Source organism: Muscardinus avellanarius (genome assembly GCF_963383645.1).
Source record: "Muscardinus avellanarius genome assembly, chromosome: 4".
NCBI lineage: Eukaryota > Metazoa > Chordata > Mammalia > Rodentia > Gliridae > Muscardinus > Muscardinus avellanarius.
The window spans coordinates 62623062-62695150 of NC_137789.1; the positions used below are offsets into that span (position 1 = coordinate 62623062).

General features: G+C 36.7%; 1 protein-coding gene across 2 annotated transcripts; it reads right to left on the minus strand.

The window, feature by feature from the left end:
• Nucleotides 1-13888: 13888 nt before the first annotated feature.
• Nucleotides 13889-49109, minus strand: CRISPLD1 (cysteine rich secretory protein LCCL domain containing 1; the record flags this gene model as incomplete). 2 transcript variants are annotated; one of them, XM_080695327.1, is made up of 14 exons in its annotated part: nt 13889-13940; nt 17394-17524; nt 20393-20468; nt 22138-22210; nt 22306-22349; nt 23744-23874; nt 24061-24127; nt 24234-24294; nt 24416-24556; nt 26566-26666; nt 27545-27660; nt 28658-28790; nt 29426-29544; nt 48852-49109. In XM_080695327.1, 14 exons carry the CDS (start codon nt 49107-49109, stop codon nt 13889-13891), a joined length of 1503 nt encoding a protein of 500 aa, XP_080551453.1. The 2 variants fall into 2 exon arrangements, with proteins under 2 accessions (XP_080551453.1, XP_080551454.1); XM_080695328.1 differs by lacking the exons at nt 27545-27660; nt 29426-29544; nt 48852-49109 and having other exon boundaries at nt 28658-28725.
• Nucleotides 49110-72089: the final 22980 nt, after the last annotated feature.

Consider the following 72089-nt stretch of genomic DNA (forward strand, 5'->3'; position numbering starts at 1 on the left):
GCCTGAATTTGAAGTTATTTGAAGATTGACAGAAAATAGTACCACTGAGTTTTGAGGAGCTTATGGAAATATCTTGTATCTTGATTGTGATAGTGGTTTATAGGAATGTCTAAATTTGTCAACATTTATGATATGGCTTGTATCACATCCCCTAAAATTTATATATTTAAGTCCTAGTCACCAGTCAGAATGTGACCTCACTTGAAAATAGTTATTGTAGATATAATTATTTAAGATAGATCACACTGGAGTGGGGTAGATCCCCAATTCAATATGATTAATGTCCTTAAAAAAATGAAAATTTGGGCCAGGAAATTTGCTTGGGAGGCAGAGACAGGAGGATCATACAGGTTCAAAGCCAGCCTCAGCTACTTAGTGAGGCTCTCGGAAACTTAGTGAGACACTGTTTCCAAATAAAATATAAAAATAGGTCTGGGAGTATAGCTCAGAGGTAGACAGCCTCTGGGTTCCATCCCCAGCACCACCCAGAAAAAAAAAGGAAATTTTGAACAGAACCACATACAGGGAGAATGTCCTGTAAAAATTAAGTCCATGCCACAAGCCAAAGATTATGCAAAATTGCCAGCAAAACCAGAAGAATGGGACAGATCCCTTTCTGGCACCATGAAGAAGCATGGCCCTGCCAACACCTTGGTCTCAAACTTCTCACCTCCAGACTTTTTAATTTTATTCTTGCAGATGATCAATGGGTATTGTTTAAGCCACTCAGTCTATGACACACATTTTTTTTTGTCTCAAGTTATACTTTAATGCATTTGATTTAAAATAACTGAATACAGTTGCAAATCTGAAATAAAATCATACAACCTGTAAGATATATGACATTTCTATCATGTGTGTAATATTTAATCAGAATTCGGCAAGTGCTAGGCAATTTCAGTGATGTTCTTGCATTTTTCTCCTATCAACATTGTGGGGAAATTATTGTTCTTGTATAAAAATAATTGTAATGTGTCTAAGAGAAATTTCATAAATCCAATGTGGCATTATACAACTAGAAAAAAGGCAAAGCTAATGTGAAAACTAAGTAGTTGAGAAACTAAATAATGTGAAAAAGCTAAGTAGTTGAGGCTGGCTTAGAACCTGTGTGATCCTCCTGTCTCAGCCTCCCAAGTGCTGGGATTACAAGCGTGCGCCACCACACCCAGCACACTGAAAATTTTTTTTGTTGTTGTTAGGGCATCAGGCCTAAAACTTTCTGTCTCTAAAGCTTTTAAAAGTCTTTATTTCAAAAGCAACCATCCGATCTCAGCCTCCCAAGCGAGGTGATTACAAGCATGCACCACCACGCGCGGCTTTTTTATTCTTTATTTTGAAACAGGGTCTCACTAAATTGTGGAGGGCCTTACTAAGTAGCTGAGGCTGTCTGTGAACCGCGATCCTCTGGTCTCAGCCTCCCAAATGCTGGGATTACAAGCATGCGCCACCACTCTCGGCTGTGATAGTACTTTTAGAAGTACTATTCTCTGAAATGCCTCCATCTTCGGGTGTGAGTCGATGCGATGTTTACTTATTTGTGCTTTTGATAACTCTTTTGTCTTCATGTATATTTGAAGAACTGGGTTGATGAACATAACAGTGTGTGATGGTCTCTCCTGTGGGCTGCATGATGGAGGCCAGACATAAGGGCCTTTGTGCACTTTGTGTCATGTTGATTATCTGGACTCACTTGAGGGTTTACATGCAGGAAAGTGTTGAAAAGTAAAGAACAGAGTTGGACAGGCCAGTTGATTGGAAGTAAGAGCACAGTTTCTCCCACTGCTTGGGTTTGTGGCTCCTCCAAGAAGAAAACAATTTCCCTTGGAGGCAGCCTTCTTTGGGAAGGCACCGAGCAGAGGCTGTCGTCTGAATTAATCACCAGTGTAGTTTCAATTCCCATCCAATTCCATGGACGTGAACATCCATGTTTTTATTTATTTTATTTTTTACTAATTATAATTTTATTTATTTTGTTATTTTTTATTTTTATGTGGAACATATTGAAAATGGCATACATTCAGACTGTGATTGGTACCCTTTCCCCATCCACTTCCTCTTCTCCCCTCCCAACAATGAGTGTCCAGGTTAACCATGCACATATTCGGATGTAGCGCCTCCATTAATCAACCTCAGCCTTCTTCCTTTCCTATCCTTCCATTCTAGCTTTGCTGAGGTTTCCCCTCCATTATCTGGAGTCCCTCTGGTATTCCTAATACTCACTAGTTTGAGCATATTAGAGAAAACATATGTCCCTTCTCTTTCTGTGCTTAGCTGATCTCACTTAGCATAATGTTCTCCAGGGCTTTCCACCTTCTTATGAATGACATGATTTTGTTCTTCTTTATAGCTGAGTAGAATTCCATTGTCTGTATTTCTCATAATTTTGCAATCTATTCATCTATCGATGGAGACCTAGGTTGGTTTCATATTTTGGCTATTACAAACTGTGCTGCTATGAACATGGGTATGCATATGTTAATGTAGTTCTCTGATTTTTCTCTTCAGAAAAATACTCAGGAGTATTATAGCTGGATATTATGGTGAATCTATTCCCAGTTTTCTAAGGAATTTCCACACTGATCTCCATAGTGGCTAAATTAGTTTGCACTCCCACCAATAGTGTAAAAGAGTTCCTTTCTCCCAACATCTTCACCAGCATACTAAATAACCCAATCAAGAAATGGGCAACTGAACTGAATAGACACTTCACAAAAGAAGAGATACAAATGGCCAATAGAGATATCCATGTTTTTCTGCACATATTTGTATATCTCTTGCTTTTTTATTTTCCTTTGTAATGCTTTGGAAGAGGAGAAGCAATTCAATCTATTCACTTGAAAAAATCAAGCCAGGAGTGGTAGTGCACACCTGTAATCCCAGAACTTGGGAGGCTGAGACAGGAGGATTACAGGTTTGCAGCCAGCCTTAGCAACTTGTGAAGGCCTCCACAACTTACTGAGACACTGTTTCAAAAAATAGAGAATAAAAATAGGGCTGGGGGTTTACCTTAGAAGTGGAATGCCCCTAGGTTTGATCCCCAGTTACATAAGTAAAAAAATGAAAAAACAAAAAAAGGTATCTAAAATAGTCTATGGAACCCAAACCCATCCTTTCTGTTGTTCTTTAAGCCAACATTCTTGTTCTCTTTTTTTATAGGCCACTTCTAGAGAAATCTCAATTTTTTTACAGATCTTCCGATAGCTAGCAAATTTATGGCACATTAAACAATGAAAAAAATTCATTTAAAAGCATTACTAAACCCAACATGAATAGAAAAAGTGAAGTTAAAAATCACATAATCATTTCAATAGATGCTGAAAAACCATTTGATAAAATCCAACATCCATTTATGATAAAAAATACTGCAGAGAATTGGGATAGAAGGAACATATCTCAACATCATAAAGGCAATCTACAATAAGCCCATTGCCAAAATTATATTAAATGGGGAAAAACTTCAAGAATTCCCCCTAAAAACAGGAATAAAATGAGGATGTTCATTATCACCACTTCTCTTCAATATAGTACTAGAGACTCTTGCCAGAGCAATAATGCAAGAAAAGGAAATCAAAGGAGTACAAATAGGAAAAGAAGAACTCAAACTTTCACTATCTGCAAATGACATAATACTATATTTAGAAAACCCAACAAACTCAACCAAAAGGCTTATATAAATTATCAATAAATTCAGCAAAGTGTCTGGATACAAAATCAATCTTAAAAAACTAGAGGACTTCCGGGAAGAGGGCGACCGAGAAAAGCGGGGCTTAAGAGCCCCGCTAAAAACCAATCTCCATTACCACAAAATCAGCGCCTTTCATAGCCAGAAAACACCATCACCAGAGAAACAAAAATATCACCAGGCTCCAGAGAGAAAGCAGACTGAGAACAGAGCTCAGAGCCACAGAGGAGATACACCGGCCTCACGCCCAAGGACGCGGCAGCAGCGCCATACTGCCGGTAGCAGTGGCAAGTTCACCAGACAGCTACAGTAAGCCGAGGTGAGCCGCTGCAGAACAGCCGGGTGGGATTTTTCAGCACAGGGAGCATCTAAAGCTCCCAGTGGCTGAGTTCAGCACATGCTGCAGAGACTCAGAGTGGAACTCAAAACCAAGGAGAAATAAGCCAGCCTCATGGCCGAGGGCATAGCAGCGACGCCATATTGCCACCGGCGGCAGCAGCAGCGAATTCAACGAGTCCAGTACAGCTATATTTGCGAACTCAAGAACAGTGAGTCAAATTGCAGGCCACAGAGGAGAAATCCCAGTACTGTACTCCCTGGGACTTGACCCAGTGGGGGAATGGTGGTGGCAGAGATATCACACCATAGAAGAACGTGCAACCTGGCACACCCCATAGTTTGAAGCAGCCTCTATTGACTTCCTGGGTCGGAGACTCTGTGATACAACCCAGTAAAGGAGTAGTGGGGTCTGAGATACTACAGACTCGAGATCCAGAGCACCTTAAGTGAAGTCATAGTGACCCAAGGGAAGAACCCAGAGAAGGCACAAACTTCCGAAATCATGGGAAAGAGGAATAGCACTGGTACAATGAATGCCCACAACCCCACAACATCAGAACCCAATAAAACAGAAAATCAGAGATTTCTAGAAGATCAAATCAGGAAAATAACTGTAGAAATAATAGAGGTGCTTCGAAAAGAACTCAGAGAGAGCCAAAAAGAGATAAAGGATGCAATTAATGAAGTAAAGGCCTCAATTCAAAGTACAAACAACCGATTAGACCACATGGAGAACAGAATCTCGCTCTTAGAAGATGATCATTCCAAAAATGAACGCATAGTTTCTAATCTAGAAAAAAATATCCAACAGCAGGAATCTGACATTGAAGAAATATGGGCCCATTTTAAGAGAGCTAACCTAAGAATAGTTGGAATAGAGGAGGGAAAAGAAAGTGAAACCAAAGGGATCAACAATCTCTTCAAGGAAGTAATAGCAGAAAATTTTCCAAACATAGAGCAAGAGGTTGATACACAGATCCAGGAAACTTATAGAACTCCCTTTAGACAGGATCGGAGAAGAGGATCCCCACGCCACATAATTGTCAAAATGACCAATGTGGAAGCCAAGCAGAGAATCTTAAAGGCAACAAAAACAAAGGGCCAAGTGACATTCAGAGGCAAACCAATTAGAATCACTCCAGACTTCCCAAACCAAGTCATGAGAGCCAGAAGGGCTTGGAGTAACCTATTCCAAACTCTGAAAGAAAACAACTTCCAGCCAAAAATTTCCTACCTAGCAAAACTTTCTATCAAATTAGATGGAGAAATAAGAAGCTTCCATGACAAACAGAAACTGAAGGAATTTATGTCTTCAAAACCAGCGCTAGAGAAAATACTCAAAGAGATTAACTACAAAGAAGAAATAGGTAACATACACCAGAACCAGAGAAACAAGATTTTCCTTCCAACAGACAACTAAGATTGGTTATCTGTGGAGATTCATTATTTACGTTAGTCTTTTACCTACCTCTAAATTGTATTGTTTGCCTTTATTGTTGTTAATTTTTAGGATTTCTAGTTGGAATATTAATATACCTTCAGATATAGCATTTGGAAATATTTTATCCAATTCTATTAGTAACTTTTAACTCTGTTTACATTGTCTTTGGATATACAATATTTTTTTTTATTTTTTAGGGAGTTTGTATACTCTTCTGTTGCCTGTGCCATTGAAATCATATCCAAGAAATCACTGCCAATTTCAATGTTGTGAGGTTTTATGACCCAGATTTTCTTCTTAAAGTTTATAGTCTTAAGATTTATATTTAGGTCTTTTATCTATTTTGAGTTAATACTTGTATATGGGATTAGGTAAGGGTCCAATTTTATTCTTTTCCATGTAATTATTATTTTTCAACAATATTTAGTTAAAAGATTATTATTTCCACCACCAAAGGTTCATGGAAACCTTGTCAAAAATAACTTGATAATATAGGGAAGAATTTAGCTCTAGGCTTGTATTTAACTCCAATGGTATATAGATCTGCCTTTAGAACAGTACTACACTGCTTCAATTATTGTAGCTCTATATGGTTTGAAATCAGAAAATATATATCTTCTAGCTTTGTTCTTTTTCAAGATCATTTTGGGTATCTAGAATCCATATTCCATATTAGGATAGATTTTTCCTGAAAAATAATTATATAAATATATGATAGTTTCACCTAAAAAAAATAGAAAGAAAATATTCTCTGGTAAGAAAGAAAGCAAAAAGAAATATTGAAATTTTATCTTTAAGTCATCAAAAGCTTGGTATCAGAGAAATGAAACTGTTATGTGAGATTATCATTTTTAATTTTGTATAAATTGCTATAATACTAGATGTCAACCACTAAGCCAAGCATGGGAAGGAGGGATGGGGAGGAAATGGGTTGGGGATCAGGTGGGGGCTGACTGGGTGATGTGTGCATGTATGTCTACAAAAGTTTGTATCCCACTATGATGTATGAATACAGTGCACCAATAAAAATAAATAAATAAATAAAAATTAGAAGCTTTTCTATACACCAACCATAAATCCACTGTAAAAGAAATTCAGAGCATACTTCCACTCAGGATCTCCCACAAAAAAATAAAATACTTAGGAATAAACTTAACCAAGGATGTAAAAGATCTCTACAAAGAAAATTACAAAACATTGAAAAAAGCAGTCGAAGAAGATCTCAGAAGATGGAAAGATCTTCCATGTTCATGGATAAGCAGAATAAATATTAAAATGGCAATCCTTCCAAAAGTGGTCTACAGATTCAACACAATACCCATTTAACTAACAAGATCATTCCTCACAGACATAGAAAAATCGGTCCTTAAATTTATTTGGAATAACAAAAAGGCAAGAATAGCCAAAGTAGTTCTCAGCAACAAAAACCATGCAGGAGGAACCATAATACCTGACTTTAAACTATCCTTCAGAGCCATTGCAATAAAAACATCATGGTACTGGCAAAAAAAAAAAAAAAAAAAAAAAAAAAAAAGATACATAGACCAATGGAGCAGAATAGAAGACCCAGAAACAAGTTCACACACTCATCCAATTGATTTTTGACAAAGGGGCCAAAAACATACACTGGGAAAAAGATAGCCTATTCAACAAACGGTGTTGGCAAAACTGGTTAACCGTATACAGAAAATTGGAAATTTATCCCACTTTCTCACCCTGCACAAGAGTCAATTCAAGATGGATCAAAGACTTGGAAATTAAACAAGAGAACTTGAGGCTCTTTGAAGAAGGCATAGGTCCAACACTACAACAGATAGGCACAGATAAACACTTTCTCAACAAAACTCCAAAGGCACAACAAATTAAAAGGTGAATAAATACGTGAAATTGCATGAAATTGAAGAGCTTCTGTTGAGCAAGGGAAACTGTCAAGAACCTCAACTGAGAGCCAACAGAATGGTAGAAGATTTTTGCCACCTACACCTTCAATAGAGGACTAATATCTAAAATATACAGAGAACTAAATAAACTCAACACTAAAAAACAAAATTATCCAATCTAAAAATGGGCAAGTGACCTAAATAGACACTTCACAAAAGAAGAAATTCAAATGGCCAATAAATGCATAAAAAAAATGTTCAACATCATTGGCAATAAGAGAAATGCAAATCAAAACTACCCTGAGACTTCACCTAACACCAACTAGAATGGTAATCATTCAAAACACAAACAACAAATGCTGGTGAGCATGTGGAGAAGTAGGAACTCTAAAACATTGTTGGTGGGATGGCAAATTAGTGCGAACACTTTGGAGAACAGTATAGAGAATCCTCAGAAGAATGGGAACAAATCTACCATTCGATCCAGCAATACCACTTCTGGATATCTGCCCAAAAGTAAGTAAACCACACTACCAAACTAATGCATGTGTATCTTTGTTCATAGCTGCACAATTCACCATTGCCAAAATATGGAACCAGCCAAGATGTCCATCAATAGATGAATGGATTACAAAACTGTGGGATATGTACACAATGGAATTTTATTCAGCCATTTAAAAAAACTCAATTACAGGATTTTCAGGGAAATGGATGGAATTGGAGGACATTATGCTAAGCGAGATTGGTCACAAAAAATGAGAAATTGGATGCTTTCCCTAATATGTGAAAGCTAAGGAGAAATGGGTCATAGGAAGAACTCTAGCTGAAAAAGAAAATCCTATAGAGGAGGAAACAAGACAATCTAAATGAGGGTATGGGAGGGAGGAAGAAGGAAATTCTCTAAAACACAAAAGTACTTAAACATATCGAAGTCAACCACTAAGCCAAGCATGGGAAGGAGGAATGGGGAGGGAATAGGGTGGTAATTGGGTAGGGGCTTAATGGGTGATGTGTACGTGTATGTCCACACAAGTTTTTTACCTCAATATGATGTATAAATATAATGCACCAATAAAAAAAGTGAAGTTATTCACAATCTCCACAGAATCATCTAGTAAAAGTGATCTAGGAGCAGGAAGACTTTGAAAATAGAGAAAGGAAGATGTGTATTATGTTTTTCAAACTCAAGCCCGTAGAAAATGTTTAACTTTTCAGATGTTGCTTAACCTTTGTTCTAACATGTAAGAATAATAATTCTACTCATTTAGGGCTTTGCTTTGGCTTCTAACAATGCACCTAATGCTTCAGAGAGTCTGTCCAGGCTGGTCTTTTTCTCCATTTACAGATCCAAACTCAGATTGTACATCTCTAGTTCTCTGTCCTTAAGACACTGACCTTTGCTTTATGCTGCTACTGTTTCTAGAATGATCCTGCAATAATGTACTTGTACATTCTAATTTTTATGCATGGACCTTCTCCCTCTGTCAATATTATTAATAATCCTTAAAATAGAAGATTTAATATGAATTTTTCAGGAAAATTATCTTTACTCTTCTCACCACTGAAGTTCTAGTTTTCAACACTCTACTGGTACCGTATTATCTTTGTAATTATGTAACTCTACCATCTTCATCCTTTTTTTTTTTTTTTTTGTGGTACTGGGGTTCCTGGAAGCCCTTCTACCTCCGGGCTACACTCCCAGATCTTTTTGTTTATATTTTTGAAACAGGGTCTCTTACGCCAGCGCGGCTGGCTTCGAACCTGCACAATCCTCCTGTCTCCGCCTCCCAAGCGCGGGGATTACAAGCGTGCACCACCACGCCTGGCTATCTTCATCCTTTATAATCATGTGTTTATGTGGTTATCTTAACATCTGTCTTAATCACTAGATTTTAATTTTCTGAGGATTTTTTTCTGGTATCTATAATTATTTTTTATTGGTGCATTATATTCATACATCATAGTGGGGTAATAAAAAAGACTTGTGTCTTTGTTGTGTCTTTTTTGTGTCTTTTCATTGTGTCACCCAGTCAGCTCCCATTCAATCCCCACCTCTCTTCCCTCCCTAATCCTCCCTCCTATGCTTGGCTCAGTGATTGATATCAATATGTTTGTCTAAATACATCATGTGCCTTAGAGAGCTTTTTTCCCACCTCCCCTCCCCTCAGTCAGATTGCCTTATTTGCTCCTCTGTAGGTTCTCCTTTTCAACTGGGGCTCCTCCTGTGACCATTTCACTTTAGCTTTCATATATTAGTGAAAGCATTGGTTTCTTACTTTTTGTGACTGACTAATCTCACTTAGCATAATATCCTCCAGTTCCATCCATTTCCCTGAAAATGCTGTAATTGTATTCTTTATGGCTGAGTAAAACTTCATTGTGTACATATACCACAGTTTTGTAATCCATTCATCCATTGATGGACATCTTGGTTGGTTCCATAGTTTGGCTATGGTGAATTGCGCAGCTTCATGAACATAGATACACATGGATTAGTTTAGCAGTTTGGTTTGTTTTCCTTTGGATAGATACCAAGAAGTGGTATTGCTGGGTCTAATGGTAGATTTGTTCCCATTCTTCTGAGGATCCTCCATACTGTTTTCCAAAGTTTTTGCTTGTATCCATAAGTGATCAGCACAGACCACAGAATATTGCAGAAATTCAGTGCTTCCTGAATGAATGAGAATAGAAAACTTAAAAAGCCTGTTGTTCCTAGCTATGCTGTTACCAATTGGTTTTTAAAAAATCTTATTTGGGCTGGGCATGGTGGCACAAACCTGTAATACCAGCATTCAGGAGGCTGAGGCAGGAGGATCATGGTTCGCAGAAAGCTTCAGCTACTTAGAGAGACCCTTTGCAACTCAGTGAGACCCTCTTTCAATATAAGAAATAAAAAAATAGGGCTGGAGATGTCACTCGGAAATGGAATGCCCCTGTGTTCCATCCTAGTACCACACCAAAAAAAATTATTTGTTTTACATACAGGACTCAATCAGACCAGGTTTATAGCATTTCTAATGTGTCTTTTAAAAAATGTAAACATAATTTAGCCTTAATTATAATAAATTAATGAAAGAAGATCAGATTATTTCACTGAACTATTTCTTCAGCTCCTAAATAGTATGGTGCCAAGTTAGAAATATCACCTCAGATAGGTTTTTATTAAATCAATGTAAACAATGTAATTCTTTTGAAAAATAAATTACTTAAACTCCAAATTGAAAGTTTGGTATGTTTTCAAAAATTATAGCTTATTTCTTTGTTTAGGTTGCCATATTATTTAGAAAAGTAGATATTTCTTTTAAAAACATGCTTAAATACTAAAAAAGAGTAAAGATTTTAAATTACAGTATTGAATAGAAAAGTGGACACTACAATATGCAAGTTGCCTAAAATTTAAAGAATTCTATTTTTGTATATTTTTCTTTGCTTGAAATACACAGATTATTATTAATATTATTTGTTTTTGCAGTACTGGGGATGGAACCAGGGGCATTCTACCTCCGAGCTACACCCCCAGCCCGATTTTTTATTCTCTATTTTGAAACAGGGTCTCACTGAGTTGCAAAGGGCCTCACTAAGTACCTGAGGCTGTCTGCGAACCAGGATCCTCCTGTCTCAGCCTCTCAGATGCTAGGATTACAAGTGTGCACCACCATACCCAGTTCACAAATTATTTTTAATAAAGAACACTAAACTCTAGTAAACTCTAAAAGCTAAAATAATGATGTCAATACTATTCTGTAAGTATTGAAATTTTTTAAATACACATAAAGGATTGCTATCATTTTCATTAACAATACTTTGTCTCAGTATTCACCTTTCATTATGATAACATGCAAAATTATTTACATGTTAACAAGAATAAAATCAAGATTTGTTAGAATATTCATTCAACAATATAGATTCACCACTCCAGAGTAGAATAAGGTAAGAGTCACTCGGCGTGCTCTTGAGTAGGGTTATAGGTAAGCATATTACCATTCTGAAAGAGTCAATTATTAAATTTAAAGAACTATGCAATGCAAAAAATTTTAAAGTGAAATTAAAATATAGTGAAATTAAAAGGGCACCATAGTAGACAGTATTTAGTTCTTTTGAGGAAAACTCTAGGAAAATACCTGGAACAATTTACATTTAATATGTCAAAGGATCATTAGCATACTGTGACAGGTGTGTAGCTTTTACAAGGTAAATGACATAAACATTGTTGATAATAAAACATATACTGACCAAGCATTATGTGTGTAGTGTTCCTCTTAGGATAAAATATGTAGTGTTGTAATCAATTTTTAGAGCAGTTTCTATGAGATACTATGCAACCCATTTTACAGATGAGGTAATGATAACATGGAAAGTTAAATTAGAATACCAAGATTATACCTTGCATAGAAAACAGACAATATAAACCAGACTATGTAAGTTTACATGTTCTGGCTACAGGGTTTTTTTTTTCTTAAGCAATGGAAACTCAAGTAAGGAAGTAATTCCAGTGGGAAAAAAAATAAAGATGCATTGAAAAAGAATGGAGAGGGGCACAAGGAAGAGGCTTGGGATGGAGCCACTGCAATAGCAAAGGAAACTGACATTGGAGATGTCAACAGGGGCAAATTAAGAAACCCTACTATGGAGAGAGCAGTGAGGGACCGAGGATAAATCTGGGTAAAGACACATGCACTATTTAAGAAGTTGGCAGTATATTTTTTTATAAATTTTTATTGGTGCGTTGTAGTCATACATCTCAATGGGATTAAAAAAAAAAAAAAAACTTGTGGAGATATACACCCACACATCACCGCATCAGCCCCTACCCAATCTCTAATCCCTTTCTCCCACCCTCCTACCCGTGCTTGGCTTCCTGATTAACTTTGATATGTTTAACTACATCATGTGTTTTAGAGTTTCCTTATCCTCCCTCTTCTCCCCTTCTCTCCATCTCCTCTCCTCTCCTCTCCTCTCCTCTCCCCTCCCCTCCCCTCCCCTCCCCTCCCCTCCTCTCCCCTCCCCTCCCCTCCCCTTCTCTCTCTCTCTCTCTCTCTCTCTCTCTCTCTCTCTCTCTCTCTCTCTCTCTGTCTTATCTCTAGCTCTCTTAACTTCCTCTGATCCTTGGATATAATTTATCTCCTTTTTATCTGCTCCTGCTGCTCCTAAACACCTATTCAATTACTTTCTAAAAATATGTGAATTACTTTTCTTGTCAATTCTTTTATAATTATAACTACTTCATATCTTTCAGATTCTATTCTTGTGCTTTCTTAGTTAATCTCTCTAATTTTATTCAAGCTTTATCTTGCTGAAATGCTTCCCTAAATACAAAACTGTCTAGATTTCTCCGGTGCATAAAAATACCTAAATATTAGATTGGCTTTTCAGACTTCTGGTAATATGTTATTTATACTAATATCAATACTCTAGATTTAGAAAACTAACATCAATTGTGCCCATTTATCTTGAAAGTATTTCTAAATCAAAGCATGCATGCAAAGGGAACAATATTTGAAACATGAGTAATTTTAATACGTTTATAAGAAATGAATAAAGTCACCAGCAGAAAAAAATACCCAAAGTAACATTTTACAGACTTTTAGTCTCAAGGGACAATACATTTTTCATAGAAATATATCACCACTATAGGTACTGTGGTATGGCAACATTTATACACAAAGCCATTTACCATTATGAAAATCAGTGGCAATGGTGATGCAATACATTAATTCATCTTTGTTAGACTTTTTGCTTATACTTCCTGGCCTGCAGGAGTATTTGCCAGGATACAAAAGAAAATGTGTGACCTCAATTTTAACAATACATAGAAATCTCTGGCTGCCCATGCTTAACCACATGCTTACTATATGATCACGAGAAATGTTTTCATACAACTACTTTTGACTTTTTCCATTTACTATTAAAACCATTCCCAAGAAACCAAACACTTTAACAGAACAGATTCATTTGGACATTAAAAGATTATTTTATACAAAATAACAAGTACAATATGAAGACTTATTACTCTATATATCTAAACTCAACAAAAGAAAAAAATTAACTATACACATATTAAATGGAAAACATTTGAGATTAGCGTAGGTAACATTATAGTACTGAACTAAGAAAAATATGATTAAAAAAAAGGTTTCTTTCAGTTTTAGAGTTGTTTTTAAATGCACCATATAATTTTCTGAGGACCATTCACATTCAATGTTTAAATTCATTTTATTAGTGGCATATACAAAGCACCATATAGTATAATATATAAAATGTAGAACAATCATGACTATGTAATTAACTGTAGAAATAACTGCTAAGAAAATATAGCAATATTTAACACAGGATTTCTAAAACCATTACATATTTATTACTTTTTCCAAAGTTGATGTCCCATGTTTTATTTTATAGATTTTGTGTATTAAGATTTATATGCATTTGGCACATTTCTGGGGCTAAAAATAGTCGCTATCATCTGTACAGTAATGTTACAGTTTTATACAAACTTCAGAAATATGGCATTTGGAATAGTCTTTACGATCCCCTTCCAATTGTTCTATTTCACACAACAGCAAATACTCTGAATGCCTTTCCTCCTGGAGGATTCTGTAAACTGTGGAAAATAAAAAATATATGTATTTATATTGACATCATCTCTACATAACATCCTTCTAATCACACTGCCTTGTGATAGTCAAGAGTGCAACAATATGAATCCAGATGATTGATTTTCTTAGACTACTATAGTTTATAGTTATTGAAAAATTTGAGTAAAGATGACATAATTTGTAAAATCTTGATCATATGCTGGATTGAGAATTTAGGAAATAAATTTAAAAGGCATAGTAAGAAAGATAGTTGTCTCTACAAAACTCAGATCCTAAATCATGTTTTCATAGTTTGCCTCCTTTAGTTTTAAGAAAGCAGAATTAGGCACTTATTACATTTTACTAGGGGAAACAGATTCAGGCTTACAGCTGATTTGCAAAGTTTAGAGTTAACTATAGCAGAGCATGGGGACAGATGCCTGTAATCTCAGTACTTGAGAAGGTGAGACAGGAGGATCTCAAAGTTCAAAGAGAGCCTCAGCAATGTAGCGAGACTTTTAGCAAACTAGCAAGACTTTGTTTAAAAAATATATAATAAATAAACAATAAATAAGAGACAGAATGCCCCAGAGTTCAATTCCCAGGACCAATAATTAAAATTAAAAATAGTTAATTGCAAGTTAAAAAAATGTCTGATACTAAAGCAAAGCTGTACGGGTGCTAATTTATTATCATTTTCTAAATTTGACAAAATTCAATTATATTACTCTCATAAAAATAAATTCTTAACATCCAGAGTTTCAAGAAAAACGTTAGTGAGGAAATTTAGCAGCCCAATATGAAAACACCTAAAAATTTATTCACCAAAATAGAAAAATAAGTACACATACACAAAGAGAGCAATGAATATCATTTTGGAAGTATTTTCAAAACATAAGTTGAAAGTAATATACAACCATACATTTTACTCCTTACTAAGTTGTTTTTTTGTTTGTTTGTTTTGTTTTGTTTTGTTTTGTTTTGTTTTTTTTTTTTTTTTTTTTTTTTTTGGTGGTACTGGGTATGGAACCCTTCTACCTCCGGGCTACAATCCCAGACCTATTTATATTTTTTTATTTGGAAACAGGGTCTCTTAAGCCAGCGAGGCTGGCTTCAAACCTGCACAATCCTCCTGTCTATGCCTCCCAAGCACAAGGATTACAAGCGTACACCACCATACCTGGCCTAAGTTATTTTTTATTTGGTAAAAATTATAAAGTTATATTTTGTTTAAATGTCTAAAAGTTAAATCAAATTAATAATGTAACTAATCATTATTTATTCTATCCAATTGTAAGCTTTTGAAGTTTTTACATTTTTGCAACGTTTTACGCACTTGCTAATAATTAGTAGTAGTATTTTGTGGCAGTAGGGATGGAACCCAGGGGCATTCTACTTCCAAGCTACACCTCCAGCCCTATTTTATTCTTTAATTTTGAGAGAGGGTCTCACTAAGTTGCTGCAATTGGTCACGAACCTGGGATCTTCCTGTCTCAGCCTCCCAAGTACTGGCATTACAAGATTAAGGTACTTGCTTAATAATTAAAATTTTAAATACCATCAATAATTAGCATGTGAATGCTAAGAACAAAAGTATACTTCTTTTTGTGTATTTATTCATGTAAAATAAAGAGAATTTTAGAGTGAGAAAAGGAGGAGGACCACAAATATGCGTGCACACACACACACACACACACACACACACACACACATGCACATACCAAGTTTTTCTCACAACAAATGTTCAATCTAAAGCCATTTTTATTTTTCAGAAACAAACTAAAGTCTTAGAAGGCAGATGTGTTTAATGTGTTTCTCCTCTGTAAACAGTGAATATGCTGGAAAAGATATGTACCACTGAGCTCAAAGGCCTAGTGCTAAGCCAGAATTCAAGGATTAATAAGTTAATAATAATATTTTATTTTATTGCTTAATCTTTTATTTAATAATAACCAATTATTTATTTTGAACCTCAGCTAATACATACATAAATAGAGTATATAGGATTAATTTATAGGAGTGTTAATTGAGAGAAACTAAAGTTTATTAAAGACTAGTAACTGTGATATTAACAGTAGTTACTACAAAATAACTACTTTTCTCTGTTTTGTTAGCATATCATTTTATAGCTTTAAAAAAATAAGAAATTTGCCGGGCGTGGTGGCACATACTTGTAATCCCCGTGCTTGGGAGATAGAGACAGGAGGATCGTGCAGATTCGAAGCCAGCCATGCTGGCTTAAGAGACCCTGTTTCCAAATAAAAAGTATAAAATAGGTCTAGGAGTGTAGAAGGCTTCCAGGAACTCCAGTACCACCAAGAAAGAAAGAAGGAAAGAAGGAAAGAAAGAAAGAAAGAAAAAGAAAGAAAGAAAGAGATTTAGGAGGTAATTGAAACATCACTCCATTTATCTTAAAAAAGGCATATGAGATCCTATAATTCAAGAATTCATTTATGTTATAATATCTGACTTTTGAGGCTATGAGGTAGGTTGTGGAGAATCATATTCTTAACAATGCCCGTTAATATACAATCTCTTCTGAAAAAGATGCTAAGTGCACATCTGTGGGTGTTGGTTTTGTGTTTGCTCTTTTTTTTGGAGCTAGTGATCAGACCCCAGGAAGTGCCCCTGCATGGCAAGTGCTTTGCCACTGAACTACATTCCAGCCTGAGATCTGTCTTTCTAAGAGGATGACAGCCAGTTTTATGGAAGACAATCTAAATACCCTATGTAGTACATCCTTTTGTGTTCTTTAGAAAAGCTAGTAGATAATCTGAACCCCCCATTGATAATTTTGAATAACTCAGGAAATATCTAAAAGAGAATATTTTCTGTGTCTATACAAATCAATGAGATTTAATATTACTTTGCTAAGTATCAATGATATTAAAAAGCCTAAAGTTTCATCTCCCTTAATGATCTCACTTGATAAAGAAAGTCACATGATATGCTCAAATTATTAAATATACATCATGTAAATGGGCTAAGTAGCAGAAGATGACCTGAAAAAGTTCATCTGTATCATATTAAGCATCCAACTTCCAATCCAAGAGAGAATTTGGTTCTAGAAAAAACCAGACTCATTGTTTTTGTCAAATACTTTCTCAGATAATTGGATTAGAGAAATATTCAGTGCCTTGCTCACCTAGAAAGAATTAAATATAAAAACTAATCTAGAAAATCCTAAAGGATGAAAAAAGTTTCCTAATTATAAGATCAATTAACAAAGGAGTGGTTCTGACTTGTAATCCGATTTTCAGGTTGGTGTTTATAAACCTGCAGGAGACAGGCGCCTCTGGTACCACAGCTTCTCCCAGCCCTGGAAAAGCAGCTGTTACACAAATATGTAAAAAAAAAAAAAACACTAGCTGAGCTCTTAACTTGGAATCCATCCTCAAGTGGGTCCATTGTAAAGTAGTCATAAATAACAAGATAGATACTGTACAAACTATGCTTGCTTTGCTTTGCTTTGCTTTTACCTTTCTGAGAAGATTCCATTCTGAAAAGAAGCAGTGTAAGTCTTCCTTTTGTCCACAGGCATCACGTCAACATAACCACCATGGTTTCGAACCACCCCGGCATGGACTGCTGCTCTGCAGATGCTGGACAGCTGAGGAGACAAGAGAAAATCCTGCCCCTGTTAGGAAATGATTGCTGATGCTGCCCAGCCTGTTCTTCCATTGGATTCAGGTCACTGACATCAATCTGTATTGCCAGCAAGCAACTACTGGGTAATGTTCTGAACATAAAGTGATGTTGCCAATGTCACAAAGTCAAGGCCAAATTGGAGCAAGACTGAGGAAGATCTTAAGGGTGGCAGCATGGTAGGAGCCCTCCACTATCTAATCTGTAAACACTTGCCCCACCCAAGCAGCAGACTTATAGTCAAAGCAATTAAAAAGCAAATTAATTCCTTCTATCTTTTCCAGGGCCAGTTACTCCTAGATTGCAGGTTTTGCTGATGTATACTGGAATTGGTCTGACCAAATGTTCACAGGTCAGATCATCAGTGCCTCATTGTGTTCAGTTTTGACTTACACACAACTTAACCATAGTTCTATACATCTTGACGGCCCATTTGATGCAGGTATATATTAAATGGGGAGTTTTTTCTGTTAAAGAATATAACCTATACAAAAATATTTTGCCTGAAAGAATGACCTCCAAGAAGAAAATTATGCAGAATAACTTTTATCTAGGTTTGCAAAGCCTGTCCATCACCCTGGTTTGAAAGCTCTGACATGAGAACTATATTTATATGTACCAGTTGTGTAATCAGAATTGAATAAGATTTATGGAAGAGAAAATTATTTTTTGTTTCCACTATTTAATCATAAATAACAAGCTGGATAGTATATAAACTTTGGGTCCAATTTTTAAGATTACTGACTTCTAAAAGTCACGTAATTTATTTTAGCCTATTAAACTGTTTCCCAGAATCCAACGTTGACTTTAATCTAAATGTTCCACTAAATCTGTTGAGAGCTGAGTATAGCCTGAGGAAACCCTACAAGATATACTTGAACTGTTTCAGTACAATTCAATCCATCTCATCTTCTGATGGCCTTTCCTAATCCCACTGGTGTGCTCTTATCTTTGTGCACATGGGGGTGATTTAATGTGCTTTTTTAAGTTCACATAAGCGTGCATACTTACTTGACCTTGTTTTATTACTGTGCTCTGAACTCTGGGGCATCAGTCAGTATGTATTAGCTCAGAGAGCCTGAAGGCTGAATGGTTTAATCCTCCTCATGCTTTGGGTATATCACAAAATACTGTACATCCAAAACTCTGTGTCCTTTCTCTTAGGAGGCATTTTATTCATCATTTTAAAGTCCTATACTGAATTCAAAAGTTTATCCAATACAGTTCATAACAAATGGAATTAAAAATAACTCTGTACACATTTCAGTAATTATTCTGCTCTGTTAAAAGGTTGTTATCAGCATTTTTTCCTCAAGGCAACAAAAGTGCTTAGATATAACATTCACTAAATTCGAACACTGTATTTTGAGCCTGTTGTTTTGCTTACAGCTATGCAGTCAGCAGACATTCCTACTGAGTTCAAAGATCAGGACATCTTTTTCATATTTGTACTTTATCAGAATATATTATGGAAAATAAGAATTTATCTGTAAATACAGTGGAGTTTTTAATGAATGCAGAAATAAAGGTTATCTGCAATGAACTATAAAAAAACATCAAAGCAGTACTACAAAAAAAAACTATTAACAAAAACACCTCCACGCTGTACTATGGACAAATTCTAACCCTATGATTGAAAAGCAAGAGAGAAGGAAAATGAAGAGAGAGAAGAGGGAAGTTGGTTGACTCAGTCTCATCTCATTTACTATCACTCTTATCTGAAGAGATAACCTATACTGTAGGTGATGGGGAGGTTGGCAATTGAGAGATTAATCTCTGGCTCTACACTTATTATGTGAGAGTAATCTTGGCATTTCCAACTTATTCTTCAAAGGATTGACATACTCTTGCCTATCATTTCTGTGAGATGGGAAGATAAAATGATCTCAGGACATTAGTTCCAAGCCACTTTTAATTCTAATTCTCAGCAGCTCAAAGACAGGCAAAGATATTTGCTATGTATCACATTTACTCTTACTCTATGTCTTCATAGATGTTATCCATCCCCTCCAGAATGTTCCCTAATCCTCACTACCAACCAACACTTCACACCTTCCTCAAAATGCATTTGTGTACATGGAAGCCAGCACTGCCAACTCTCCATCAGTTACAGCACATCAGCAAGTAGTTTCTTTTGCATATATTACATGAAATTACATTAAATTATCTTCTTTTTATTCCAAGATTTTTATAATGTCCCTTTTTCAATAAAGGTTTTATTAATACATCTGACAAATTCTTGCATGTGTAGTACTGGAGGATGAACACAGGGGCCTTCTCCAAGTTATACCTGCAGCCCTATTTTATTTTTGAAATGGTACATCATTAAGTTGCTGGAGACCCCACTTAAGTGGCTAAGGCTAGCTTTGAACCTGTTAGCTCCTGTTTCACTCTCCCAAGTAGTAGGATTATAGGTATGAGTCACCATTATCAGCTACATTTGACAGATTCTTAGTTGTCAAGTTGATACTTCAGATATTGAAGAACTAAAATGACTAAAGAAAAGCAAATGTGTCTGCCTTTCCAAGAAGGCCTCTAGGCAAGTTCTTTAAGTGTGTGATAAAAGCCACATGGAGAAGATATAAAGGAAAGTTTAATCAAATTAAATGATAATACATTCATATTTACATGTGAATATTCGTTTTTCAGTGATAGTAATGATTAACTTTTTCGAAAATACATGTATCAGTACAGAAACTATTCCCTTGTTCTATAAATAAAGGCATGCATACACATTTAAGTGTGTATATATATATATATATATATACATATATATATACATATATATACATATATAATGCATATTGAAAGTTGTATAAATTTGGATACTTACATCAGAATAAATTCGAGATCCAATTACACGAGCATAATGTGGATTCGCTTGCATACAGTTACGAGGACAATACACTCTGAGAAAAAGATATATATAAATATATAAATAAAGCAGGGTGATTGCCTCAATCTTTCTTATTAATACAATCATAGGCATTAAGACACAGTAGTAAACTCAACATTCATTGTGAACTCTGCTTTTTTTCTTCTCCTGAAATATGTCAATTGCATAAACCTGGCAACAGTCAACAAACTTGCTCTTTATTCTCTTCTAGATATGGGCAAAAATGTTGACTTTTTAAAAATTTAGCCAAGAAGCCTTCTAATTTTGGGATTCAAAGCAGAAAACAACTTCAGGAAGCATCTCTATGTATCTGAGAATTGGTGCTCAGTGTGCCTGAAGAATTTAGTAAACAAATAACCTAGAAAATCTGAGTTGCTGTCTGTCTGGTAACTGTAGTTCCTCTTTGCTACATCTCTCATCCAATTTCATGGTTTTAATTATTATCTATAAATAGCTGATTTCCAAATTTTGTATCTCCAGTTGGGACTTTTCATTCCAAAAGTACATTTCTTACTTCTTATTCTATGCCTCCATGTAGATCTAACAAACATCTCAAACTGACTTGATATGCAGTAAAATTCCCAATTTCTTCTAGTTCTCAAATCTGTTTCTTTGTAGGCTTCTCATCACAATACATACCAATTCCATTATTACAGGAGTTTCAGCCAAAAACCTTTATTCTGCCCTTAATTCATCTCTTTATCTCACACCTTACATTCAACCCAGCAACAATTTCAATTGTCCAAATACATTAAATATATCCAAGATCAGGGAATCTCTAAGTAACTCAACTAGTTAACTCTGGACTCTTATCTACTGTCTACTGACTCCAAGTGGCTCTCCTTTGTTCTGTCCAAACATGTTATGCTTCTCCTCCAAATACTCCAGTGGCTTCCCATCTCATTCAGAATACATAACAAGATCCATAGAATGGCACACAGTAGGTAATAAATATTTATAAATGTACACTTCTAAAGTGTATGGTTTATGTCATCCAATCTGTGGCATTGTATTATAATAGCCCAAGCAGATTAAGGCAGAACTCTGCAGCACATATGAACAAAGAGAACAAATGCACAAGCCCTACTATGTAAAAACCATAGCTTAATACTGGCACACAGTAGGTAATAAATATTTATAAATGTACACTTCTAAAGTGTATGGTTTTTTACATATCATAATGCTAAAATTTACCCGTTTCATCTAGCAATACATTTTCTTCTCTCCCCATAAAAATATAACATCAGTATAAGAGTAATACGAAAAAAACCTCTGGAAATTTTTCTAAGATTATAAAACAAATCTGGGAGCTGTATAATAACATAACTGTGGGAAATCAATTTCTGTGGTTTACGTCATCCAATCTGTGGCATTGTATTATAATAGCCCAAGCAGATTAAGGCAGAACTCTGTAGTGCATATGAACAAAGAGAACATATGCACAAGCCCTACGATTATAAAATAGAAGAAAGTACTTTTGCATTTTGAGAAGACGCCGTAGAAGAACTGAGTATATGAGGTTCATGATGTCCCATCTCTCCCTCCTGTCTAGCAGTTCAAGATCATACACAACTTTGAGTACTAGAGACAAAATGTCAGGTAAAAACAAGTAGCACAAAGCTAAAGCCATATATACATGGCTTTGCTTTAAAAAAAATATAGGAACATTTTTAAAACATTACCTTGGGCAATGTGAAGCAGGCTTATGAAACGGACAGAGCTGTTCCACAGTAGTTTCACAGGTTACAGCCTGGACTGAAGAATCAAAAGTACAAAACAATAGGTGAATCTATTAGAAGCAAAAACATGCCACACAGCAGTTAGAAAATAAGATGAAAAAAGGTGCTGACCTGTTACTTTAGAGACTGTGAAGGAATTAGCGGAGTGATATTTGCTGAAGATAGAAAGATAGAAATGTCAATCATTTGCTTATAGGCAACATTATAATTATGCTTCCTGGTACTTTTCAGGTCTAGGCACATTTTATTTTTTAAGTATTTTCATTAAAAGAGCTAGATAAGTAGTGATATAAGAAAACTTATGCTAAATCCATAAAAACTAAGCTTAATAATGGAATGTTTTTAATGCAACATCCAGTATTTGGCTTAAGAAAGCTAATAATTATTATTTATTGATGATAATTAACAAATGTTCACTGAATGAAAAAATAATAAATATTTTGAGAAATATATTTTACCAAAGAGTTATTTCTAGTGGCTAAAACCCACATGTCAACCTTTGAAAAAAAACTGTATACATAGAAGTTTAGTCCACAAATTTGTATGGGATTTTTGTTATTGTTGATACTGGGGATTGAATCCAGGGGCATTACATCTCTGAGCTACACTCTCAGCCCTATTTTACTTTATTTTATTATTTTATTTGTTTGAAAACAGGGTCTTGCTAGGTTGCTGAGAGTCTCACTATATTGCTAAGGCTAATCTTGAACCTATGATCCCCTTTCCTCATCCTCCCAAGTACTGAGATTACAAGTGTGAGCAACCAAATGCAGCTTATAAGGGTTTTTAGTAGCTTCTTTTTTATAATTGTGAATTCCAATGTAACTCTATAGTGGAGTTTTATGTAATTGTACAGTGACAAAAGAAAAGGACTACATCATATTTTCTAAAAACAAAAAAGGAAAAAGCAATCTATATGAGGTTAAATAATGTTTACATATATTTTATACATATTTAAGGGAATAAAAATGCCACACAAAGATGTTTCTACTTTCTATAAAGTGTATTTTAAAATATAGTGTTTTAGATCAAAGAATTTAGTGTACTTTCTATGAGAAATAGTTTAAAAGTTAATGTTTTGTGTACTGTATTAAATTACATTTAGGTGAACAAAAAAAGACTATATAGTGTATCACATCTTTAGAGAATTTTTTAAAATGTTCTTACTTATTAATTTAACTTATTAACAAAGTTACTGTTGCATGAAATAAGCCATTTTCCCTAGAGAAAAGAGGGCAGAGGGAATATGTAAATTATTAGTATTCCCTGGGATATTTCCTATTACTGCCGAAAAATTTATTGCTTTACATTAAACCTCAACTGTAAATTTACGCATTCTTAATGAAACTCTTGAAAATTCAGTATTTTAGCATTTCCTCTATGAGCAAAAAAGGGTTCAATTTTCAAGGTGACTAAAATAAATCTTGAAAATTTGCCAACCTATCTCTTCATCAATTAAATTATTTTATGCTTTGCTTTAAAAGAATGTGTTAGCTTGTTACTACAATTAAAAATCATCTGATCCAAAAAAAACCATTCAGGTACTTACCCAATTGTTTGAACACCATTTCTATTGGATTTGATGAAGTAATGTTTTCTTCCTTGTCTAGTGATATCCACCCATCCGCCATCATTATCTATTATACCATAATGAATTGCGGCTCTACAGATGCTAGATTGCTTGAAGAGAGGAGACACAACAGTGTTATACTACTCAAGCTCTGCCTACTCATGACTTTGAGTAGACATTTAAATAGATATTTATAAGAAAAATAGCTATACTTCATGTTGTTATAAACCACATTAAAAACTTAAATATTTTATGAGGGAATTTTATTTCCAACTAATTGTATTTATGATACCTACCATTTCATAATGTACACTGCCAATTACTTTAGCTTTACTATCCAAACAGCCAGCAGGGCACTCATACCTAGACAAAAGTAATTGGGAATAACATTTAGTTTTTGTGACGGTCAGTATAAAATGAAAACATGTCATATTTGCCAGTTGATTTTGAGGATAATAGTGACTGTTACCTATTGCAGGTTGTCCCTTTGCACTGGTCTCTCAATCTTACTTCACAAGAAACAATTTGGGCTATAAGAAAAAATAATCACCAGCATAATTTTGAAAGTGTAAAACGTGGTACATTAATTACATATAATGACAAGCTTTTCTTTCCATTCTAAAATGTTTATACATAATGCAGAGGCCTTACACATTTGCTGTGTGCTTATGACTTCGTTTCTGTTACTATCATCCGATCTTGTCCGGACGTGGGTGTCACGAACCTGTGCCTGCTGCCTTTCAATTTCATTTGTTTCTTCTTCTCGAGGAGGGTAATATCCATCTGACCCTTCTGTTAGGAAGATGAGATTTAATTTTGTGAGACTACAATGAACCAATAAAAATATATTTTTTAAAAAGAAAGAACTTAAGAAATGTAAGTCCCAGTTTACATATGCACAAAATACTAGATAATAAAGTAATAGCCATCTGACCCTTCTGTTAGGAAGATGGGATTTAATGATGTGAGACTACAATGTACTAATAAGAATATATTTTTTAAAAAAAGAATTTAAGAAATGTAAGTCCCAGTTTACATAAGCACAAAATACTAAATAATGAAGTGCTTTCATGTACCTGTTTAATATTTAAAATTAGAAAAAAAGTACTTAGGAGGCACAGGTTTTGGCTTAAGGTCATGACCTATATACTACACTGAAACAAATTAAATACACACATAAGGCTTCGAGCCCTTGACTCATCTGTGTTAATATCCAGCTAATATTTAATGAAACATTTCTAAACCTTGTTTATATTTCAATATATTGTCAGTATTTGGTTTTTATAATGACATCATGGAATCTACAAAGTCATCTAATAAAGTCAAGGCTTATAAAATTTGCATTTTTCATTTTTTCACAAAAGAAATATTCATATTTTTTAAGATTTCCAGCATTGCACTTAAAATTATTCCAAAATGGAAATGTGGTCAAAATGAAGGGCTGGCATGCCCTTTTTATTTACTATAACACCCATTCCCACGGACAGGGGTTTGGGATTTTTCTTATAAAGTAAGCTTCAATATTGGAAAATTTTAACTTGAGAAGGGAGAATAGTTTCAAGCTTTGAATTTTTTTTTTTTTTTTCCAAATTGATCCTTTTCAAAGGATCATCTGCGGCACATTTCGGATTTCGAAAAAGTGCATTATCTTCATGTGTATAAAGATTGAGAACGTAGAAAAAAGGGTATAAAATCAGAAGAAAGCCAACTTAAAGTAAAATGGTCCCTGATGAAGGCCAAGAAAGCAGAATTTTGGAAGTAGAAAGAACAGAAAGCACTAACACAATGAAAAGATGTAGCAACTGCTTCCAGGAATTTAAAAATGGCTTATATAACAGGGTGACATAAGTGGGTACCTCTTCTCTCACTCATTATAGCTAATGAGCATTCATTAATGAAAAACAAGACACATCTTTTTATGATCATTTTAAAGGGGTTGAGTTTATTTAAATGTTTTCTAAGACATCCAATCCACATCAATCTTCATTAGATCACTATTAAGAAAAGTGTACAAAGCAATAAAAAAAATCCCCTTAAATGCCCAAGAGCATGATTTTTCACAAAGTTTTGTCATGTACATTTTATCTTCATGTGCTATAAATGTGACACCACATTATATTTACTTTTTAAGACATCAAATGCATTTGAGAGCATTAACTAGATTAGTTTTATAGCACTACTATCCTTTTTTCTTATTTTGGCGTGAGAAATGGTTCTAATCTACAGTGAGAAGTAGAGAATCAATGTACTTCATTAAGATAATGGGGAGGTATCTTTGTAAAAACTTTTAAAGTACTAAAAATAAATCACTTTAAATTGTTAAATCCTAAAAAATTATGAGAGTTATGGAAATCAATCAACATATATCAAAATGACTTTTTAGAACATGTACTGTCACTTTTAAGAATATATACTGTCACTGCAATTTCAAAGTAAAATTAGAAGTAGTTATTTGAAGTAATCATGCAACTTTTCTTTAAATATGCAATAGCATAATAGGTATGTTAATATAACAATTATCACTTAAAAATAAGTCTAAAATAATTATATATATTTATAAATGGCTTCTTCAAATACTTGAAGTTCTGGAAACTTCTCATGTAATAATTAAATGTATTTCTGGAGGGTTTTTTTCCTCCCCCTAGTGCTGAGGATTGAACCAAGGTTTCACCCATACTGAGCAAGTGCTCTATCTCTAGCTACACCGCAGCTCTATTTTTGAATTTTTTTTAAATATAAATTAATGCAGAGCTGGACTACAATATAAATCAAAGTAAATACTACAACCAAACAGCATTTACCTTTGTAGCACAAATTTTCTCTACAGCCCCCTCCAAAACTAGGTGGGCAAGCAGAACAGGGTCGTCCATGTTTGTAAGGGGCATGGCCCCACCAGTTTCCCCTTAAAAAATGAAGAGCTCCGTTAAGAGGCAGTCACATAGCATGATTATAAGTCATTGCAAAGTATCATTGTTTTCGAATCTTCTAAGTAATGATCTTAGTGTGTTACATTTACATATTTTAGTATGGAATAATTTTGATTACTAGGTTTAAATATACCTGCCAGACATAGTGGCACACGCTTGTAATCCCAGCATTCGAGAGGCTGAGACAGGAGGACCGCGGTTCATGGACAGCCTCAGCTACTTAGTGAGGCCCTCTGCAACTTAGAGAGACCCTGTTTCAAAATAAAGAATAAAAAATAGGGTAGGGGGTGTAGCTAGGAGGTCTAATGCCCGTGGGTTCCATCCCTAGAACCACACAATTACTGCCTCATTCTTTTAAAAATTTTCAAAGTACATAAGTACAAAGTACATTTTTTAAAAAACCATACTGTTTCAGAAAATTAAACTCTACAGTAGGATATCCACCTATGCTTTAATTTAATAAAAACAGTATAAATTTAAATTTGGCCCTAAGAATGGTTTTATAAATTTCATAGTGTAAACATTCAGGTGGTCTTTAAGAGATAAAAAATATATTTCTCTTCTAAAAGTGAGATATGATCTCTTTTCAAAATTAGAATAGTTTGGTGAGTAAAATCGAAGACATAAATATGATTCCCATCTTCATAAAGATCAATTTAAAATTTTTAATATTCTCTTTAAGCACTGACTTTATGCACAAGGCAACTATAACCACCGTGATATTAGATAAAATAAACTAGAACAACATGCTTTAGTCAATACATACAGAAAATGAAATAAAATCAGGAATATAAAATTATCTTCATGTTGTTAAGAAAAATTTACACCTGAAAGTAGTGCTTCATCTACTCACTTTGGGGAATAATTGCACACCAAGTAGACAGCTTTGGGCCATATCTGTCCCCAGATATTCATGTTGTGGCACAAATTAATGGCACAGCCTATTCTGCTACTTGTTGCCCATACCACCTACAGTGAAGAAAAAAGAAAAGGCTCAGAAAAGCAAGCTAAGGTGAAATAAGGCAACATATCAAGAGAAAAATGGATAAAAATTGAACTTGAGAAACCAACATTTATGATCCAAAATAAAATGAGGCCACATCAAAAAGGATATTTTTCCTGAGAGTGTGGTGTACATTTGACTCAATTTTTTAAAGGTAGCTAAAAGTAAGTAGCTCTGTGTGGCATAAAATATCAACAGTTACAAAATCCAAACATAATTGAAAAGCCACATCTTCATAAGGCCTTATTAAGATGTTTATGAAGAAACCTGCCTAACAAAGGAACAGAATTTTACATCTTATACAGAATATTCCAGGAAAACTTTAAGTATGCAACTTTCTTAAGACAACAGTACCGTTTTATTGTGCCACTGATTATTTTATATTTCAGAATTGATATTAATCTTGCTACATGCAAAGGCATTCATGCAAAGTCTCACTGATTGTAGAAATTCTACAAATGAGACTGTAGCTTGTAGAAACTCCACAAATGCATATCATTGGTGAGTTTCATTCAGTTGAATCTGCCTCTTCTCTGATTAAGAAGTTTAGACCATATCCAATATCAAATGTGAATACAAAATATAAAAAATACATAAAATGATGCACATTTATAAAAATTGTTATTGGTAAATAAAACTACATCTCTATTCTTTGGAATAAAACTTTGACTTGGAAGATAATAAATTGTTCCCCATACATATTTATTATTATCACATTAAAATGTGTTTCATATACGAAGTCAATGAAATCATGTATTTTAAGTAGATGTTCAGATTTTTGTGATAATAAATTTTATTATTTTTAAAAGTCTATAAGCCTATGCTATATAATCAATAACTATGTGTTTTTTCAATATCTATTTAAAATCACATAAGAAAGGCCCGTGCTCAGTAGTAACCTATGTTCTCTTGTTTACACTGACGCAGTGTGAAGAAACGGAGTGTGGCAGACTCAGAGCATACCTGTGTGTAATGAGTACATACAGGCCCAGAACACCTGAATGGACAATATGGGTTGCATTCATGCTCATAAGGGTAGCTGAAGTCTCTCACTTCATCATACCACGCTTGTACATGAAACGTTGGGGGCCTGTATCTGTTAGAATAAAATAATGACAAAGAATGAGTGAAACTGGAGAAAATGTAAAACAAACTATCACAAACTAGTTTCATAGCTTAGCAAAGAGATATTTCTAAGTTACAAATGTCAAATACTTGGGCCCTTTACATTACCAATATATCCATAATTTAAAACAAAATAAACCTAAAATCCCACTGTTTATTCTGTACTGGTATTGGCTTTTTTATTTGTTTTGTGATGGCTTTTCTTTTACGCACCAAGACTGTTAATTCTTGCAACAATAAATTAAAAGTATTTCATTTCTTTCCTTAGAACTTTATTAGTACAACATAATAACATATCATAGTAAGATTCAAAGTGACACATTCATGTATTCACATATCTCAGGGTATGTTTCCTACAAAATCCATGCTGCTACCCCACTTCTCATCCCTCTATACATGCTAGTAATATTGTTAGTCACTTTTCTACTGATCTGACTCCTTATATCAAGTTTATTTTCTTTCCAATTTTCTCTTTAGTTTCTGTATATGAGAGAAACCATAGAATTCTTGTCTTTCTAAAAGACTGGCTGATTTCACTTAATGTTCTCCAGCATTTCATTTCAAACACTTATGTTTTCAGAAACTAAAAATTGCACTTTGCCATACCTTCCCCAATGAGCTCCCAAATTTTGTCCAATGGATGGCAGCAGGCTTGCAGGTCCATGCTCCCACAAACAAGTTTCAGCCCAGGATTCTGCAGATCTTTCGAGCTCTACATCCCAGGTCTACAGTTTGAAAAAACAAAAAAATAAAGTTATGTATGAACACATATAGTATGAATTCATACAAAGAGTTTGGTCAGTTCTTCAGACCATAGCATTACTTGGTTCTTATGTATTATCTCTTGTTCTTTGCAAAGTGAATGCATTGACCTTATCATGTTGATTTTATCACTTATCACTTAACTTTCTGAACTAGCCTCCTAATTTAATCTTCTTGACTGAATCTTTTCTCCATCCAACATGCCTACAAATGTTTAGAACAACCAAAGTGATCATAAATACATGTGATTCCTCTGCTTAAACATATCCAACAAATTCCCACACATAAAGTCCAAGGTCCTAGTTCCTTATGATAAAACATACTCTTTTTTGCTGGTTGTTTTCTCTAACTAAACATCAGTTGTCAGGCAGAGCCTTACTCTGTCTTTACTATCCAGCCTTATATAACACAGTGTCTGAAATACATTTTCAGTTCTCTCACGTGTAAGCTAACCCCTCCTTGGGGCTCTCAAAGACTTGTTATACTCCTTTGTTTAACCTCTTACATGGCACTGTAAATGTTTATTTACACATCTGTTGCATGGAGTTGTCATTTAATTCCTGGTTGTATCTTTGGTCTGTGTTCTGTGTCTATCTTATAGACAAAGTGACTAATAACCACTTATGGGATACATGAATGAATAATGAATCCGATTCCTATAAAATATATGTTACATATAATACTTGACAAAAGTAATGATTTCCAAGCTAAATCCTAGGCCTTATTTTATTTTTTATTTTTACATCCCAGGCCCTATTTTATTTTTTATTTTGAAACAGAGTCTTGCTAGGTTGTTGAGAGTCTCACTAAGTTGCTAAGGCTTGTCTCAAACCTGAAGTTCTCCCGTCTCAACCTCCCAAATACTGGTATTGCAGGTGTGTACCCCCATGCCCAGCTGAGTGATTCATTTAAAAATAATTTATAAAAAATAATTAAAATTATAAAATAATTACTGGAATTATTTTGCAAGTCCTGGGTTTAATATTCAACTTGTTATTAACTTGAAACACAGAGAGAAATAAAATCAAAGCGACAGGTAGAAGTTGATTCACTCTTGGCACCACTGCTACAGGACTCTAGGCACGTTGATAGAAAAATGGTCCCAGAAATAGAACAGGAGAACAGGCTAAGGACTAGCAATGAAGCTGCAGAAGAGCAGAGAGACTGAAAAGATATTTAGAAATTCAAATGCCATTATGGGCACGCTATTAATTAACTTCATTATTTATTTAACTCAACTTTTTAATTATAGATTTTATTTATTATACAATGATATAATTTAATGTACTATGGAGATCTGTCCAAACAATAATTAGGTTAAAAAAACTGACTGACATCCCGGAAAATTCGACTTTTATAGCCAGAAAGCTGGAGAAATAATCACCTCTCCAAAGCAATCATGTTTTTCAGGTAGAGTTGTCTAAAAAATAATTGTCTGTAATCCTATCAATCAGGCTCTTGCACTGAATTGTAAGTCATACAGGAAAATTACACTTATTCCTAGGTTTCCAATCTAGCATGGGTATTTAGGTCAAGTTCAATAATACAACTCAAAAAGATTCTTAAAAAATGAAGTACTGAAAATATAGATGTCCTGGAAGAAATATTATTATGCTGTGACAGGAGCAGGGTACATATGTATATTTTTATTCTACAACATGATATTTCAGGTTTTAAGACTGCCAAGAACTATACCCATCCCACTTAAATGTAGGTTGGTCTCTATACATTTATATTTAAATTCAGGTTTTAAAATTAAAACAAGATGGCTTGGGGGGCTTTTTTTTCTCTCTCTGAACTATTCACCCAGAACTAAAGTCTAACCACACTAAAATTGCCATTTCTTTATAAAAATGAATGGTTGAAGTATGTAAAAATGAAAACATCTCTTTTTCCAACTACATCTACAAGCTGTTCCATCCTCAGCACTCCAACATTTTTAAGCCAATTCAAGATGGAGGCTTTCTTATTTTAAGTGGATATGCATGTGTATGTAAATCTAAATCTTAACAAGACTTTCAAAACTAAACTTAGAAATATATAATGACTTTATTTCTAAAAATATTTATAGAAACTGGAATTATGTAGATATCTGGATGTACATGAAACTAGTTGACTGCTATTCTCTAGGAAATATGAATGAACATATGCAATTAATATTCCCTCCAAACTGCCAACTATCCTGCTCTAGTAAAATAGTCAATGGCAGTTGGATGTCATTGAAGAAAGTGGGTTTTAGTAGAGTTAATACTGTTAGCATACTACTGTATCACTGCTAATTAGTCATTAGTGATATAACATTTTCTTATTCTTTGGTACTGAAGTGAGCTTTTTCTCTTAAAAAAGATTATTTTCAAATATTTTTTTGGCCATAGTAAACTTGTAGCTCTTTTCAGGTTTACGTAGTTTGAAAATTCATGTTTGAGGAATCATTTATTCTTCCTAGCTTCAAAATTACTCTTGTAATATGATAAACAAGATTTAAAGACTGCTGTTAGTCACTAAGAATTTGTCCGAGGATGAGCATTTTCTGATCACTGAGGCTTCAAGAATGGTAGTAGCTAGAGTTTGAACACTGGTATCTTCCATGGGTACAAATATAAAGACTTGGTCCCAGGGAGGCACTCTTGGGAGATGCTGTGAAACTTCTAGAACGGAAGGTCCTTAAGGGAGGTCCTTAGGTCTTCGGGTGCAAGCCCTTGAAGGGACTGTGGGACTCTGCATATTCTCTGCTTCCTCATTGAGATGTGACCGCTCCTGCCATGAAGTGTTCCCACCATTGCCATGCACTGCCCAAAAGCAATGGGTTAACCTAATCCTGGACTTGAACCTCCTCAACTGTGAGCTAAATGAACATTTTATCTGTATAAAGTTAATTGCTTCAGCTATTTGGTTGAATAATGTGAAACTGACCAAAACAGTGTGAAAAAACTAAACAGAGGAAGATGGACTATTTTTCAACTAAAAGTCAAACACTAATTTCAAAAAGAGTATGTTGTAATTATTGAAAAACTCTAAATAACACCAAAGTATCAAAAAGAATTAATTCTATGTTTTTGCAATGTTGATATAATTCTAGTGAATTTCTAAGATATATAAAAAACCATGATTAATTATTAAGTATTATACTTTTGGTAACTTAATTAAGTGGCAAACACCAGCCCATAAATATAATTTGCAGTTCAATATGGACTTTTAAAACACACATTGATCTCCAGCAAAGTAATAATGTAACATAAGCATGACGATACTGATAAGGTAGATATGTCAGAAGTGTGGATCTGAACTGGATGCTCTGGTCTTAACCTTCCACTACTGAAAACTACAAGTAATGTGATAAAAGTATTTTTACAAACCAACTAGGCATTTGGAATAAACCTTCAAAAGTGAATTACACAAACATCCTACTTTGTGACCTATAATATATTTAACTCAGGTTATCACTCTAGTATCTCCAATCCTACCTAACCAACTTCTGAGGATTAGTGTAAGAAAAATGATAAGTAGCTCTCAGTGACGTTGAAATACCCTCTCCTTAGTACTCTGTGCTCTGGACATATACATGCCAAGACATTAATGACAAATTCTTTTCCAGCTTTCTTATAGACAGAGACCAAGGTAAATTTCCACTTATAGAAATATTCAAGCCATATATAATTAAATACCTGACACAAATAAAGAAAAAATTTTCTTTTCTATTTAAATTATTTTCATACCTTATGTCAAGTCTGTTTCATAACATTAGGGAGCTAAAATAAGCCCTCTTCACTTCTTTACATTTTAAAATACTATTATTTGTATTTAGTGTCTTAGAAAATGGCCTCTATGGTTTTCTGCATCCCATGAAAACTTTAGCAGTAAAATAATTTTGCTGGTAGCAGTAAAGAGCTTCTTTTATCTAAGAAGCAAAGGTGGTTTTGTAACTCCCAAGATCATATAACCAATCAGATTTCAGATGTTCTGGTTATGAGTCTAAGTATTAGAGCAAAGCTCAATTGTTTCTAAATAATTTTTTTAAAACTGTTCAAAATAAACAACTATAACAGGAAACAGTAAAAAGCATCTAATTGAGTGAATAAGAAGATATTTTTATTAAAAAGTTAAAACCAGGCCTCTGCCTTTAGCCTAGACTTAGAAATATAATATATTTGAAATAAAGCATAAACTCTGTGTAATTTTTCTATGCAGTTAAAAGAAACACCATAATTTTCAGCCAGCTCATAAATGTCAACATGATTTTAAAATACTAAGGACATATAGAGTTCCCTTTTTATAAAGAATACCTTTTAAAGATTATTCTTGCTATGCTACCAGTTCTAGAAAGATAGGTTAATAAATTATCCATCTAAATTCCTCCCAAATCTCTTGTATTTTCCCATTTAAGTAAAAAACTACAATAAAAAAAATCAAATGATGTATGTTGTCCATCTGAACCTCTCTCTAGCAAAAGCTTGACTTCTAAGATATCCCAGCAATTTATTATTCTATGGAAGTAACACATGGGCAACTTCAGATTCCAAATACAATTCCTCTTTATCGAAACTTCAGATGAAATGAAGAAGTAAATGGTCCTGTGCTAAAAAAAGTGCATGATGTTTTTTGTGTGACTAAGTCGCTTGGCAAACAAAGCACTATGGAAGAGAGCCGCCATACATTCCTCAGGATTTGGAGATGGCCTCAGGTGTCTAACTGCTATGCTTCACCTGTTCTGAAAAGACTTTGTAGTTATGGAGAGAATGCAGGAGGTTCAGGTTTCAAAGGAAACACTTCTGTCATCAGGCACTGAGGCCCTGCCAGCTGCCAGAAAGCAGCACCACCTCAAGGCAATGCACTGTCTATGGTCTCCTGGAAATGACTGAAGCGGGAGGCACGCAGACAGTGCTTTACCTAAAATCTACTCTCAAACAAAGCCTGACAACCTTAAACAATGTAGTGACTCTGAATGAAATTGCTCTATTACATTGCTCATTTTACATACACTGCTGAATTGGGCATTCTCTATCTTTACTAATAATTCCTGCCTCAATAATGATAAGCCTCAGCAATTTATTGTGACTCTCAGAAACTTAGCAAAACCCTGTTTCAAAATTTAAAAAAAAAAAATTTAAAGGGCTGGGAGTGTAGTTTGGAGGTAGAACTCATTTGAGTTCAATCCCAGGTAACACACACACACACACACACACACACACACACACACACACGTGAATGATAAATTAGCATGCTTCCAGTTAGTGAAAACTATGTAAACTATATGGTTTTCCGTGGGTTTTTTTTTTTTAGTGCTAAGAATCTCAAAGATGTTACTAACATCTTTGTTACTATTTTTAGTAACAAAAATATTTAGTAACAAAAATATTTTTGTTACCATTTTTAGATGTTAGTATTTTCTATCATGTTTTCAGATACTCAGAAGTATGCCTTTAGCATTATCTTCTTGAACATTTAAAATGATAACTATCATCATTATACATATATAAATGTGTTTTTCATTCTATATAGATATATAGATAGGTACAGAGATGCTTGGCTCAGTTAAAGCAGATTCTATCTGCCATGTTTTCCTCTTAAAATCAGATTTGCCTATCAATAACTTACTAATAAGGTTTTCATTATCCAAATGTTCTCTGCTACAGAGCCTACCAAGTACTGGCTATAATCACTTCCAAATGCTATTACAAAATATATCTCTTCTAGGAAGCCTCCATTGGCCATACTTTATACTGAGATTGATTATGCCTATGCAATTAAGAATATATTAATGTATACTTGTTACCACATCATGATTTATATATATTTTCGGGGTGTCAAGGATGGAATCCAGGGGCACTCTCTTCTGAGGTACATGTCCAGCCTTTTTATTTTGAAACAGGGTCTCAGTTGCAGAGGGTCTCACTAAGTTGCCGAGGCTGGCTTTGAAACTTTGATCCTCCTAACTGAGGCTCCTAAGTACCAGGATTACAGGCATGCGTCACCATGTCTGGCTATGATTTTTATCTTGAACACAGTTCTCAGCAAGAATCTCAGCAATGATTCTTACATCTTCAGGAAGATCACATACCTACCTCATGAGAGGTTCTTGCCCTCCCAAGTCATTTAACAGAGAGGTCAGTAACCCTATGTCACTCTAAAAGTCACTGAAACCCAGTGATAATTTAGCTGTCTGGTAGGTGTACTCAAGAATGTTTCTCTTCACTGAAAAGCTATACACAAGAAAGCTTTTACAATTTTCTAATAGAACTTGTCAAAACAGAATTAATCAAATTCTTTCTTCATTAAGTCCATTTTAAAATGACTGAAAATCGAGTTGTCTTTTTATTCATTCATTCCATTGTTCTTTCTTCCAGCTAGTATAAACTGAGCTTAGAGCATGCCTCAGCAACTCAGCTAAGGAATGCAAAGATTACTACAACACAGTCCCTTCCCAGGAAGGAATGTAAGGAGAGAGAGGCGCATGGCACACATAAAGACAGAGGCAGAGGTATGTCTAAGAGGTTGTGGAAGCCAGGGAACTCGGGAAGGGGCCAGGGTAGCACCTAACTCTGGATGGGAAGGTAAAATAGACTGTGCTTTGGGTGAGTCTTGGAAGAAAAGTAGAAGAATTTTAGGGGGAAAAATGAGAAGATCAAAAGGCATTCTACCACTTGCAGAGATGAGTGACCTAGGCAAGATTAGGTCAGCATCACAAAAACCCAAGATGTGGAATAAGAGCATCAATGTTTCTAGCAAATAGCACTGATTTTTATGGTGTAGGATGCACTCTGTTCACAGCACTCTTGATTTAACAGACTTCTTGGCCTTTTCTTTCCAGACAAAAATGCTGATGCTCTAACTCCATCTTCACTTATGAGCCACGCTTCTTCTAATGCTTTCTCATTTGGCTTTCCCTTCTCTGAACAGCTTCTATTCTCAATCATTCATTTAGCATTTCAGATAATGGATTGGCCTTCTCTGGAACAAGGATAAGATATAGTTTTTATGTTTTTATGTCAGTGCCTTTACTGATTTGTTCACTGTTTTGTTAAATACTCTTTATTACTGGGGTTGCCACACAACATCAACAGACAAGAGACAGTCCAAAGAGTAACTCCAGGTTCATTCCTGGTCCCACCTCATAGCTGATGATCCTAGGATCTTGCTGCGCCCTCCATCCGCACTTGCCCACTCAGAAGCTCTGCTTCCTCCCTTCTAATTCTTGGCCTTTAAAATTACCCCGCCATCAGCAGAACTTCCCGTCTTACCATTTACCAGGACTAAGCTCTCGCCTAATTTTGAGATTTCATTTTCTACTCCCTCATCAACTACAGTGACTCAAGCAGTAGACCTTGAGGCATCTCATTGGTCAAGCTTCTTCATCTCTTTGAGTTCTAAGTACTTTTTAAAAGGGAGTGAATGGTAGCTTCTGTTTTCTTGCATTAATAGTTACAGTTATTAACTTATTTTTTAAAAAGGAGACTGTAATAATTGAGAAGAGAAAACATAAAGAAGCTGTATTCTGGACTCAACTACTCACAACACAACTTAAGCCTTGCTTCCTCAGGAAGCCTAAAGCTTCCCTTCTACTAAAAATAGGGGATCCCAAAACAGCAGCTGCCACATCACCTGGGGGCTTGTTAAGAACATAAAATGCTGGGATCCACCTCAGACCCACTGAATCAAAATCAGTATTTTAACAAGATCTCCAGAGAACTTCATGCATATTATAGTTTGAGTGATATTAGACTAAAGCACTCCTTATACCCCCCCCCAATAATATCTAGCTACTTTTCCCTGGAAAATATTTTTATCCCTAACATCCTGCTGATCAATTTCAAAATGCTCTAGTCAAAAACTTGAAATATATAGCATGCACCCCTATTACATAGATTGTATTAATTTTCATATTTTTCCCTAGAGGTTGATGAGCTGTCAATAAAGAAAATCTGTTGTTTTATTTCCCCCCACTAAGCTACATGGAAATCGCATCATATTGTTTCTATTAACTAGTTGAAAGAAAGAAGAAAAAACTGTAAGATTCACCAGTCTTATGTTTATACCTTTGGCCAGTTTAGTAACCCACTTGTCCAAGTTACATATTTGAGTCAATAGTTCCAAAATTTAATTTTCAGAGTTCCTATAGAATTTATATTTAGCACTCAGTTTATAATGCAAACCTCAAGAATTATCACCTGATTTGTATTAACTAATTTCCATGTCCTTTATTGATCCTCTTCTTTAATTATCTTTCTTATCCCTAGGAATTGCCTAATCAAATGTCTCCAAGGGTCCAGCAGTGACACTATATGCAGTGAACAGATAGAGCGGTGTGACCAACGGCAAGCCAGAGAAGGCATCGTTACTTTCAATTTCTGACTTGGGGAGGTTTGTGGCAACACTTTGACATACTGAATGTCTCCCTTATCTACCAGGCTTATGAACTTAAAACATTGTGAAACCAGCAAACCTGAAGTACCTCAAAACGTCTCATATGGCTGACCCACAAAGATTCTTATAGAGACTCTCCAAAATTACTATTTCATAATGTTCTATCCTTCAACCCTCTTCTTTCCTGCCCACTCAATCTCAGCAGTTGATTCTTTTTCAGCAGTTGATTTTGCATTCCCTTGTTCACTGAGAAAATATAGAAGCAATCATATAAAAATTCCCTTCTCTTTTATCAAATGCATCAAACTAACTGCTTCTGTTCCCAGTCTTACACTTTCCTGCTAGAATAAATGAATCAATTTTGTAGTTATATTTTCTCTCTCTAATGTCAAGTGCTTTCTTAACTTGTTTGTTCCCGTTAACCTAAAAGTATGCTCCTAAAATCCTAAGCAAAACCTTTCCCATATTGCCCTCTACTTTCTCTTCCATCTCTCCAATCTTCTTCACAGCATTGCCATCTTGCAGAGCTAAGGTTACTTCTCCACTTGGTCACCCTCCATTCTCCTCTTACCTCTTCAACAAGACTCCTGGCCACACTTTACCACTGAAATTTCTCTTAAGAAGTTTACAAATGGGCCTCTATATTGGCAAAATCTATTGTTGACTTGTATTTGTCTTTTGTAGCTTTTCAACAATACCAAAAAAAGGTGACTTCTCTTTCATTAATCTCTCCTCTCCTGTCTTTTGGGACTAACCTATCCTGTCTTTCCCTCCAGGTTGCTGAGCACTTGTTCTTAGCTTCTCTGTTGGCTTTCCCTTTCTTCTTGCCTGCATGCTACAAAGCACTGGGTGCCAGGGTTCAATCCAAGGCTGTCAACATGTATAAATAAAAATCTTCTCCTTGGATAATGTTGTCCATCCATTCAGTTCAGATAGTCCCTAATAATATCTATAATATTTTCACATTTTATCTCAGTTATTTTCATTACTTCCTGACCAATAAAAGTAACTACACTGGGTTAAAAGAAATCCCCAATTTCATCCTCACTATCTCTTGTCTCTCCTCTCATCTCAGCAAATGCTTCAACTATGCACCAAGGGACTTGTAAAACCGGAGGAACATCCCACCTTCCTTCTTATCCTTCATACTTTACTTTAAAGGAAAGCAAAAGCAAAACTAGATAGAAATATTATCAGTACGTGCACTAAAACAACCTACCTCTCTCAATCTTTGTCAGTCTCAGCCAATATCATCTTTTTCCAAATACAGTATTGGATTCCTAACACAACTCTCTGCCTTCAGCTTTTCTCCTTCTTCAGGCTATCCTCTACAGGGTGGCCAGAGTAATTTTATGACACTAGATATAAAAGCACATCAGTTCCTTACAAGAAATTGCTGAATGGCATTCCATTTCACTCAAAATAAAACCCAAGCTTCTCTTCACTACAAATTTCAAAAAGTCTCTGGACTGTAGTTATATGTCTTCTTCTCAATTACCCATTTTTGAAGTTTGGTCACACTGGCCTTCTTTGTGAAACTCCAACCTTGCTCTTGACAAGGCTTGTGCTTGGTGTTTCTTCTGCCCAGAATGATAGTCCCCGTAACTTTATTTAGCTCCTTATAATTCAGCTCTCAGTTCAAAAGCCAACAACTCGGAGAAGACTTCCCAACAATCCAATAACATTGGTTTCACAGCTCTCATTCTCTGTTGGCTCACTCTGCTTATTTTCAATAACTTGTTGAACCTTTTATACATTAATATATTCCCTAGAATCAAGTACAGTTCCTGGCACATAAACACTTAGTCAGAATTAAATGCATGTTCTAAAACACAACTTTACAATGTAGATAAATTTTTTAGTCAATTTAAAAAGCCTTCTTAAAATTTGAAGACAACAAATATTCAAGAAGATGTAATACCTTCACTAGACAATAAATCGTGTGCAATAGTTTTATATAAATTTCTGAAAGAAATATATAAGAACACAACCTAAATAATAGCAGAGAGAAAATGTCCATGAAGTATCACTCTTAACATTGACTACATATAATTATAAATAAATGTCAATTTTCATGAGGGCATTCAGAAAAAGTAATAGAAAAATTATTCCAAGAAATTGCATTTTCTATTGATCATTATCAAATTTCTAATTAAATTATCTTTTCTAGCCAGGCGTGGTGGTGCATGCTTTTAATCCCATACTTGGGAGACTAAGACAGGAGGATTGTGCAGGTTCAAAGCCAGCCACAGTTACTTAGTGAGGCTCTCAGCAATGTAGTGAAACCATTTCCAAATAAAATATAAAAGAGGTATAGGAGTGTAGCCCAGAGGTAGAAAGCCCCTGGGTGTCATACTTAGTTCCCCCCCCAAAAAAAGAAAAATATTATCTTTTCTAAAACTAGGTTGAAAACTTTGGGTTAGAAAAGAGTTAGCAATGTGGTTACCACCTGGCCATAGAGAAAGAGGTTGCATGTTTTGTGGACAAGTGAATGAAGAAACATACTGATGTCTTTCATCTCTTTTTTTTCTTTGAACCACTCATAGACCATTATGACTACCCAGAGTATGTTATCAAATCTCCAGTGGCTTCCCCGTTGATAAATATATTATAAAATAGCCATATTCTCATTTCCCATAAGCTTTATAAGCAGCATTTGCTAGAATTGATCATCCTTTCTGCCTTTCTGCACTTGGCTTTCAGGCCATCATGCTCCCCTGGTTTTCTTCTCTGTTCTCCATTCCCTGTGGAGCTCTTCCTCTATGTGCCCCCTTCCCCACTTTCAAGGGTGTCAAGGACTCACTTTTGAACACCTCTAACTATACTTATTCTCTTAAAGATCTCATCTCTTCTGATGACTACCACCTAAGTACTTATCAATTCTAACTTAGTGTTCGAGATTAGCCCACATAAATCTAATTTCCATTTCTATTTGCATACTTGACAAAGTCACTTGGACACCTACGCTGAATCTCAAGTTTACTATGTTCAAATCCGAGCTCCAGCTTTCTCTACCAAAAGCTGGTCTAGTCACATTTTTCCCCATTAAAAACCAGCATCCCCGCCGGGCGTGGTGGCGCACGCTTGTAATCCCTGTGCTTGGGAGGCGGAGACAGGAGAATTGCGCAGGTTCAAAGCCAACCTCACTGGCTTAGGAGATCCTGTTTCCAAATAAAAATATAAAATAGGTCTGGGAGTGTAGCCTGGAGGTAGAAGGGTTTCCAGGAACCCCAGTGCCCCCCCCCAAAAAAAAACCCAAAAAACAAAAAACAGCATCCCTGATGCTTCCAATTTCTTGGGTAAAAACTGTACAGTCACATCCTACATCTAAATCTGTTTGTACTCTTTCAAAAATGAAATAAAATGTCATAACCCATGATGATGCAATAATGATTTGGAAAGGAACTGTACTGTCGCCTGTTCTATGTCTCTTGGTAAAGTTCTCATCTGTTATGAGGGAGTAAATGACTAAATTAGAGGAATGAAAGGCTGATGAGGTAGGGAATTATCAGACACTTCTGTCTTGGGAGGTGATAAGCAGAGTTTGGGTTTTACTTCCTTTAATATTTTATGATTGTGTTGATAACATGGGTACCAAGTAATTGGTGATTTCTGGAATCTCTGTAACCATTCTGGAAGTCCCTGAAAGATGAAGGAGAGAGAATCTTCCCCCATTGAAATCTAAACCAAAGTGGAAATTGCCACAAGTTTTCAAAAACCTATAGCCAAAATAATTAATAAGTTCAATAGAACTGGGCTATAATGTCACTGTATGCCTACAGGTACTGCCATCTACACTATAATCTCCAAAAACCAATACATTAATTTTAAAGTATCAACATTTTTTTTTTTTTTTTTTTTTGCAGGCCTGGGGATGGAACCCAGGGCCATTCGACCTCTGAGCTACACCCCCTGCTTTATATTTTTATTCTTTGTTTTGAGACAGGGTATCACTAAGTTGCAGAGGGCCTCACTAAGTAGTTGAGGTTGGCTGTGAACCACGATCCTCCAGTCTCAGACTCCAGAATGCTGGGATTACAAGTGTGCGCTACCACACCCGGCTTATCAACACCTTTTAAAAATATTCAAAATAAGGTTCATAAACTAAAACTTTATAGATAAAAGTACTCAAAAGGAAGTATAACTTTATTATTTCTAACCAATACTATTAAAGTAAAATATGTTATATTTACATATATTTATATTATATATAATAACAAAATTAATATTACAACATTAATATTAATATAAACATTAAGTTAACTAATCAAGGAAACATTTCCACTGATATATACGTATGTGAAAATACCAATGCCAATCTCAATACTCTGTGTAGGAAGTGGGGTAGTGGGAGAGCCAGGGGAAAGAAAGCCCACCATGTACTGTGTGCATGTATGTCACTATCACTGTGAAGTATACTATGAGACTATAATGTAGCAATAAAAGTATTACAAAATAAAAAAAAATTAAAATACAGAAATTTGCTGGGTGTGGTGGTACACGCTTATAATCCCAGCATTTGGGAGGCTGAGATAGGAGGAACGCAGTTTGCAGACAGCCTCAGCTACTTAGTGAGTCCCTCTGCAACTTAGTGAGATACTGTTTCAAAATAAAGAATAAAAAAATATCGGGCAGGGGATGTAGCTTGGAGGTTGAATGCCCCTGGGTTCCATCGTCAGACCCCGAAAAAAAAAAAAAAACACAGAAATTTTAGTAGCTTTATATTCTATGAACCAATAAAGAAATTGATGTACCTCTGTCTATGAAAATACTATAAAAAGTTAAAAGTATTTATTTTTTTTGAAAATTATCAGTATATAGCACCAGAATACAGAGAAAACCACTGCTTTAGAAATCAATGGTTGCAATAAAACCTGAACGGCAATAAATTCTTGAAACTTTTACAGTAAAAAAAAAGTGTTTAAATGCTGAGCTATAACAAGGAGTTTTGAAGCCATACCTCTTCTGCTGCATTATTTTGGGTACACGTCAGTGATGACACACAATGTCAGAAAATATGCATTTATGAGAGTAAACAAGCAACCCACAAACTATAACACTTGCATATGTCAGCCCAGCATCATTCTATTCAACAAACTAGGTTGTCCATGGTCAAATTTCTGCAATTATATGTTGTTCTAAAGCATAGAAGGAAAAAAAAAACACCTGACTTTCAATGGCCTTAGAAAGAATGTAAGTGACAAGCTGGAACCAGGCCATTGTTTGTCTTGATGTGCACCATGGACTGAAAGTACCACAGGCTCAGAACCTCTGGTTGCCTAGCAAATGGAAAGGTATTCAGATATATTTCTACATTTGGCAAAATGTTGTACAAGGTTGTGCCCATCTCTCACCCATGTGAGGTGAGAGTAAACATGCCCAGCTATCAACCACACGACAGTCTGCCAACAGTCCTAGAAAAGATAAAGCAACAGTGGTAAGAGTGGGAAATGGCTTATATAATTGCTCGTGTGCCTTTTTATGTCAAGTACCCTGGTGGCTACAGTACATTCTAGATATAAGTAGACTTTATACAATAGTAAATCATTTGGATTTTTAATCTATAATGTTTTAAGAGGCCCATTAAGATGTGTAACAGAGCCAGGCATGTTGGCGAATGCTTGTAATCCCAGCATTTGGGAGGCTGAGACAGGAGGATCGCAGTTCTTGGACAGCCTCAGCTACTTAGTGAGGCCCTCCACAACTTAGTGAGACCTTGTCTCAAAGAATAAAAAATAGGGCAGGAGGTCAAATGCCCCTGGGTTCCATCTCCAGACATGAGAAAAAAAGAGATATGTAACAGGTGTAACAGGAGGTAAATACCCAGTGATTCATTTCACTATTTAAATTTAAAAACACTTGAATGCATTTATTACTAATTGCATGGTATAGGGCAATTTTTAGGCTCCCATGAATATTTGAAAAAATAGAAAACAAAAATCTTATCTTAAATTATTTGAAGCATTTATGCTTTCCACTCAAGTATTTCTAATGTCCTATGTCGATATCTCTGCTATTGATGGTATCCTTTGCTTCCAGAATGTTATTTTATTAATATTTTAATAAATCTTTTAATAAATCTTAACTGTCCTCCATCATTATATATAATGTTACCTATTCTTCCATCCATCCCTTCACTCATCAGGTATTTACTGACCCTACAATCAACAAACCTTTACTGAGTATCTGTTCTATGCATCTGTTCAGGCATTGGATTATTAAGATAAATAAGGTATCATCCCTTCGTTTCTAGGATTGCAAAGACTTGGAAAGAAAAACAAATATGTAAGTATTTCATTGCAACAAAAATTTATGTTATAAATAGGTTGCAATAAAGTAATTTAGGAGTGGGGTAGGAAAATGAGTGAGCAGAGAAAGCTTTACAGGAAAGACAATGCTTGAGTATCATCTTAAGGGATAAATAGTTTTCTAGGAGGAGACAAAACACATATTCCAGGCCCAGAGGATATCAAGTGAGCAAAGAAGAATAGAAGCATGAGAAAGAATGGCCACCATTAATAACAAGGAGTAGTGGACCCAGATCCAAGGCAGTCAAGGGCTATGGGACAGACTGGACTGCACCGCACTGGTGGTTCCTTTTACATGCTAATTAAGGAGGACTTTAACTTGTACTCTGCCAGGAGTTAACAGAACTTCTGTATAGCTGACCAGCACTGATCTGTTTGAGAAAAAGTCAGCTATAGGAGTAAAGTCAAAGGACAGGGGTTTGTAGATTAAGTCAGAAGTAAAGTAGGAACAGAAGGGTAATCTCCTTAGTGGAGAGCTATAGTACTAATGGCATGAGGCAAAGCTGGGCATGGTGGTGCACGCCTGATTTGCAGTACTTGGGAGGCTGAGACAGGAAGATCAGAGGTTCCAATCCAATCTTAGCAACTTAATGAAACATTGTCTAAAATAAAATAAAATAAAATAAAACTGGGATGTAGCTCAGAGGCAGACTGTTCCTGGGTTTGTTCTGCAGTGTGTATGCACACACACACACACACACACACACACACACACACACACAGAAAAAAGAGAAGAGATGAATTCAAAGACATTTTTTTTTTGGTGGTCCTGGGGTTCCTGGAAATCCTTCTATCTCCAGGTTACACTCCCAGACATCATATATATATATATATATATATATATATATATATATATTTTAATATAGGGTCTCTTTTTTAAAAAAAACAGGGTCTCTTAAGCCAGCGAGGCTGGCTTCGAACCTGCGTGATTCTCCTGTCTCAGCCTCCCAAGCGCGGGGATTACAAGCATGCGCCACCACGCCCAGCCCAAAAGACATTCTTGAGATAAACTCTATGAAACTTGGGAAGTAGTTGCATGATTGTTTTTGTATGTGGTGAAAGCAGAAATTGAGAATGTGTCCAAATATTTGTTTCTTAGAGATGACTGACCAGATGCCAAGGACATATCTAAGGATGAATCTAGGAAGGAAAGCAGGTAGGCAGTGAATTTTCTTTTTAGACATCTTCTGCTTGAAGATACCGTGGAATATTATCACATGGAACCGACCCACTGGACAACCTGAACTAGCACAAGGCATTGATGAGAGTGAGCTGTAGGGTAGAGACGCAGAATAAGGAGCCATGAGCACAAGATTGGATTTGAATTCAAAGGACTAGATAAGGCCCCATAGGAAGCACAAAATACAAAAGCAAAAACCTGGGGAACAAACTTTTAAGAGAAGAGTGAGAGAGTCAGGTGTGGTGGTGCATGCTTGTAATCCCAGCATTTGGGAGGCTGAGACAAGAGGATCGCGATATGCGAACAGCCTCAGCTACCACTTAGGCCCTCTGCAACTCAGTGAGACCCTGTTTCAAAATAGAGAATAAAAAAATAGAGCTGGGCTGTCGCTCAGAGGTAGAATGCCCATGGGTTTCATCCCCTGTACCACAAAAAAAAAAAAAAAAAGGAGATGAGTAAGAAACCAAGATATGGGAATGAATGAATAAACAATGGGGTCTCAAAACCCATGAAAGAGAAGGCGTGAAGAAAGTAAATCTGTTTCAATAGTTCCAACCATCCGGTCTCATTACAACCTGTGGGTTTTATATTTTGTCCCCAATCTTATGAATGAAAGAAATAATGCCAAATGGTTGCCAACTCCGAATTCATAGACAATAAGCAGCAGAGACAAAATATAAACCTGCTGCTACCCTGCTCCAAAGCCAGTATGTTTTCCTCTAACATTCACTGTCTTTTCAGTAACAGCTTCATTTGATGCGCCAAAGGCTCTAGTTTCTTTAATGGTAAGCTCAATGTAGATCATCTCCGTAGAAGTATTGCTGGTTCCTGTCACCCAGAGCTTGCTTCTCCCCTTCCTCAGACTGCCAAGGTCCATGCTTTCATCAGCCTAATCTGCTTCTAGCTCCCTGTCATGAGCCTGACACTTCTTTCCACCCTGCATTTGTCTGCTCCTCTTGCTCTAAGTGACACATACCCTCTATCTACTCTTTCCTACAATTCGAGGTGCTGACCGCCTTCAAAAAGCAGCATACACCTCATTGTCCCCCTTGATCATCTCTCAGAAATTGCTGTCTTGTGCTCTCTTGACATTATCCATAAACATGAAGAAAAAATTTTGTGTCCTTGTTTACTAGAAAATTTTCAAACTAATCTCTTCTTTCTTCTCAATGAACCCATAAGCTCTTCAAGGGGATATTGTACTTTCCAGAGTAATATTTAACCCTAGAAGTTAAATGAGGATAAGAAAAAAGTGGGGATATGATGTTAATAAGTGTGGATGTGACTTGGCTGCTATAGGACTAGAATAAATATCAATTGTAAATAAGGAGACGGGTTATTCAAACATGTAATGTGAAATGACATATAGGGTACAAATGGCCAAAGGTGCTGGCACTTATCATAAGATATTGCAGATTTTACAAGAAATAGTCCTTTAGTCAGTTTTTAATTTTGTTTTCTCAGAATAAATGCATTCTAAATACCTATTTGAATAAATTGTATTTTATAACATTGATCAACATCCGTATTTATATTGTCATAAGATATATGAATTAACTATATTTTCAATAAACAGTATTTTTTCAAACTTCCCCTTAAATGTGTATTCTTAAAAAAAAAAAAAAAAAGAATGCATTCTAGTATTATAGCAGGGCACTGAGCTCCTCTGAAGCTGGATTAATGGCCAAGGCATGGTTCCAGTGCGGATAGTATCTAAGGACAACACAACATAAACCCTGGCTGTTTTCTGAATCTACATTTCAAGAATAGAAAAAAAAACCCAATGGAACTAAAAAGAAACTCATATAAACATCCCAGACCAGACATCATACAATATGTAGTTATTATTTTTGGAAATTAGACATGAAAAGGAATCATAGAACTGTTCTTTCATGATTTCCATATTACTTAAGTCACACAAAAATATTCTCATATTTCCTTTTGTGGGTTTGAACTCCCCAGTTCTTCCTTACTTTAAATAAAAAGCAACTGAATACCTATCCCCTTTGAATAAGTATCCAGTGGCCTACTTGGAAAGGCTCCATAGTTGGCTCTGGTTGAAAGCATGTAGATGAAGAAGTCATAGCATTTTTCACTTTGGACATTTTAAAACACACAATAAGCAGAAATATGAGACCTTGGAGATGAAATATCCTTTATAGAATTTTGAGAAGCATTAATAATTTCCTTAGATACTGCATTTAAACATATGAAACATAAAATGGATTATATATGTCTTAGTAACACTGAGACCTTGCAATATGCCAGTCAATGAGCTAAACTTTACACAGGTTATCTCGTTTACTCTTCTCAACAACCCTTTAAGGTGAGCACATGGATAAGGAAACTGAGTAGACAGACATTGCTCAGTGCCAGAACTTAACCCCAGACAACCTGATTCTGACCCTAGTTCTTCATTTCTGATGAGTTCTCTCGAGTGCTACCCACTTTCTATGGGGGAAATATTTTTGCCAGTAAAAGTTAAAATAATATAATGTACTATTTTGTAGTAGGTAGTGAAAATAGAATTTCCATGTTTCTTGGAAGTCATCTCAATGGAGAATACCCAACTAATGCAGATGTGTCAAAAAAAAGCCCAGAATGCATTAAAATTAACTGTACCATGCAATGTATCCAAATAAAAAATATTATTTTCTAACATTCATTAAATAAGCTTTGGTATGGTCAGCTAGTGTTAATTAACACACTTTTTTAGTGCACTAACTCACAGAAATAATATAATAGAATTTTTTTAAGTTTTCTAGATAGGTAGGGCATGCTAATAGTCTTAGAGAAGTAATTTTGTTTCTCAAACTTGCTAATTTACACCAAGCATAAATATAAGATCATTAAAGGTAAGTTGAATATTTTTACTTAATCTTTTGCCCAGCCTTATTTTCATACTTCATAATTCACAAAGAATACATCAAGGAGCGGGGAGCCATTGCAAAAGCACGTTATCATAAAGCAATCACAGAAATGCATCATCTCAATGTCACATATTTTAAGAACATATTTTAAGGCCTATTAAGAAACTATATATACCAGCAATCCCAAAAGCTTCTTCAAATTTTTGGACTCTGAACTTTTCAGAGCCACCATTAATAAGATAGACTATTAGGGATTGACACATAATTGTTCTACTGAGTCGTTAAATGGCCAACACATCAGTTTTTTCAGCAGAATAGTAACATTCCTGGAAAGAGTAGAATTTAGAATATTTAGTAGGCACACTCCATATGAAATTCAAGTGAAGCACTAATAAAAGAATGTACAGAGGAAGATACCCTTGAAGAAAATCTTTATTTCATACAGGACAAATGGTGAAAGATTAAAGAATACCATGAATAAAACTAACCACAATGGCTAAAAGCACCAATCAACATGTCTTTAGTATAAACCACTTGAAAAGTGTTCTTACCATATATTCCATGTTAGAGGCTGTTGGATACACCTGACTTCGCAGCTTATTATGAAGGTCCAAGATACTCTGCATGTCATTGTCTGTGATGGCCCTTTTCCCTCTTTGCTTGGCTGTCCACCACTCGCCATCCTCATCCATGTACTTTTCCAAAAGTTTCTCCAATAAAGTGGCATTAGGAACCACCATGGCTGGAATTGCTCTTGCCATGAATAGCACTGTGGATACTCTGAGCCACTCCCGCGCAGTACACTTCATAATGAATGACCTCGGGGTTTCCCCGGGAAAATCTCCAAGACAGGGCCTTCCACTCCTTTTGGCTATAAAGACATGTTACTGTATTAAGATGAAAATACTGGAAGATATTGATTTTTTTTTTTTTTTTTTTTGTACTGGGGATGGAACCCAGGGGCTTTTTACCTCCGGGCTACACTCCCAGACCTATTTTATATTTTATTTGGAAACAGGGTCTCACTAAGTTGCTGAGAGCCTAAGTAGCTGAGGCTGGCTTTGAACCTATGTGATCCTCCTGTCTCAGCCTCCCACGTACTGGGATTATGAGTGTGCGCCACTACGCCCGACTAAGATATTGATTTTCTAATAAAAGCAAAAAAACAGAGTATGCCAGTTTGACTTGTCTCGACCACCTCGGCAAATAAACATCTGCAGTTTGAAATAACTTATCTCCAATCTATTTATTTATTCTGGAGGACTTTTCACAATACATTATTTCCACAAAATTTGACAGCTCTATTTTCCAAGATAACCACGAATTCAAAAATAAATGGCAAAAGTACTTTAGGAGAGCCAAAGCATGAAAAAAAAAATCCAAATTACAAGACTTTAAATGGCTATACATTACATATAGCCTGCAAACGGCAACATCTACTTAGGATGCTTTATTTTGATTTGGAGGTCCATGCTTCTCAAAAGAGTTTAAGGTGTTGTGTTTTTTTGTTTTTTGTTTTTTTGTTTTTTTTGTTTTCCTTATGAAAGCATTTTATTCCAATGTCCCGTTTCTGGTTAAGAGACATTCATAACAGCCATTACATTCTGAAATTGAATGTGAATGCCTTAAAGATGCACAAAATGCCTTAAAGAGCCCTGTATATCCATGGGGTACCTCGAAAGGGCCTAGTGAACCACTGCGAGTGAACGGTTCTTATCCTAAGAGGAAGTCTCTTTTTACCTGGGCGCGGGTCTAGAACTGGATCACTGTTTCCAGGAAAGTGTGTACCTAACCGGTGTCCTGCTCAGGGCCTGGCGGGCAACTTGGGGCTTCTCCCCGACGCCGCCGGCGTCTGAAGCCGGAGAGGCAGCGCAGCCCACCAAGACTCTACTCTGAAAGGACGAGCTGGGCTCATCTCAAGCCTCTGCTTTCCAGGCAACCCGCTAACCCGTGCCCGATCGAGTACTCTCTACAAGTTTGGCTTTCTTTTTCCTTAAGAAGAGTTTAAAAAGAAAAAGGAAACGAAGAAAAGGGAGCCTTCCGGACGCTGGATGGTGCGTGTGGGCTACGTCCTTACCTCTCCAGGGTGAAGTTGCCGCGGAGCGCTGCAAGCCCTGAGCTCCCGAGCCAGGAGGCGCTGACAGCACTTCGCGATCCTCGGTCTCCCAAGTCCTCCCGGGTCTGGAAGGAGTAGCAGGCGGGCCGCTGCAAAGAGGGAGCCGGGCAGAAAGGCGGCAGCCTTGCTAGCTGGCCGGGGTGGGCGCCCTGGAGCCGCGGAGCGAGCCCTGCAGGAGCGAGGGGCGGGGCGCGAGCCGGTCGGCGGTGCAGCCTCTGCGCTCAGCCCGGCGCCCAGCGCTTCCGCCGCCCGCTCGCGCTCCCGGGCTTTTATTGCGGTCCCTGCGCGTGCACGTGACTCGGTCCCCTCCTCGCCCACCCCACCTCCACCTCCACCTCCACCTCCACCTCCGCCCGCCCGGGCTCCTGGCTCCCTGCCCGCCGCGCTCAGGAGCAGCCCGCCCCGAGGCGCCGCGAATCCCGGGCGCTGGGCCTCGGTGGGCGTGCTCTGGGCTTGGGAGACAGGGGCCGGGACCGGCTGGCCCTGCGGGTAGCGGGTGCCAGGAGGGTCCCCCACACCTTCCCGCCCTTCTCAGCGCCCCTGCTTTCACAGATTCTCCTCCTAGTTTTTTTCTGATGAGATGCTAAGATGCCTTTTACAGCACTCCGCAAAGAAGTGCAGCCTCAGAGAGCAGGGCGGGCACTGGATGCGCTGCACACCCTTTTCTGGGAGACAAAAAACTGGAGGCTGGCTGAAGAGGGGAAAGCTTTCCTTTTCATTTCTCCAAGGGTCCACATCTGTTTCAAGGACCTAGCATCTAGAATGGAGAGGGTGTTCTTTGGCTCTCTTAAAACTTGATGAGGACCAGATGGAAAAGGGGGCTTCATAAAGCAACGGGGCTATGTGTGATTAGGGTGGCTGAAATTGAGAGCCTCGCCCCACCCATAAAATAGCAGCATTGTCTTCTCAAGGTGACCACAGCACTTCTCCCCCATCCCCAACCCCACTGATGTATACATGCGTGGAGTTAATATAAGGACTGCCACCAATCAATTTCTCAATGATAAGTTGACTGGAATCTAAACCTCTTTCTAAAATAGTGAAAGGAAAGTTAATATGGTCCAAGTTGGAATCTAGAAGAAGCCAATTACTTACTTAAAATCCATAATGTTATAGATTCACCCTACTGAGTGCAGTGCTCTTTTTACAGGCAGCTTTTTTTTTTTTTTTTTATAATTTAAAAAGCATTTACTTAGCCGGGCGTGGTGGCGCACTCTTGTAATCCCAGCATTTGGGAGGCTGAGACCAGAGGATTGCGGTTCACGGACACCCTCAGCTACCTAGTGAGGGAGACCTCTGTAACTCAGTGAGACCCGGTTTCAAAATAAAGAATAAAAAAAATGGGGCAGGGGTGTAGCTCGGAGGTCGAATGCCCCTGGGTTCCACTCCCAGACCCGCAAAAAAAAAAAAAAAAAAGCATTTACTTAATTTATTTACATTTATTTATGTATTGTGGTACTGGGGATTGAATCCACCCCCTGCTGTAATTCATTTACCTTTGCTGCCCTCCAATGTTGTTTATGCCTAAATGTTGGAGTACATTAACTCACATCATCACAACTGCTGCCTGTCTCTTCCCACCAGCCCACTAAGCTACTTTTGTACTCAAACCTGAAAATGTTAAGTATAAACCTTAAGTGAACCTGAGACCCTGCTCCTTCTCATCAGGAAGACAACTGTCATCTACCAAAGGAATGCAAAAGATATAAAGTTCTGGTGCACATAAATCTTTCATAGGTGTAATTTTATAGTTTTATAGCAACTAAAACACACACAAAAATAGCTATTCATAGTTCTCAGGTTCAGGGTTCAGACCCCTATTTTTCCTCCTACAAACTGATGGATGATCCCCAAAATTCATAGTAAAAAAAAAATCTTTTCTTACAGTAGATGAAGAACATGTTTCTATACGGTAACTTTTTTTTTCTTTTTTTTCTTTTCTTTCTTTTTTTTTTTTGTTTGTTTGTTTGTTTTTGGTGGTGCTGAGGTTCCTGGAAACCCCTCTACCTCTGGGCTACACTCCCAGACCTATTTTTTTTTTTTTAATTTGGAGACAGGGTCTCTTAAACCAGGGAGACTGGCTTCGAACCTGCACGATCCTCCTGTCTCTGCCTCCCAAGCACCGGGATTACAAGCTTGTGCCACCACACCAGGCTACTGTAACTTTTAAGTAGTAGTGAAAGTCTACTATTTAATAAAAACATAAAAGTAATAATATAATTTTATTGATTAGTAAGCATTAATAAAAAATTTAAAAAATTTTTCAAAATGAACTTAAATTAGAAAAAAGGGATTAAGATAGTAAAGAAATTAAATATATTCATACTCTTATATTTGAATTATAAGCTTTTCTATACAATGAACAAATCAAACAATAAAAGCTTATATTAAAGAAAATAAAATTTGGTTTAAAAGTTTTAAATCCCAAGCTTTCTCCAAGAAAGAAATAAAAAGGGGAAAAAAAGTAAATCTTTTGCCTTGGTGTTTTTATCAGCTCCAATTTAGGTACTGCAAGGTCATATTTAATATAAAAGAATGATTTAAAAATTCACCATTTTAAAGATTGGCATTACAATAATAAATCTTGCCATTCCTGGTTTAGTATATATGCCATTTTAAAGAGTAAAATCAAACACAGCACTATTGATACTCAAAGAGAATACTGTTCGTATTTTTACTTATTGTTGAGAAATCTGTGTAGACAGAAGAAAACGTCTTCTCATACAGAATTCATGTAAAAGTAGCACTCTGGCTTGCGGCTAAGGCTGTGACTTGTAAGGCTCTGGTTGTTTTTAGCATTACTACTTTCTTGTGGCAGACCCAGTTAGTTGGTTAACCAACTACCAGCATTTCACTCCTTCCTTCCAAGCCCATAGCCTCCAATTTACTGAGCATGTCCGCCACCTCACAGGCCCTCATGCTGGCATCCCCAGGAGCCAAAAGCTGATTAATCGAAACCAGTCATCCCAGTCTAGCCCTGCGCCTAGTAACTTCTATGGGGTAGACATGGATGTAACCTGGACACTGGAAGGAAGGAAGACATCAGTTTGGGGGTGAGGAGCAGGGTTAGCAAGGGTTTTCTTTTGTGATAAAAAGAGAAAATGTTTCTTTAGGTGCTCATATATAAGTTTGTGAAATTTAAAGATGCAAGCCTGAAGAAAGAGATCTATCACCTCGATAAAGCAAAAGGATAGACAGTGCCTGCCATTAACAAATTTTGGCACATCTTCTCTCCATTTTTCTTGCTATGAGAGATAATGCATGCATTGTCTAAGGAACAATGATTTCAGTATTCAATTAGATGTAGCCCAAAATATTTTAGCAAGTACATTTCTATAAAGATGACTCCTTCCTCTGTTAGTGGCATACTTTCTCCAAGCCATTACTGTATTCTACTGATGTGCATAATTAGGAGTTATCTTAAAGCGTATCCGTTTCAAAATGCTCTCTTCACTTGTGTTTTTCTATCTCTACATTTGCAAAAGTGAGTATGTATCCATCTCTAGACATTTCATTCACTGTAGAGTTTCATAAGCTCATGACACTTCTACCATCACATGGTTGGTAAGTCCATCTCCACTAAGGGCAAGTAAGAATGGAATCCCTGCGATGGTGGTTTGAGACAGTAGAGTCAGTATAGAACAATGCCTTAAGACAAAATTTAAACTAAGCTGCTTAACTTAGATCCATGAAGTGCCACTAGTCATTACACACTTGGCCTCTGTAGGCCTGGATCCTTCCTTTTACAAGGGAAATGATACTAGCCATCTCACATTGCCACTTTATACATTAGGATGAATTAATATGTGAAAACACTTAAAATGTTAACATAAGCAGAAAGTACTCAATAGCAATTTAATATTATTACAGTAAGAACTAATTATAGACTATTTACTATTTTATGAAGCTCAGGGGATTTAATCAAAGTATTGTTTAGTTTAAATATTAAATATTTAAATAGAAGTAACTGGGTACCCATTATAAAAAATAATCTGTAATATTTTGAGCAATGTACAGTGAATTTCTTCTTACAGCCAAAATAGTATTCAATTCTGCTTACTATTGGACACCGTTTGTTTTGGTTTGTTTTATTTTTTGTTTGTTTTATTTTGTTTTGTTTTGCAGCACTGGGAATTGAACCCCGAGGCATTGTACTGCCAAGCTACACTCCCAGCCTTATTTTTTATTCTTTATATTGAAACAGGGTCTCATTTAAATTACTGAGGGCCTCACTAAGTAGCTGAGGCTGGCCTTGAACCTTCAATCCTACTGTCTCAGTCTCCCAAGTACTGGGATTGCAAGCATGTGCCCCCATGCCTGGCTAGACACAGTTTTTATTCTAACCAAAAGCAACCATTTGAATGAATATGAATGAATCCTTTATTTTCAGTAATATTGAGTTCATCTGTATTATATGACGAATTTTAATAATACAATCTTTCTACTTTAATTGTAAGTATGTAGTTGATTATTAAACTTTATTGTTAAAATGTACATACATGCATTAAAGTGCCAACATTTTAAGTAGCCAGCTGAATAAAAATTTCCTAAGGCACCTGAGTGAAAAAACACTCAGATATGGGAGAAGAAAATAGCCATTCCTCTAGAATCCTTTGTGCCTCCCTCCTCACCAAAGTTAATGCATATTCTTACTTTCTATCGGTTTGGCCTGCTTTTAGTCTATAGAAATGAAACCATAGATAATTCTGTTGTCTGACTTTTGTGTGTGGATTCTTTCATTCAATATGTCTGTGATATTCTTCAATCTTGTCTTATATACCAACCCTTTGTCCTTTTTCTTTGATGAGCATACTACAATTTATTTATTTATTATGTTGTTGAGTGTCAGTGTTATTTCCAGTTTAGGATGGTTAAAAATAACATCACAAGCTGGGCATGGTGGCTCATGCTTGTAATCCCCGCGCTTGGGAGGTGGAGACAGGAGGATCTTGCAGGTTCAAAGCCAGCCTCGCTGGCTTAAGAGACCCTGTTTCCAAATAAAATATAAAATAGGTCTGGGAGTGTAGCCCGGAGGTAGAAGGGTTTCCAGGAACCTCAGTACCACCAAAAAATAAAATAAAATAAAATAATCACAAGAACATTATAATGTATGTATTTTAATGCACATATTTACATTTTTTATTGTCTAGATAGGAATAGAACTGGTGGATCCTAATGTATGCTTATGTAGTACTTTGTGTGGATAAACTGGGTTATATACCTTTTTCTTACTTATTTTAGAAACATTTTGTTAAGTGTTGGGTACATGTGCCTTTTAAAGAATAAAGCAATTTTAAATTTCTTATTCATCTCCTTTCTTTGTATTTTCATTCTCTGAATCATGCCTCTTAATGAGCAAAATGTCTTAATTTTAATGAGTGCAATTTACTGATATTTTTCTTTATAGTGCTATGTGGGACTGTCAGAAAAATATTTGTCTATCCCAAAGTCGTAAGAAACGTCTATTATTTTATCGTCTGTCTTTATTATTTTGCATTTTACAGTCAGGTCTTTGGTCTACCCAGAACAATTTTTTCTGTTGTAGTAAAAAGAAATAATAAGATTACAATGACTATATACAAATTTATATCCCTTGCAATCATTATTGTAAAACTCTTCGCAAAGATCAAGTTTCTGAATTGAGACAGAAAAAAAAATATCATTTGTACTTGAATCTATAATTATTGTGATGCTTCTTCAGCGGGATTATTTAAAAATATCAGCAATGAGACCCATATTAATGCTGTAAGCCAGAAACTCTTTTTATTAATGTGTAGGAAATTATTTATTTTAAGCTGATTCTGTACTTATAGAAGACCTGTTTTATTGCTTTTTTTGAAGTTTGGCTGATCTTTAACCACTAAATGCAATGATTTATTTTTAATCTATATGATTTTACCAGCCTTGCTGCCCTCTATGCTTGAGAGAAAAACAATCACTATTTATCATGTGCTTATGTGACTTGTGTGTGTGTGTGTGTGTGTGTGTGTGTGTGTGTGTGTGTGCTACTGGGGATGGAACCCAGGGGCATTCTACCTCCGAGCTATACACTTAGTCCTATTTTTTATTCTTTTATTTTGAAACAGGGTCTCACTGAGTTGCAGAAGAGCCTCACTAAGTAGCTGAGGATGGCTGCGAACTGCAATCCTCCTGACTCAGCCTCCCAAATGCTGGGATTCCAAGTGTGTGCCACCACACCTGGTTTTGTGTCTTCCTTGGTTCTGCTTAAAGTCTTTTCCATTCACTATTTTCTGACTTACGTACACCAGAGCTATCCTCCTCCACAAAGATTTTCACTGATCCTTTTATTTCACATTCCTCAAAGTCACTTCCTATACTATAAATTACAGCTATTCATATACTCCTACTTCTTCAGTGATGCTAAAAGCTCCTTAAGAGAATCAGTCATGGTTATGTTCCCTTCACATTGTTTACAATGTATGGTAAGTACACAAATTTAAATTTATGGAATATTTTGTATTTATCAGAGTTATCCCTGGACATAAAATCTTGTGTACAAAATAACTAGAATCCACAAAATAAACCAAGCACATCATACTAGAGAGAATTGTCATCTAGAGTTATTTCCTTTGAAGGAAACATCTTATATGGAAGTAAAATCTTAGGTCACTAGTATTCTCTAGACCAGATAGGCAATTCAAATTATTTTTAAAAAGTAAAACCAGGCATAGAATAACTACTCTCTACAGTATCTCCAGATCCCCCACCTTGAGCAGGTTTTTGTGCTTGAGCAATTTATCGAGTACCACTCTTAAGTCATTGTTTGAAATTAAAATTAATTTATATAAACTTTTATTTTTACAGAAAGGTTCACATCTGTTTCTATACCTGTCATTTTTCCAATATTTACTTCCTAGATATTCACAGGAAAATGTTTCCTAATGACAAAATGTCCAGTTATATTTCAGAATGATGCTCTACTTTACCGATGTTCTACTATATGTTTTATCAGTTGCTGGCTTATAGTGCCACATGTCTCTTTATCGCCTATTTGAAGATCGGGTGTATGCATAGTGTTAGCTTCTGCAAATTTTAAGTCATAGCAAGACCCACAGATACAAATTTGAAAAGAGCTGCTCATTGATATGAAACTCTCCATCCACGTTGAAGCACTGTATTTTAATTTATTTAAATCAAAATACCCAGAACAGTTGGTAATTCTTCCACCTTTTAAAATTTAAGGACTATTTCTGAAGTACATTCAGGGTGGCATGAGAAATCTAACCGGTGCTTCATTTTTTGATGACTGCTTTTCTCTCCCCCCACCCCCAGGTCTGCAGAAGTGCTTTACAATGTACTGGGGTTAGAGGTTGCCTTTCAGGTTTACCAGGAAAGACTGTTGAAAGAGGAGCATTGTAAAAGGAAAAGTGCTCACCCTTTCATCTGCAGAATTAATGTCAGAGACGGGCTTTTCATCCCAATACAAGGAGGATGAAAGCTTTCTCAACTGTCACTAGCTAGCTCAAGAAGAAATTGTTGGCAAAAGTCCTGAAGTCCACTTTTAATGGTAGTCTTAAAGAATCATACTTAACCAAAGTGAAGCAAAATTTCTACTCTCTGACAAATATATATCCTCTACAATTAAAAAATTGTATCTGAATACATGTACACATAGTGTTTGAATCTTAAACTCATTATTTCACTAGATAATGGGGGAGGTATTAAGAAAAAATGAATTTAATTAGATAAATTATAGGGAAGACACTGGAAGTATAGAAGAAAATGGGCAACTTTTCTTTACGTTTCTTTTCACAATCCTTCTGAGAATAAGCCCAAGAAGTAACATGGATTTTAGAAATGCTTTTGGTCTAAAAATATGGAATACCTACAAAATAAAAGCTTTGGTAACTATGGACTTCATAAACAGTAAATGAGTACATAGACCAATGGAAATATGCTTAAATAATTAGCTTTCACAAGTGAATAAGAAGCATTGGGAACCTCAGTCTCGTGTATTTGTATATTTCAGAGAAGGTGCATTTTGTTTCTTCTGTCTTACTCCATGTTATGCCTTTAATTTGAGAACCCATTTTTAGCATCTCCCTACTTCCTAAATATCCCTGTCTTGGCGCCATTTGCCCAAACTCTTCCCAAATTCCATCATCTCTCTCAGTTGTCTTATATCTCTCTCCATTTTTCTTTTCTCTCATCTCAAACCTGAATTCTTCCAAGAAGTCTTGCTAATTGTCCATATATAGAATTATTCCACCAATACTCTAAAATCTACATGTTGCCTAAAACAATAAAGGCTCAGGTGAACATAAAACCATGTTTTCTAAACTTAAGAAGATTCTGGCTTTAAAGGAAAGAATAAATTATACAGTGTATCCAGGTATTAGAATCCTTGAAATATAAACTCTATTAGTTAAAATAAACATTCAGTAATCTAAACACATAATTAGCACAATTAAATTCAATAGTACTTGCTAACTTTAGGTGTAAATGGTGGATTTTAAAAGAAGTTACCCTCTCTTTCTCTCTCTCATTCTCTCTTTCTCTCAAATTCATTACAAACCAAATGTATTCCATGTGGTAAAGGACTGAATTTTTTTGTTTACATGTCTTCTTTCTCCTGCCATTTACTTTGGGCATGGCCATGTGACTTGCTTTGCACAATGGAACTTGGGTGGAAGTGAGAATGTGTCTAGATCAAGCTGACACATTTGAGGACAATGACCTCCACCTGTCCTCTTGCACCTTCTTCCTGTATCATGAGAAGAGCATAGCAGGTAGACATTACTTCTTTAGTTTGTTTATGTATGAATTGACCTAAACCCTAGAGTTTAACCCCTTCTAGCTGAGATCAACCCAAACCACAGCCTACCATCCATATCCGTGAAAATACAGTGTTTCTGTTTTGCTAAGATTTTAATGTTGCTCATTGCACAAAACTATCACAGCAAAAGATTAATCATTCAAATAAGATTTAATGTACCAACTTTATAACAGCCCTGACATAAATACTAATGAGGTTCAGAGAGTAGCTGAACAGAACTTCATGATAAACCTTTTTCTCAGAGTCAATGCCTTAACCAGAACTTCTCCATCCGTGCCATCCCTTCCTGCCCCAGCCCATTGTTCTGGGTTTTTTTTTTTTTTTTTCCGTTGTTCTGTTTTTAAGGTGCAAGCAAAAAGGTACTGGGGTTCCTGTAAGCCCTTCTACCTCCGGGCTACACTCCCAGACCTATTTTATATTTTTTATTTGGAAACAGGGTCTCTTAAGCCAACCTGGCTAGCTTCGAACCTGCGTGATCCTCCTGTCTCTGCCTCCCAAGCGCGGGGATTACAATCATGTGCCACCACGCCCAGCAAGCAAAAAGCCTTTTGAAAATAAAAATAGCATTGAACGTAGAAAGCAGTAGGTAAGAACTAGCAAGCTAATAGAGAACATGTGTGTCAAGCTTTTTGTTTTGAAGTTTCTAAATCTTCCTTGTGGCTCAGTACCCTCATTAGTAACTTATCATTTGAGAACTTGTTTTTGTGAGTCTTGACAAATGCTAGTTGGTGTCTCTTAATAAAATAATACATAAGAGCCAGGTATGGTGGCGCATACCTGTAATCCCAGCATTTGAAAGGCTGAGACAGGAAGATAAGCAGTTCGTGGACAACCTCACCTACTTAGTAAGGCCCTTTGCAGTTTAGTGAGACCCTGTTTCAAAATAAATAATAAAAATAAATAGGGCTGAGGGTGTAGCTCGAAGGTAGGATGCCCCTGGGATATATCCCCAGTACTGCAATAAATAAATAAATAAATAAATAAATAAATAAATAAGTAAATAAATACAAGTAATGATGCCTATGTGATTCAACTTTTAAGAGCAACAGAAAAGCCGGGCGTGGTGGCGCACGCTTGTAATCCCCGCGCTTGGGAGGCTGAGACAGGAGGATCACACGGGTTTGAAGCCAGCCTCAGCTACTTAGTGAGGCTTTCAGCAACCTAGTGAGACCCTGTTTCCAAATGAAATATATTTTTTAAAAAAAGGTCTGGGAGTATATCCCGGAGGTAGAAAGCCTCTGGGTTCTACCCCTAGTACCACCAAAAAATAAAAATTAAAAAATTTTAAAAAAGAGCAACAGAAAGATGGTGGACAAAAGATTGTATTATACTTTGCCATAGTATTAGAGACACTCCTCTGGAAAAAAAATATATTACTTTCCTAAAAAATTTCTTGATTTAAAATTGTAAATATATGAGTGGATAAAGAGAACGTGGTGTATACAAACAATGGAATTTTACTGAGGCATAAAGAACAAAATGCTATCACTTGCAAGAAAAGGGGTAGAACTAGATGATATTATGCCAAGTGAGATTAGTCAGTTTTAGAAATATAAGGGGCATATATTTTCGCTCATATGTAAAAACTAGAGAGAAAATAGGAAACAAGAGGAACCTCAGACAACTGAGAATAGAAAAGGTTAAATAGCGAAGGGGGTTGGAGGAGGAAGATGAAGAGGGGAAAGGGAGAATTGCTGAAGGAAGCATTTCAAATAACAGAGTGTCCACATGAAGGTATCACCTTTAATTTTTTTTAACGTGTACAGGGAAAGGGGGAGGGGGTGGGTGCTATCTAGAGAGAAACAGTTATATGTGTATGTGTGTTCATATCATTTTGAACCCCATTATGCTATATAATTACAATGCACCAATAAAAGTATTTTGAAAATGAAAATGCTTTAGTCAAACTCATAATATTGCTATATAGTATTTTAAGAAATAAGTCACAGCTGCGGTGTTGGTGCACCCCTGTAATCCCAGGACTTAAGTGGCTGAGACAGGAGAATTGCAGGTTCAACAACAGCGTCAGCCAGACATGGCAGCGCAGGCTTGTAATCTCAGTACTTGGGAGGCTGAGACCAAAGGATCACAGGTTTGGTCAGTCTCAGCTACTTCAGTGAGGTCTTCTACAACTTAGTGAGACCCTTTTCAAAATAAAGAATAATAAAAAAAAAAAAAATAGGCCTGGGTTGGTAGCTCAGCATTGGAATGTCCCTGTTCAATCTCCAGTACTAAAAAAGAAAAAAGAAAAAAGAATAGCTTCAGCAACAACAACTTCACAATACTCTCAGCAACCTAGTGAGACCCTGTTTTAAAGGGAAAAACCAATAAAGGGCTGGGATTGTATCTCAGAGAACACATTCTGGGTTCAATCCCCAGTATCACAAAGTAACTAAATTAATAAGACACATGAGAAAAAAATAACTGTGAAAGAAAGGTTCAGACTGAGCAAGATCCACATGTTTAAAAGAGTCTATTAGCCGGGTGTGGTGGTGCACGCTTGTAATCCCCGCGCTTGGGAGGCTGAGACAGGAGGATCCCACAGATTCGAAGCCAGCCTCAGCTACTTAGTGAGATTCTCAGCAACTTAGTGAGACCCTGTTTCCAAATAAAATTTAAAATAGGACTGGGAGTATAGCCCAGGTGTATAAAGCCCCCAGGTTCCACCCTCAGTACCACCAAAGAATAAAAAATAAAAATAAATAAAAGGGTCTATTGGAACAAAAAGGCACATTCACTTAAATGAAGAAACGAACAACAGAAAGTATAGAAGGGTCAAAATCAAGGGGAGACATGGTTCTTGATATGGAAAAGAAAAGATGAAAAACAAAGGCTTTCTGACTTCAAGAATATTATATAAAGGAAGTTATGTCCTGAAAAATAGGGTCAAATTTTTGCCAGGAAGGAAGACGTAGGTGTGTGTGTGTGTGTTTTGAGACGTGAGGAGCGGCTGATATCCAGATGGCAAACTGAATGGCTTGGAGAAGGAATCAGAAGAATTCAAGACATGTTTCTTAGTCTGCCAAAGTAGTAGTCTATCCAACTTTATTCAAGATTTAATACTTTGCAGGGAGCCAAAACTGTAACTTTAATTATACAATTGGAATATGTGAAAATTAAGATTGCCTGTAGTTATAAAAAGAACATCTGGAAAGGAACATGCAAGAAAAATCATTACCTCTTCAAATCCCATGAGATGGATTCAATTTATATTTTAAATTAATAGCTTATCTGTTAGTAACAATTCAGCTCACAGATTATCTATTAACAAGATGAGGCACTGGCCTCACATACTGAACAAATTGCCTTTCCTTTATCAGACTAAGCTTCCTGTCCCCCTCCTGGCTTCTTACAATGTTTTTAAAGTCAGCCGTGGCTCTTCTTGTTAAAACAAGGCATAGGAATAGAATTAAAGAAATGCAAATATGAAGAACCATAATTTAAAGTTATACAAGGCAATCTTTCTTTTCCTGTTTTTCTTTTTACTATTCCATCCACGGTTCCCATTTTTTATTATCTGTTTTAAAAAATTACTTCTTGTTTCCGATTCTCCATGTTACTTTTAATATGAACAAGTTAGTACGTTAAATAGTCATTTAATCAAGAATTGTTTTCTGAACTTTATTTCCTTTATAATTATTTAATTTGGTAAAATGTATTTTGCAATTGATCTTCATTTTGTGAACTAACCCTGGCATCACTGTGGCAACACAGCCATCTAAGGGAGAATATAATATCCTCATACAGAAGCAACTCTGTCTTGACATTTCATGAACACTCAGTAATTATGACTTTCTGATTTCTCGGTCTGCATGACTTTGGTTGATTTCCACTGGTAATCAACATCATGAAAATACCAACACAGAGTTTCAGTAAACCCTGGAAAGGTATTTTATTCATCATTTAGTTTTTACTTATGCATTTTACAATAAAATGGTAAAATGAACAATGATAAAAAAGAACAATTTCAAATGACCATTAGCATGATCATTTTAAAAAGCATATTAAAATAAAAATGTATTCATCTTTATTTAAAAGTAAGTTTAGGTTAAAAAAATGAACATTCACTACTGTGTTTATGCATATACATTTACTAAGCTAAATTATTGGTAAAATGTTGTCAATTTTTAAAAATTAAAATCATACTAATTTTAAGAGTTTTCTGCCAGGAAAATGTCATAATTTAGTTTGAATTGGTTTGTTCTCAATGTAAGAATCATGTCTCTCATGACCATGAGAGAAGAGTAGAAGGCATAGATCATTCTAGTCTTAAAATTTAACCAATAGATATAATAGCTCAGAAGACAAAATGTGTTCAAGATATCATGTTAATTACTATAATCATTCAATTAAATATGGTAAACTCACAAGCCAACATGCCTGCTAAGGACAATTCACAACATTGGCTCCATATTCTGAGAAAATATTTCCACATACTTTGCCAACTTCTCTGACAGTATTTTCATTATAGTTCACTGCTATTTCTAGATTTTTGACACAAGAAATAAACTTTGCTTCTAGGTTCCCGTCTATAAAGCCATAGATGAACCAATAATTTATTTATAACTCAGTGAATTGAAAAGAATGAAGGAATTGGCATACACGGACGTTTTTATGACCTTTTAAATAATTTTATAGCCAAATTATTGTTTCTTTTCTAAATAGAAGAATAAAGTTACAAATAAAATTCAACACATCAACTTCATATTTATCGCATCTAAAAGTTAGATGTTTAGAATTCTAATCAAAGAAACTTTTACATGATTGGGCTTAGTTATGGCTAGTTATAGAATATTCCCTGAAGATCTCAGGATTAATCTAGGTAAGTAATGAGAGTTATAATGGCTTTATCTGGGTGGTAACTGTTGAGGTATATGGGGACAAAGAAAAAACAGATCGATAATAGAGAGCAGAGTTTTTTTAGTCATTAAACCTGGAAGGAGATATCTGACTGAGGAGAGAGCCCACAAGAGTCAGAAACCCATCTCCTTGCAGGGTAGGGATTTATTATGAGTCAAGGAAGGGGGAGGGTACAGAAGTAGTCACATAAGCCATAGGTTGGTATGCTCCTGGCCAGGTCATCTAGGGCAGGGTAATGGTCAGGGGGTGCTTCTCTTTCTTTGTGATTTTACTCTCGATCAGTATGACCTCATAGCCAGACCTCACAGTGCCCACAGTAATCTAGGCAGTGGGGTGTGACTGGAGAAAGTCAGTCTCTTGGGGGTCTGGCCATAGGGATTGTGTGTGTGTCTTTGAATGTCCTCTCTCTCTCTCTCTCTCTCTCTCTCTCTCTCTCTCTCTCTCTCTCTCTCTCTCTCTCTCTCCTTACAGTTTCCATGATGTGAAAGCAGAGCCTTTCTCTCTGTATCTCTCTCTCTGCTTCTCATCACCATTCCCTGAAATTTACAAACACTGGCTTCACAGGACTAAACTCAGGATCTCTAAAAAACCATGAACAAATAAATCTTTCTTCCTCTAAGTTGGGCAATGAGTCAGTATGAATTATAGCAGTGACCATGATGACCAAGACAGGCTTCCAATGAAATTATTTTACTGATTTGAGTGGAATTTGAGATTAGCCCTTGAGGCTATGTCAGAAGAGCTTCTCAGGCTTCTCTTCTTGGAAAGATGGCTTTTTGAGTCCTATGATGACCAAATACCTCATCTGCCACAGTAGCAAAAAGATAAAGGTGGGGAAAACAGCAATTGATGAGGCAATAGGTCACTGCTTTATTATAAAACTGGAGCCAAAGGTTCCCACTCCATTATTCTACCTAAGCTTTCAGATACCTTCCAAACATGTCTTATTAACCCTAATTTATGGGGGTAGTTTATAATGTATAAAAGGATTTTTATTTATATCTTTCATATATCAAAGTCATTCTTTTAACCTTCTGAGGCCAATGCAAGACAAAATACATCTCTGTCTTTTTTTTTTTTTTTTTTTTTTTTTTTTTTTTTTTTTTTTTTTGCGGTTCTGGGGATGGAATCCAGGGGCATTCAAACTCAGAGCTACATCCCAACTCTATTTTTTTAATTCTTTATTTTGAAACAGGGCTTACTGGGTTTCAAAGGGCCTCACTAAATGGTAGCAGAGGCTCTCTGTAAACTGCAATCCTCCAGTCTCAGCCTCCCTAATGCTGAAATTACAAGCATGCACTACCATGCTCAGCAAGACAAATTACATCTCTGGAGACACCAGCTTTCTCACTTTCTAAGACTGACCTATACAAATTTTAAAGAAATGGAATGATTCTAGCTGTTGGTTCTGATAATTTGAAACTTTTGAATTTTACCAAAGGTAGTAAACAAGTACAGTTGTGAACAAAAATATATAACTTGTGTGATGCCTCCTCTTCTGATCAAGCCATAAGGTTAGATGTTAGGAAAAGTTGTACCCGCTGCCACTTGGGCTTGACAAAGCATGGTGAAATTTATTTTAGTAAGAGCAGTGGACTTTTCATGATTCTAATCCCTCCAAATTCCATCTTTTTCAGGCATCCCTTCTGCAACTGAAATCCATGATTGGTAATGTGGTAACAAAGATGAATCCTTTTAAAGGATTTGGTTAACCATGGAAGTATTTGCCAAGTCAAGAAAACACTTCTAGCTGAACATGGTGGCTCACACTTGTAATCCCAGCATTTGGGAGGCTGAGACAGGAGGATTGTGGTTCACGGACAGCCTTGGCTACTCCTTAGTGAGGCCCTTTGCAACTCAGTAAGAGCTTGTTTCAAAATAAAGAATAAAAAATAGGGCTGGGGATGTAGCTCAGAAGTAGAATGTTCCTGGGTTCCATTCCCACTACTGCAAAAAAAAAAAAAAAAAAAAAAAAGAAAGAAAAGAAAAAAGACACTGCCAAGTAGCGGGAGCTACTCTTTATAGGTGGTATCCCAGTAGGACTTCTGCCCAAAGGGAAGTAGTTAAAACACTTAAGGGTGATATGAAGGAAAAGTAGCCAATGCTATTTATGTACTTTCTATTAAAGTCCTCTCTATTTGTCACTAAAAGTGCTTGCTGGTTGAGGGCCTGCACCTATTTGAACACATGGTATATAAAAGAGGTGATGATTTGTATAAAGAAGTAGACTAGACCAATCCATACACAGTGCTATGAGAAATGACCTTCATTGTAAAGAGATAAACTTACATATTCATTTCATACCATAAACAAGAACAATCCTCTTTACATTAAAAAGTATTATTGGAGAGGGGACTTATACTTGTAGAATAAATGTAGTTGGAATATCTTTTAATTTCAAATAAGGAAAGAATTTCTCGAACAAGATAAGAAACCCACAATATCCAAGAAAAAATTTGATATATTAAACCATGATTAAAGCCAGGCATGGTGGCGCCTCAGCATCTGGCGGGCGCCTGGCAGCCATTTTTTTGTTTTTGTGTGTTTTTGTTTTTTGTTATTTTTCCATACCGAGGACCCAGTAACCACGCCTTCTGGCCACAAGCTCTTCCTGAGAGCCAGTGGCCATCTATCCCCCGCCACATGCTGTCCCTGAGAGCCAGCGGCCATCTTTCCCCCGCCACACGCTGTCCCTGAGAGCCAGTGGCCATCTTACCACACAGCCAGATGCTCCTCATAGAATCACCCAGAGGCCATCTTGATTTCCGTCCAGCCCAGAGAGCCAGCTGCTGTCTTGCATACTACCCAGCCAAGCCCCAGCAGCCATCTTAAATCTCATCCAGCCTTGATTCCACCCAACAGCCCCACAGCGTGCCCCCTGGCTCTGCAGCCTCTCAGCGCTTCAGTTCCAGTCAGTACTGGCTGATAACACTACACTGTGGTAAGTTTCCCCTTCTTTGGACAAGCGGAATCCAGCTTTTAGCCTTTTCCGGACTTGGGCTCACTGCTGTTAAATAAACCCAAATATTTGGTGTCCAAGTTCTCTAGGGGATAGCCAGGCTGCCCTACGGTTATGTAAAGAGAACGAAGACATCTTTCTCTAACACAACCATGTTGTTTCCAGACGTTGGGCAGGATCTTGGGACGCCAAATTCCTGTTTTCATCCTTGTCCGCTGACCAGTCATGGGGGGAAGCCAACCATGAAAGATATACTCCCAGTCGGTACTAGGCCATGTTCTGGTTAATCTCCAGACTCTAGGTTTATCTGAGGAACTGTGACCTGAGCGGCTCATTATTTCTGCACAAAGGTCTGGCCCACTTATGAGTTTGGTAATGGTTCTCGGTGGCCTGAGATGGGTACATTAGATCTTAAAATGTTGACTGATCTCAGTAACTTTTGCAAACGGTCAGGGGTTCTATAAGTACAGGTTTTTCTGTGCATGCGTTCCCAGCTTTCCCTTTCCACCCCTCCCAGCTCTACTGCCCGAGTCATGCAGCCGTCATCTTGGTCACCATGTGGCAACTCGCAGGCGCCACCTGGTGGTCTTTCTGGGTCACAGGCCTGCAATTCTGCTGATTCATGGTCACCATTTTGTGATGACATGTGGATGCTGGAATCTGACCCAGCCCAGTTACAGGCCCCAATTCCTGACGACCATGACCCACAAGACCGCTCCTTACCACCATGGACATCATCTTATTCCGTGGCAGCCTCCCACTCTAACCCACTCCTTTCTCCCCTGCCTTTCTCCCTTAAGGGACCAACCCTTACTACCCCCTCACCTACCCGTGTAGGTCACCGTACCCATTACAGAACACCCCCCCCCTTCTCTCTTGGCCCTGCTTTGTGAGGTGGCTGGTGCAGAAGGCATGGTCCATGTCCATGTTCCTTTTTCCCTCCCTGACCTTGCTCAACTTCAAAAGAGACTGGGTTCCCAAGGTAACTCTCCAAGTAGTTGATAAGCCAATCTCCTTCTTGATTGATACAGCTGATACCTACTCTGTCCTCCCTTCCTTCTCAGGACCTAGTTTCCCTTCCCAAATCACAGTTCAGGGGGTTGATGGCATGCTTTCTTGCCCACGTACTACAGGGCCCCTTTTATGCCATTTAGGGACCTTTATGGTTAACCACCAATTCCTGATTATCCCTTCATCTTCTATCCCCCTTTTAGGTAGAGACTTTTTAACCAAAATTGGGGCTGAACTTTTATTTAATTCCTCCATGGCTTCTGTTTCCTCTAATATACTTTTAATGGCTGCAGCTACAGTTGATGACTGGGAAGCCAAACCTCCCCTTCTAATAGATTTGGTTGACCCTATAGTATGGGATACCAGCACCCCAGTTGTGGCAACCCACCACACCTAAGTCCAGATTGTCCTACGTGACCCCACTATTTTCCCTGTGGGAAAATAGGGAAATATGGGAAACTGCCCACTCCCAGTTTCCCATATCACTACTTCACCAACGTGGGCTTAAACCCATTATTTCTCATCTCCTAGCCCAGGGACTGCTTATCCCTACTAATTCCCCTTATAATACCCCCATTCTCCCAATTAAAAAGCCTAATGAGACTTATCATTTAGTCCAGTATCACTGTTTAATTAATAATGAGGTGGCCCCAGTCCACCCAGTTGTCCCTAATCCCTATACCCTCTTATCTCAGATTCCCCCCAGTACTACCCACTTTTTAGTTATTGACTTAAAGGATGTGTTTTATACAATTTCTCTGCATCTTGAATCATACCCCCTTTTTGCCTTCACTTGGGAGGACCCCAATATCCAGGTTGCTCAACAAGTAACCTGGACTGTCCTTTCCCAGGATTTTCGAGATAGCCAACACCTCTTTGGACAAGCTCTAGCATAGTACCTCCTCCAGTGCGCCTTGGAGCCTAGTTCTCTGTTACAATATGTGGATGACCTTTCACTTTGTAGTCCCTCCCTAGAAGTGTCCAAATTCCACACTGCCCTTCTCCTCAATTTCCTTAGAAGCAAGGGTTATAGGGTGGCCCCACATAAAGCCCAGTTATCAGTGCCTGAGGTGAGGTATCTAGGCCTACATCTCACCCCAAACACCCGAGGACTAACTGTTGACCACCTTATGAGACTTGAAGCCACCCACCTCAGCTGACCAGATCCAAGAGCTGCGAGTATTATGGCCTGAACTCCTGCCACTAGCTCTGGCCCGTGTAAGGGCCACCCCTTGAATCCCCACCTTTATGAGCCCTTTAGAATTACTATAGAGTTGCCTTTTCCTGCTTAGTCACACTGTCCCTTCAGACTCCCCTCCTTTGTCTTCCTATCGTCTTTACTTATCTTTTCTCAGGCACCTTCTTAGGGAACATGCTGACCTGTATCTTTCCCAACCTGGGACTGGAGAAGCAGCTCCACACCCTGCAGTCAAGGCCCTTAAGCCAGGGGATCAAGTCCTCTTCAATAGCTTCAACCAAAACATCTCCAACCATGGTGGACTGGCCCTTCACAGTGATCCTTACCACACCTACTATAGCCAAACTGCTAGGAGACCCCAATTGGCATCATCTTACCTGGCTAAAAAGGGCTTTGTTACAACATTCCCTGACAAATTCTCTTGCACAGTGTTGGGGCCTACTAAGCTTTGTTTTTCTCAGCATAATTCTCTTTGATGTTTTTATTTTAGCAGGTCCACTTGCTTACATACTACAGTGCCCTTCCTCTTCGGATGCCAAATTGCCATAACTCCTCCTCTGCTAAAGTCTCCTCAAGCACACATCACCAAGCTGTCCAGGTTAACCTCTGACTCACGCTACAGCCATATTCCCACCTGCCCACTTCTGGAGGACCCAGCCGAGGGGCCCCCTCACAACCCCCCTTGACAGGAGGAAGTAGTTTAAGATTCGAATCTCTGCCTATTATCACCAAAAGGCCAGGATGACAAGTTGGGTCCCTTCTCCTTCTCATGTAGGTGGAACCCTAGAGAAGGAGGAGGAGACTCTGCTAGGCGATATTGCAGTCGATATCGCGAGGCAGGTGATATCACAACAAAAGCAGCATTCTCACGCATAGCCCCACCCCCAAGACATATGCCTTAAAAGAGAGGCATTTTCTCTCCAACTTCAGAGGGGCTCGCAGGTCTCTGGGAGGTCCATCCCCATCCCCGAGAGGATCACATTAAAACTTACCGTGCTTCCTGGTCTCTCTTCGTCTCTTTACCATATGTACCTAACAATTAGTATGAACAAAATGAAAATTAAAGTATTAGATACCATCACTAATCCATTTCATTGGTAATATTAATTTTTCACCAAGATAGATTGATCCTTATATTGACATTACTGAGACATGATATAGACCAAGGACTCTAGTAAACATATACTGATATAAATTTATATATGGGTAAAAATTATAGAATATGCATGAGAAGAAGTTTGGAATGGAAAATACTTTTAAAAAAGGTGATACAGTGATAGAGAAAGGCAATCAGAGAAGATAGCTACAAAAAACTTTGCATCTGTTAACTTTTAAATTTAGAGACAGAGACAGAGATAAAGACATCTGATCTTCAGCCTCCTTACCCCAGATATGTAGCAGTCTCATTCCAGAGGTTCTGTTCTTAGTATCCCATAAATACAGCAAGTTGATGAAATGATTATTACTCCACTTAACTTACAGTGAAACCAAAACTGAGAAACAATGACTTGCTCAAAACTAGCAATACATAGAGTAAGCCAGACCTGATACACTCCAGAAAAATATGCCAGGAGGCATCATCCTACTCTCTATAGCAGAAGGATAGTGGCAGTGTGGGGTATGTGTTGTGCCCAGGCTGATGTCGCAGGACCAGAGAAAGAGTGCACCAACCGAATTTGGATGATCAGTTTATTTAACTGCGAGAAAAATCAAACTAGCCAGCTAGGGACACAGTGGGCTAGGGACGCAGTTCGGCACTCAGTCTAGAGCTGCTACCCTGAGCTCAACTTACAAGGGTTTTTTTTAAGGCGAAACCCATGCAAATGTGGCCAAGGATAAAGGGAGGAACAGCCAATAAGAGTCTGACAAAATTGCAACTTTGACAAAACTCCAACATTTTTGGAGTGGGGCTGGTGTTTCAGGAGGTAACCAGGATGTTGGTCTATGCTTGTTACATTTACTCTCCGTTGATGTTACTTAACCACCTGAAAAACTGGTGAGGAGCATTAACAAAAGTTCAAACTACTAAAAAATTTTGGCTTGGCTCTTGTTAGGGCCTTACAGTATGTACAGGAGGTCTACTCTAATCTCTGCCATACATAAGCATCAGGAACTCAGAAACATCACATAAATTCACTGAGGCTGAGTCATATTATATACATCATTAAAAGAGGCCAGGTGATAGTTCCAGCAGAGAGAAATGGTAAAAGTCAAATGTGATATGAAATGTAATGTGCTTTATAAATGCAAGGCTACAGACAAATTCTTTTAGAGCAAGAAACAATTTCTGATTAGAATGTAGCAATCCTATATTCCCCATTTCTTAGCACAGTATCTTGCAACAAATAAGCACTCAATGAATATGTGTTGAGGGTGATGTTGACCTTGTCTACACAGGAACCGAGAAGTTAATCAGAATTGACAGCTATCAAAGTTTCATACAAATACATTTTCCTCTGTGGATATGATATGAAAAGTTTTCTCCCAAAGGTTCATGTGTTTAATACTTAGTCCCTAAGATAGTTCTATTGGGTGCTGGCTTACAAAGGTAGGGTCCAGTGAGAGGTCAAGGTCTTGGGGGTGTGTTTTGAGAAGATAGTTCTAGTAAGAAAGGCACATCTTCTATTTGCCATCCCTCATCTGCCAGGGGACTTTAATCAGAACTCAACTGATGCAGGCACCATGCCCTTGAACCTCCAAAACTGTAAGCCAAATAAATGTCTTTCTCTGTAAGTAGACCATGTCAGGTATTTTGTTATAGTGGTAAAAAAAGAACAAAAACAAAAAAAAACTAACTACTATACTTTGTAAAGGAGTAAAGGATTACAGGCTGCTTTAGAAAAATAAC